Below are 71075 nucleotides of genomic sequence, written 5' to 3'. Positions count from 1 at the left end.
TTGGGAACCATTAATAACAACTCTCTGAGTACGATTATCCAGCCAGTTATGCACCCACCTTATACTCGATTAGTCCAAACAAAGAGGCTGCTGATGAGTCATGGACTCTGTTCAAATCAGGTTTGATAAACCAAAGATGTGGGGGCCCGAAAATGAATGGCCCACAATTGGAGTGTAGGAAATGAAGCCTAATTGGCGATCACAATGATGAGGGGCTGGGCTACCCCATCCCCCTGTTTTGGGGGGTTCTTAACAAAAAAAAGACTTTGGGGGGAAATGAACAACTCCTGGCTGGAAGACAGGTAAAGCAAAGAGAGCAAGCGCCTCCAGCCTGGCTCCCGCCCCCACCATCTCCGGAGAACCCAGGATCCGCCGGAACACAACTGGGCTTCCATCAGCCTGAGAAATGTCCTGAGAAGTCCAGGCCAGAGCAAGGCGACCCCACCAGCTCTGGCTGACTCATGAGCAGCACCTGGGATGTGAGACTTTGTCATACAGCCCCTCTTGTGCATCCTGCCACGGGATAAGAGGGAAGGTGCTCTCATGGACTGGCAACTAGTTAAAAGATAGGAAACAATGGGTAGGTATAAATGGTCAGTTTTCAGAATGGAGAGAGGTAAATAGTAGTGTCCCCCAGGGGTCTGTTCTGGGACCAGTCCTATTCAACATATTCATAAATAATCTGGAAAAAGAGATAAACAGTGAGGTGGCAAAATTTGCAGATGATACAAAATTACTAAAGATAGTTAAGATCCAGGCAGACTGCAAAGAGGTACAAAAGGATCTCTCAAAACTGGGTGACAAAATGGTAGATGAAATTTAATGTTGATAAATGCAAAGTAATGCACATTGGAAAGCATAATCCCAACTATACAGATAAAATGATGGGGTCTAAATTAGCTGTTACCACTCAAGAAAGAGATCTTGGAGTCATTGTGGATAGTTCTCTGAAAACATCCACTCAATGTGCAGCGGCAGTCAGAAAAGCAAACAGAATGCTGGGAATAATTAAAAAAGGGATAGATAATAGGACAGAAAATATCATGCTGCCTCTATATAAATCCATGGTACACCCACATCTTGAATACTGTGTGCAGATGTAGTCATTCCATCTCAAAAAAGATAAATTGGAATTGGAAAAGGTTCAGAAAAGGGCAACAAAAATGATTAGGGGTATGGAATGGCTTCCGTATTAGGAGCGATTAATAAGACTGGGACTTTTCAGCTTGGAAAAGAGACAGCTTAGGGGAGATATGATTGAGATATATAAAATCATGACTGTTGTAGAGAAAGTAGATAAGGAAGTGTTGTTTACTACTTCTCATAACACAAGAACTAGGGATCACCAAATGAAATTACTAGGCAGCAGGTTTAAAACAAATAAAAGGAAGTATTTCTTCACACAATGCAGAGTCAACCTGTGAAACTCCTTGCCAGAGGATGTTGTGAAGGCCAAGACCATAACAGGGTTCAAAAAAGAACTAGATAAATTCATGAAGGATAGGTCCATCAATGGCTATTAGCCAGGATGGGCAGGAATGGTGTCCCTAGCCTCTGTGTGCCGGAAGCTGGGAATGAGCGACGGGATGGATCACTTGATGATTACCTGTTCTGTTCATTCCCTCTGGGGCACCTGGCACTGTGACTGGCCACTGTTGGAAGACAGGATAATGGGCTAGATGGACCTTTGGTCTGACCCAGTAGGGCCATTCTTATGTTCCTTTTCCTTCCCTACCTTCTTACTTCTCCTTCCTATTGCTCTCCTTTCCCCTTCTTTCTACTAAGACCTGGCTGAACTGGCCAAGACTGTGTTTTGCAACACTCCTGGGACCCAGGAGGCAGTTAAAAGCAATGCACTAAACCGCCCAGCCTATTTATTCCATCTAATTTAGCAAACCTGGTACAGGTTTGCCGGGTCTCTCAGGGGCTGCTCGGAGCATGTGCCAGGTCTGTGTCTCTCCAGCAGTGCCGGAGACAGAAGCTGTATTTTCCTTTTTTCTCTCCCCAGTTTGTGTGCGTTTGGCTTGTTTTGTCTGGCAGGAAATGGGATTGGGCTCACAACAGCTCCAACCCATCTCAACTCACTGCTTCTCTTTCCCCAAAAAAGGACACTTACTGCCGCCTATGACACCATCCAATCAACTGTCAGATGGGGAGTTTAACTGAGCCTTGGTTAGCTGTTCAGCATTGGACAGTGATGGGGTCGGGTAACACCTTTAGCTCTCTAGGCCTATTTATTCCATCTGATTTAGCACAATGGCCCCAGTCATGGAGCAGCAGGGCCCATTGTGCTGCACATCTGATCCTTCCTCTTCTCCCTGCTTTGGCGAGGAGAGATGTAGTTAGCAAGGTTGACATGTAAAGTATCCTGGGAGTCAGCACTCATTGAAATGAATGGAACCGTCCCCCCACAGCTATTGTCTCAGGCTCTCTGCAGACTCCGGCACAGCTCACTATATCAGCTTCACTCACTCCAGGCTTTGAAAGGTGGCCTTGAAGCCATAACAGCTAGAAACGCATGGTAAAACCTCCAAAGAAAACTCTGAAACCAGAGAACAATGGAGAAGTCTGTCTGTGCCCTCGTTAGTCTGGGGGTGAGGGTCACACTAGGATACTCAGTGCCTCCCAGCTGCCCAAACCAGTCTTTACATCATTCTCTTTGGCTACCCCCAAACACGCACCTCCCGCTCTCCCATTCACCTCCAGGGCTGTGGGGTTTAAAACTGGATTGCTATTTAGGGAAGCAGCATGACCTAGTGGCTAGAGCGCAGAACTGGGACTCAGAAGAATGGGGAGGGCCTGCTGGGTGACCTTGAGTCACTTTCCCTCTCTGTGCCTCAGTTTCCCTATCTGTGAGATGTGGATAACAATCCTGACCCTCTTTTGTAGAGGGCCTTAAGGTTTGCTGAAGAAAAGTGCTGATTGTCTACTCCAACCTAGGGCCTGACCCAGTTTTTCTACAGGACCCAGCACCATGGTATATTGGCACCTTACACAATGATTACTCTAGCAACATCCCCTACACCCACTCCTGCTTGTCCACTTCTCTCCCGTGGTGCATAGGAGTAGTTTCCTCTCTCCTTGTCCTCTGGTTCTGCTTCACCTGGCCATTCTGCAAGCAGGCAGTGCTGTGAGATTGGACTGGTGCTGCATTAGGCTGTGCCATCAGCCTCTGAGTGTGTGACTTTGGAGCTCATAAATTTGTGATCACCTGTTGGCAGTGGAAAGTTTTCCACTCCGGGTGCCCCCAAAGGAAGCTCTGTCAAGAAGCACTGCTAATATTTATATTGGGATAGTGTCTAACAGCCCCACTCAGATTTGGGGCTCCATTGTTCTAGGCAATGTACAAACACAGAGGAAGATGTGGTCTCCCCTTGGGTGTTCTTAGGACAGTAAACTAATAGATAGATCCCTAATACTCGCAGGCACCCCCTCTGCAAACCTTGATCGGGGAGGCAGCCCCACATGTGCAGACAGGCGCAAGTGGCTGCAACATGCTTTTCAAATGTGGGGGATGGGATGGAGTGTGACAGGCAGGGCCGGCTCCAGGCACCAGCTTGCCAAGCAAGTGCTTGGGGCGGCCACTCCGGAGAGGGGCGGCACGTCCAGCTATTCGGCAGCTATTTGGCGGACGGTCCCTCACGCCTGCTCGGAGCAAAGGACCTCCTGCCGAATTGCCGCCGCAGATCATGATCGCGGCTTTTTTTTTTTTTTTTTTTTGCGCCGCTTGGGGCGGCAAAAACCCTGGAGCCAGCCCTGGTGACAGGGAGTGTGTTGTGTGTATGTGGGGGGAGAGAGAGTGGGTTTTTGGGGTGCTGAGAGTGTGTCAGCATGCTGTTTTATAAGTTCAGACCCCCCCCCACACACACACACACTCACAGCAAGCAACATTCCACACTAATGGTTTGCTTTGTCCCGGAGCAGATAAGCATGGCGGCTGTCAGAAACGGAGCTTTGAAAGGGGATATCCGCATTCCTACAGCCGATTCCAAAACAATGAGAAGAGTGGCCACTTGACTTAAGGGGATTATGGGATGTTTCCGGAGGCCGATCAAACCGCAGTAATGCAACACCTCGTCCACACTGACGCCCCGGTGTTTCAGCCAAGGCGCAACAAGCATTATGCTTCTCGTGGAGCTGGATTACCAGGAGTGCTCCAGCTGCAGAGTCCAGGTGCTCTAAGTGCCTTGCCAGTGTGGATGGGTTGGGAGTTAGGGTGCCTGGGGCTGCTTTAATGCGCTCTAACTTGCAAGTGTAGCCAAGCCCTAAGGGCATGGCTACACTTGCAAATGTAGAGCGTTTTGAGTTAAACCAGCCTTTGTAGAGTGCAGTAGGGAAAGCGCTGTAGTCTGTCCACACTGACAGCTGACAGCACACTGGCATGGTCACATTAGCAGCTCTTGCAAGGGCCACAGAGAGAAATGCATTGTGGTAGCTATCCCAGCATGCAAGTGGCTGCAACGTGCTTTTCAAATGAGGGGGGTGGGGTGGAGTGTGACAGGGAGTGTGTTGTGTGTATGTGGGGGGAGAGAGAGTGGGTTTTGGGGGGGCTGAGAGCATGTCAGCATGTTGTCTTGTAAGTTCAGACAGCAGCAGACCTCCCCCTCCCGCCCCCACAGCATTCTACAGTAATGGTTGCTTTGTCTCAGAGCAGATAAGCAGTCAGCTGTCAAACGGAGCTTTCAAAGGGCATATCCAAAACAATGACAAGACTGGCCTCTTGACTTAAGGGGATTATGGGACGTTTCCAGAGGCTGATGAGAGCGCAGTAATGCAACACCTCGTTCACACTGTCGCTGGGGTGCTCCAGCTGGGGTGCATCAATTGTTATTCTACTCACTGAGGTGGAATACCAGGAGCGCTCTAGCCGTGGAGTCAGAGCACTCTACGTGCCTTGCCAGTGTGGACAGGTAGTGAGCTAGTGCACCCGGGGCTCCTTTAATGCTCTGTAACTCGCAAGTGTAGCCAAGCTTGAGCAATTGTGGGTATGCTGTAGGGTGGGGGGTGGGGGGAGGCAGTAACTGGCAGCCATAACAGTGTGTTATTATACACCCTTCGCTGTTGTCTGTGAGGAACAGTTAGCAAAGCCAGTGAGTTTGCCAACACCTAGCATGCATGAGTTAAACACTTTACCTCATTTAAATGACCTTTGTCTTTGAAATTGCATTTCCATCTGAAAATTCTTGTACCAATGATTGTAACAAGTCCCCCCTAGGATTGCTAGAGCTGAGAGGTAGATAGAGACTTTCCTTTGTGCATTTGAGGGCACTTTGTCAGTTACATTGTGCTGATGATGATGACACAAACCCTGCTCCCCCAACCCACGCAAGTGTGTTAACAGCTAGAGCAGAACCGAAAGCAGCAGACAGAGAGTTGTACAGTGAATGGAGGGAGGGGCACATCTGAGGAGGATGGGTGTGGTTTTACTTCCAGAACTGCCCAAAACAGCTGCAGGGAGCCCAGAGACCCACACACATACTCTTCCAGGAGTGGTCTAGGAGATGCTGAATTGTAAAAAATTAAAAAGTTTAGCAATAAAATAAAATAAAATTCCAGTTGGCAGCATCGCTTTAATAGCACAGCCGACCCTGAGTACTCACAAATCAGAAATCCAGCTGTTCCCAGCCCTGAGACTATCTTAAAAATAATGAGATTTTACAAATCATCAATTCATTGGAGTTCTGTGTATTGCCTTCTGGGTTTTGAACCTTGGCTTACATTTTCCAGCTTTTCTTCACACCCACAAGGGCCAGAAACTTGTGGGATAATTTTAAACGCAAACTGCGATTCTCCCACAATCACCTGACTTCAGCAGCTGGGACTTTCCAAAACACCAAATATCATGAGCCTTGTGATAAAATCACAAGAGTTGGTGACACTGCTTTACATACAGAGATAAGACACGTGGGTTAAAATGCAGTTATCGCTCTCTTCCAGGAGTGCTGAGGCCAGACCAGGCTTCCAGCAGGATCTGCCTGGGGGCACTCCACCCAGTGTCCACACTCCTTTCTAATCAACAGAGCGCCTACCCACTTCCTCTCTGCTCGTGGTTCCAGGCCAGTTCCGTAACTTTGGGCTCGGCTACTTGCAAACTGGAATAAATCCATAGAACTCCACCAGTGTGAATTCACGCTTTTCATTATTTCAGCACCTGTTTATGAGGGGGCAGTCCTCCATATTAAAATGTCCTCTTTCAATATAACGGGAGCCAGTTTTTAATCAGTTTAATGTCAGTAGAAACTGAACCCTCTTAATCCCAAATCAGAGTGCACACACAGACAGGCACGGAGATGACAGCCTGAATTCAAATGGACGGAGTTGGCTGGGTTCTAATTTTCATGGTGACACATAGCACGAAACCCTGGGTGTTCCCATTACGTCTCTTAACATTTTAGAAGAGTTTGAAGTTTTCCTCCACCGACTGAAATTGCTGTCTTTCACACCAATGTTGAGTTAACAGAAATATTTCAGAGCAAAGGAATTAAACAAGGGAGAGGGGAAGGAAATCTCCTCAAACCTATTTTTTCCTTCCACTCCCCCACTCCTGTTTCCCCCCAATCCTTGATGTACATGACTGGTCACCAAGCCTGATCAATTCTGAAGAGAGCATGGTGAGAAGGAAGTAGGGTTACCATATTTGAACATTGAAAAAAGAGGACACTCCATGGGGCCCCGGCCCCGCCCCAACTCCGCCCCTTCCCCTCCCCCGGTCCCACCCCTTTCCCCACCCCCGGCCCCGCCCAACTCCGCCCCTTCCCTGTCCCCATTCCAACCCCTTCCCCAAAGTCTCCGCCCCCTCCCCTGAGCACCCCACATTCCCCCTCCTCCCTCCCAGCCACACGAAACAGCTGCACCAATTCTAAAGTCAGGCACTCCACTAGTATAGACTCCCATGACTTTAATGAAGCTGCTCAGTGGAGGATCTGCCCCGGCCCTCAGTTTTTGGGAGCGGTCAGGACACGCAGCTCACACTGTTCTGTTTCCCAGCTCCCCAGATGCCTTGGAGCACCCAGTTCTCCTCCCTGCCCGGTAAAATCCCGGACATTTTGAGCTATTTAATTCTTTAATTCTAAAATGTAATTCTTTATATGTAGTGAACTTTGTATTTTCGTTTTGGCATTGTGTTTGCTCCTAGGATCAGGGGCAGCCAGGGTCTCCACGTGCTTGGCCCGCCACAAGCCAAGCTCAGAGGCTCCCATTGGCTGGGAAAAGCTCCAATGGGAGCTGTCGGAGCCAGCCCCTGCAAGCCCTGCCCACGCAGCTCTGATTGGGCAGGTATTTCGCAGTGATCCACCACACTGCTGTGTCTCATCACAAATGGGGAGCTGAGTGCCATACAGCACACCCCAGCCCCAGGAGCTCTGATCCACTTGCAGGCAAGGCAGCCCGATGCCCATCGCAGCCAGAGCTCTGATCCCTCTGCACACTCCTGCCTTTCTCACACTGCCCTCCCCTCCTCCCCCACCACAGTCAGTGCTTTTTGGCGACTCCCCGGAGCAGCTCCCCCAGCGCTGCCCCCCACCTGTGCAATCAGCGGCGCATGGTACTCCCAGCTTTGCTGCTCCCTGACTCTTCGGCTCTGTTTAAGAGCCAAGCTGCCCTAGTGCTACCGGCTTCAGGCACTTCTCCTACCTGGGCTCCACCTGAGCTGCTCCTCCCAGCTCAGACTGTAAGAGCCGAGCTGCTGGCTTCTGGCAGCCCTCCCCTACCTCAGGACCCAGAGCTGGCTGGACACGTCCCTTCCCCCGGCTACAACTGAGCTGCTCGGCTCCGCCCCCTCAGACTTACAGAGCAGAGCTGCAGGAGCCAGCGTTACCGGCTTCAGGCAGCACCCCCCCTGCCTCGGGACCTTGCACCGTGGGAGCAGCTCAGCTGGAGCCGGGTAGGAGAAGTGCCTGGCTGGGGGCTCGGGGTCCGGAGGCGGGGGGGGGGGTGCTGCCTGAAGCCAGTAGCGCTTGCTCGGGCAGCTTGGCTCTGTAAATCTGAGAGAGGAGGAGTGGAGCAGAGCCACAGGGGGAGAGGAAGTGCCGGCCATTTTCCCGGACATGTGTGGCTTTTCAGCAATTCCCCCCGGACGGGGGTTTGATTGCTGAAAAGCCGGACATGTCCGGGAAAAAGAGGACGTATGGTAACCCTAGAAGGAAGACATCCCCAGAGCTGGGGATCTGTTTGCAGATGGTTTTCCAAGAGGAAGTGAAGCCTCAAATGTATTGAATATAGGCCTCACAAGGAGTACCGGCTCTCAAAGCCATCAGCTTTTTCCAGTAACGTACCGGACTCTGCCCCCCCTCCAACAACACCAGGTCATTTAACCCTATGGTGCAATCGTAGCAGCCACCGTGACTTCCTGTTAATTAAGAGGATCCGCTGAGTTGCACAGCGGCAGTGACCTGTAATGCTGTTACTCGGGGACAGTGTACGCAGAGCAGCAGGGAGGCCTCAGTGCATGGCACATCCAGCAGATGGAGCTTTTCCTTGCACAGGCTTTGGTAATACAGGACGGTGATTGGGGGCATGACTGGTGCAAGGCACTGGCCCAGCTGGAGGCCATGCTAGCGCTGCTGAAGCATGCTGTTCTCCAGTGGCTGCAGCCCACACAGGATACAGGGAGAGGTTTTCAGAGGCACAAAGTTAAGCTAGGCCTCTAAGTCCCAGAAAGAGCCAATGGGAGTTGGGCACCTACCCAGGCCTTAAGGCATGCATACTCAAAAAGGGTCCCAACCCCAGCAATACAGTGTCCACAGCTGAAGCTTCCAGGGCTCCCCTCCCTGGCAGCAGGCTCATCAGTTAATAAAAGCCCAATACAGCCCCCCCCGTTACCTAGTGGTGACTCCCAGTGCTCTCCCTGGAGATAGGCTCCCTTCCTGCACTCAGGTTCACCTGCTTTCCCCAGCCCTGGGCACCTTCCTCAAGGCCCCCCACTGACACTTCCCGTTTTCCTCCCTACTTCTCTGACTTATGGACCCACACGCCCCCTGTGACCCCTCCTAGGTTGTACTTAGCTAACCACAGGTGCACTGAGCCTGCTCTGCCCCCTGTGAGCAGCAGGAAGCCTCTCCTGGGGAGAGTCTCCCCACCCCAGCTCTTTTTACAGACCTTTTTTAAGCCCTGTTGTTAGGCCCAAAAACCGAAAAACATGTTTATCTCGGCTTCTGCTTGTTATCCCAGTAAAGATGCTTATCTCAGTTCTCACTGTCGTTTCCCATGCATGAAGCTGCACGTATACAGGAAGTATAGAAGGATATATGGAAAAGGGGAGGGGGTTGGACGGACCCTGGGAAAGGAATGTGAAGGACGGGAAGCTAAACAGATGTATCCTGATTACTACTAGAACTGAATTTAAACAATGCATAGGTTAGCAGAATTTAAACACGCTAAGTTGTTTGTCTCTCTGTATAAAAAAGCCCAGTTGTGCTTGTAAGGTGTGTTCCTCCCTCTGGCATGAGTCGAGGGGGACACCCGCTCAGCTGACTGATCAATAAAGAACTTGAAGCCGTCTTCTCGACTCCCGTGCCTCCTTGGGGTAATTGGGCAGCTCCAGGGGGAAACGAGCCCATTTGGCTAACACTGTGCCGACCTCCCATTTGTGCCTTTCACATTTCCCCTGAGCCCTAGTATCATTGCAGCTGCTGGAGATTCTCTTTCCACACCAGTGACCGAGGGCTGTGAAGTCCTGGGCAGCCACGTTCACAGAACATAAGGTCAGAGGCGACCACTAGCCTATCTAGCCCGAGCTGCTGGATAGCACAAGCCAGAGAATGCCACGCAGCTACCCCTGCATTGAGCCCAGTGACTTGTGTTTGGCTAACGCGTCCCTCAGCAAGGCAGCCCGGCTGGATCTGCAGATCCCAATGAACAGAGAATCCAGCACTTCCTGGGAGAGTTTGTGCAGCACTTTTTGTCGAAAGCGTGTCCCTCCCGTATTTCTAATGTGAACGTGTCTGGCTGTGACTCCAGCTAGTGGTTCTGGTTCTGCCTTTCTCGGTGAGTTCAGTACCTGGGATATGCTCCCTGGGGAGATCCTTATGTGCTGTGGTTGAGTCGAGCTCTCAAAGTCACTCTCAGGCACTTTCTCCAGCCTTCAAGTCATTGTCACGGCTCCTTTGGGCACTGTCTGTAATTTTTCAACATCCGTTTTCAAATGAGGCTCCCAGAACTGGGCCCAGTGTCCAGCACCAGTCCAGCCAGGCTGGGGAAGCAGCAAGGACCAGGAGGGCTGGGTGGACCACAGATCCGGTGATTGGATCTGAATGTCTGTGGCTAGGGGCAGGCGGAGGTTTTTCGCCCCCTGCTGTTCGCAGAATGACTTTCAGTGGCCATGTAATGGGGTCTACAGACCCCATACTGAGCTTTGGCAGGAGGGGAAGGGGAGTTTCTCCTGTCTGTGGGCAAGCAGCCCAGCCACACCCATGCACAGCAGCCAGAGCTGCCAGTCATGGAGGTGGGCACCCAGCTGCGCCCATTGAAGGAAACAAAGCCTACTACAAAGTGGAGAGTGCAGAGAGGGGAGGGGAGGCAGAAGGACCTGGGCACGGCCGGCTCCAGGCACCAGCTTACCAAGCAGGTGCTTGGGGCAGCCACTTCGGAGAGGGGCGGCACGTCCAGCTGTTCAGCGGCAATTCGGGGGATGGTCCCTCACTCCTGCTCGGAGCAAAGGACCTCCCGCTGAATTGCCGCTGCAGATCGCAGCCGCAATTGCGGCTTTTTTGTTTGTTTGTTTGTTTTTTGTTTGGCTGCTTGGGGCGGCCAAAACCCTGGAGCCGGCCCTGGACCTGGGACAGCGGAAGGGCAGCACCCCTGCTCCAGGCTGCCTCCCTGAGCACAACTCAGAGACTGAAGCACACTTCTGGACTCAGGAAAGTGCAGAGTCAAACAACTGCCTTGACCAGCGGCGAACTAGGGGGTCCTGGCAAGGGCATCTGCGACTTGGAGTGGGTGAGAGCATGGTACCAGAAGTGGGGTCTGTGTGCAGAGGCCCCTCCCTGCAGAGATGGGAAGCCAAAAACAAAACAGAACCTCCTCTCCTTTTTCCCCACTTCTACCTAGACATGAGAACTATGGAGGTGACTCAGCTCCTGCAATGGCTGGCAGACTCCACAGCCCAACAACAGCTGACGGAACAGATGGCAGCTCACCAGCAACAGCTGTTACAACAGGTGGCCACTAGTACCAGCTGTTACTCCCCAGCATCCCACTTCTGTGGGAAACACATACCTCCTCAATACAGGGGATCACTCTGGCCCCAACACTCCCCACGATGACAGCGGATGATGATCCCAGAGCATTCCTGATAACCTTTGAAAGGGTAGCCATAGCTCCGAACTGGCCCTTGGCTCAGTGGGCAATCCGACTCACCCCACTCCTCATGGGGTAAGCCCAGGCAGCGTATCGAGGTCAGGACGACACGGCAGCCCAAGACTACGAGCAAGTGAAGGCAGCCATATTGGATATGGATATGGCTACTGGCGATGGTTAAAACCAGAATCTCGAATGGGGCCGCAAGTAGCCGACCTCATAGTCCTAGAACAGTTCGTACAGATTCTTCCGCTTGCTGGTCAAGACTGGGTTTGCAAACACCTGCCGCTAACCCTAGCTGAGGCCTCCCCCATCTTGCAAGGATATCTTAGGTTGGATATTAGGAAAAACTTTTTCACTAGGAGGGTGATGAAGCACTGGAATGGGTTACCTAGGGAGGTGGTGGAATCTCCTTCCTTGGAGATTTTTAAGGTCAGGCTTGACAAAGCCCTGGCTGGGGTGATTTAGTTGGGGATTGGTCCTGCTTTGAGTAGGGGGTTGGACTAGATGACCTCCTGAGGTCCCTTCCAACCCTGATATTCTATGATTCTATGGCTCCCAATATACCAGAGAAGGAAATGAGCCAGGGACCCAAAAGTGGTGATCCCTCTTGGGTGAACTCCAGGAAGACGCAGACTGCTATCCAACCGACTGGCAGCTTAAGGGGCAGGAAAATACCTCAAGGTCCATGGGTCAGATTTCCCCACAACAGTAGGCCCATGCCCTTTACTCCCCTACCAACTCCTCATCCCATATCTACACAGGAACAGGGGCTCGCTGCAACTCAGCAAGAAGGTAATGCAGCTGCCAGAAGACAAGGGACAGGCATAATGATCTGTTACTCCTGCAGACAATAGGGGCACAGATTCTGCAACTGTCTCTACATCGAGTATAACTTTGGACTGGTCTGGACCAGAGAGAATAGGGCATGATGAAAAAGCCCGAGGAAATTCACAATCCCAGTTGAAGTGGAGGGTGAAAAGACACTGGCCCTCGTAGACTCGATGTGTGATCAGACATTTATCCGGGAACGAATAGCCAAGGTGGCAGGGAAACTCAAGAAGGGGAAAATCCCAATCAGAGGTATCCATGGAGATATATTACCATACCTCATCACGACAATAAGACTAACCATTGATGGGCACCAAGGGCAGATGAGAGAATGCGTGTCTACAGACCTCTGCTACCCTGAGATATTAGGCTGGGACTGGCTGTAGTTCTCCGAGCTCTTACAGAAGCTTCTCCTAGCACCAGGACCCAAAGAAAACACCCCAGAGGAGGTCCTGGGGGGTCTTGTTCCCTTTTAAGGATCCTGATCTCCTGACCCAAGGAAAGAAAATCTCAGAAATGGATAGTGAGGAGAGAGTGAAGGGAAGTGACAGAGGCAGTCCCTTCCATAGGCGTAATGGAGGCCACAAATGCTGGAACTTGTGCCTGTGAGGCAGATGAGCCTGGAGAAGAAACATCCACGGGCCCTAATACACCACTCCCTCTGCAACTGAACCTGGAGAATCTAACCAGGTTCTCTGATTTCTGCATGCAACAAAGAAATGATGAGACCTTGAGTTGAGCCTTCAAACAAGTAGTCACGATAGATGATGAAGACGTGGATCCCCTGAAGGCCCAGCAGTACCCACATTTTGACCTGAGGGCAGACTGCTTATATCACGTTGACTAAGACAAGCAGATACAAGAGATAAGGACACAACCGCTAGTTTGACACATATACCGCTGTGGGTTAGTGCATTTGGCCCACACAACACCATGTGCGGTACAACTGGGGAAAGACAAGACATAATCGAGAATCCTAGCCCAATACTTTTGGTCAGGAATCTTTAAGGAAGTTAAGGATTTCTGCACCTCATGTCCCAAATGTCAATTGACGGCCCCTAAGGAAAGCCCGCAAGCCCCACTATTGCCTCTCCCCTTGGTGGATGCCCCCATTGAAAGGATAGGGATTGACTTTATAGGCCCCCTAGAGAAGAACACCTCAGGACATCAGCATATACTTGTCATTAAGGATTATGTAACCAGATACACAGAAGCTATACCACTACAGTCTACGAATGCTAAGACGATAGCCAAGGAGCTACTGAAAGTCCTCGCGAGGGTTGGGTTTCCCAAAGAAGTCCTGGTGGTCCAGGGGACAAATTTTACATCCCAGATGATGAGAGAACTATTAGAAATCAAACCCTGACACACATCCGTGTACCACCACCCCGACAGATGGCCTAGGGGAAAGGGTCAATCAGACACTCAAGGGGATGCTCAAGAAGTTCATTGCCCAGGATCCCCGACACTGGGACCAACTACTCTCAGCAGAAAGGTGCCCCATGCTTCAACAGGGTTTTTGCCATTCGTATTGCTATATGGACGACAGCTGAGGGGCATACTCAACCTGGTACAGGGCATCTGGGAAGGCCAAGAACCAAGAGCTGAGAACATAGCACAGTGTGGTTTAAAGTTACTTGAAAGGCTGGAGGCCATGCATGTCTTTCAAACGAGTCCTGTTGCTTCTTCCAAGCTCTGAGGCAAAGTTAATGGCCCTTAGGAGGTATCAAAGAAAGTGGTGACCGTAGACAACGTGATTAGACAGCCAGGGAAGAGAAAGGAACAGCAGGTATACCATGTAAACTTACCGAAACCCTGGAAAGCCCGGGGAAAACCTTTTTATCACACTGTTTCTGGAGAAACTGGAACTAGGACCCCAAGGTCATGACTGCCTAAAGAAAGGCTCCGTACCTTGAGACAGAACTTGAGCCAGCCAGGAGCAAAAGGAGCAGGGGCTCCAACTGGTGGCAACTTTCCCACAGATATTCTCAGATCTACCTGGGAAGATGTTCCTAGCACAACATCACATTAGTACAGAACCTGGTAAAGTAAAATGGGAAGGGCTCCTACCAATCCCCAACAGGTTGAGGGGGGCTGCCAAGAGAGAGATCAGGACCATGTTGATAGAAGAGGCCCAGAGCGACTGGAGGAGCCCCATTGTGCTGGTCCCAAAGCCAGATGGTTCACTACGTTTCTGCATAGACTTCAGGAAAGCAAATGTGATTTCCAGATTCGATGCCTACCCCATGCCATGAGTGGATGAACTCTTAGAGTGACTGGAGAAGCCCAATACATCACCACTTTGGATTTAACAAAGGGTTATTGGCAGATTCCCTTAACACCGGATGCCCAGAGAAGACAGCCCTTTCTACACCGCTCGGCCTACTCCATTTTAGGACCATGCCTTTCGGGTTACACAAGCCAGCAGCTACATTTCAACATTTGATGGACCAAATGCTCCAACAGCACAGTCAATATGCGGTGACATACTTAGACGGCGTAGTGATCTGTAGTAAGGATTGGGACTCCCATCTAGATAAAGTCACCGCTATTCTCCGATCCCTAATAAAAGCCGGGGTAATGTCAAATCCCACTAAACATGCAATAGGAAAGGAAGAGGCCCGTTACCAGGGCCATAGAGTCAGTGGAGGACACGTTTGATCCTTAGTCAACAAGGTTCATGCCTCACAAGCCTACAAGATGCCCTTCACCAGTGGGGGGAGGGATAGCTCAGTGGTTTGAGCATTAGCCTGCTAAACCCAGGGTTGTGAGTTCAATCCTTGAGGGTTCCATTTAAGGAACTGGGGTAAAAATCTGTCTGGGGATTGGTCCTGCTTTGAGCAGGGGGTTGGACTAGATGACCTCCTGAGGTCCCTTCCAACCCTGATATTCTATGAGTGCTGTATAGCCTGGACTTCAAAAAGGAATTCATAGTACAAACAGATGCATCAGAATCAGGGCTGGGGCTGTCATTTCAGATGGAGAGGAACACCTGATAGTCTATATCAGCCAGAAACTCTTCCCTGTGAGAAAGCATACTCAGTGATGAATCAGGAGTGCTTGGCTGCCAAATGGGCAAGAGAGAGCCTGCGATACTATCTCCTAGGAAACAAGCTCACGCTAGTTACCAATCACACCCTTGCCTCTGCGCTGACTAAATGTGATGGACGAGTCAAACCAAGGATCATGAGATGGTACCCGTCGCTACACCCATACGCCTTCCGGATACAACACTGGGCAAGAGGTTTGCATCATAACACAGATTTTCCATCTACAGAAGTAGCCTATGACAGTCAAGGCCGGGTCTTGATCTAGCAGAGGAAGAGATGTAATGGGGTCTACAGACCACATACTGAGCTTGGGCAGGAAGAAGGGGAATCTCTCCTGTCTGCCGGTAAGCAGCCCACCCATACCCAGCTGCCAGAGCAGGCAGGCACCCTGGGTGACCAGGTGTCTGGAACACCCGGTTGAAAAGGGACCCTGGTGACTCTGGTCAGCAGGCCATTAAAAGTCCAGTTGGCATCACTAAGGCAGACTAGTCCCTCCCTGTCCTGGCTGGCACCACACTGCACCCCAGAAGCAGCCAGCAGGTCTGGCTCCTAGGCGGCGGTGGGGCACAGGACTGCACGCGCTGCCCCCACCCTGAGCACTGAGAACGTGCAGGTGAGAGCGGCATGTAGAACCTCCTGGCCCCCTCCCCCCCTAGGATCCAGACCTGCTGGCAACTTCTGGGGCACGCACAGCACAGTGCCAGGACAGGCAGGCAGCCTGCCTTAGCCCACCCCCGCTGCGCTACTGACTGGGAGCCATCCGAGGTAAGCCCAACCCCTAAGCCCAGAGCCCTCCCCCCCCTCCTGCTCGCCAACCCCCTACCTCAACCCACAACCCCCTTCCACATTCCAAATCCCTCAGCCCCACCCCCTAGCCTGGAGCCCCCTCCTGCACCCTGAACCCCTGTGATAAATGAAGGGTGGGGGGTAGCTCCCTTTTATGGACCCAACAGCCAGTTAGCTATAAAATCCCTCTTAGTAGCTATTCTCTACTTGCCTTACCTGTAAAGGGTTAAAAGTCACTGTGATGCATAGGTAAAAGGAAGTGAGTGGGCACCTGGCCAAAAGAGCCAATGGGAAGGCTAGAACTTCTTAAAATTGAAACAAGACTCCCCTTTTGTTGTTCTTTGGAGAGAGGGAACAGAACAGCGATGCTGTAAAAAGCTTTGGGACAGGTATGAAAAATCACCAGATCATACCTAGAAACTACTCATTTAAAACCCCAGATATGTAAGTAGATCAGGGAATGTCTAGGAAGATGCAGTTAGGTTTATCTCTTTTTTATTTCTATATGGCTTGTGGACTCCTCTGTGCTAATCCCAAATGCTTTTGTTTTGCTTGTAACCTTTAAGCTTGACCACAAGAAACTATTGTTGATACTTAATCCTTGTATTTGCTTTTTTTAAATGTAGCAATAGCCTGAGTTTCCAGATGTATTTTCTTTCATTTTGTTTTTAATAAAATTTACCTTTTTAAAGAACAGAATTGGATTTTTGTGTCCTAAGAGGTCTGTGCACATGTTGTTTAATTAGCTGGTGGCAACAGCTGATTTCCTTTGTTTTTCTTTCTCAGCTCTTCCCCGGAGTGGGTGGTGAAAGGGCCTGAGGATACTGCACAGGAAGGAATTTCCAAGTGCACCTTCCTGGGTTCTCAAAGGGGTTTTTGCACTTGGGTGGTGGCAGTATCTACCCATCCAAGGTCAGAGAAAAGCTATAATACAAATTTAATACAAGTTTAAATAAAAGTTTAATACAAGCCTGGAGTGGCCAGTAGTGTTAGAATCCTTGTGGGCCCCCACCTTCTGTACTCAAAGTGCCATAGTGGGGAATCAGCCTTGACAACCCCACATTTCTGGCCCCACCCCGGAGCCCACACCCCAGTTAGAGCCCTCACCCCCTCCTGCACCCCAACCCTCTACCCCAGCCCAGTGAAAGTGAGTGAGGATGGGGGAGAGCGAGCCACTGAGGGAGGGGGAATGTAATGAGTAGGGGTAGGGCCTCAGGGAAAGGGCAGGATAGGGGCAGAGCCTCAGGAATTGGGGGGCCTATGATGTTTGGTTTTGAGCAACTAGAAAGTTGGCAACCCTAGGGCACCCAGCTGTGCCCAGTGAAGGAAACAAGGCCTGCTACAAAGGGGACAGAGCAGCAGAGAGACAGAAAGGCCTGGGACAGTGGAGGGACCGCACCCCTGCTCCAGGCTGCCTCCCTGATCACAGCTCAGAGACTGAGGCATGCTTCTGGACGCAGTCAGAGTCAAAGAACTGCCCTGCTGGGGCAAACTAAGGGGATCCAGCAAGTGCAGCAGCGACCCCCCCAGGACCACACCTTGAGCCGGTGACAACTGGTCACTGGAATTCCTGCCTCTGGGTGGCAGCCCTGGCAGCCGGCTGCTCTGGCCCTGGTGGCCCAAGCAGGGCTTTCTGACACACCCGGCGAGGGGGTCCTGCCTCCCACTGTGCCAGGCCCAGCAGGAGAGCTGGGAGTACCTGCGGCCCATGCCAGGACAGGCTGGTGAGTGTGCAGACAGCCAGGCCTGGCTGGTGTCGGTGGAGCTAGCTCACCCGTGGGGTCTGCCAACTGCCCCACACACAGGCTGTCACCTGTCAGAAAACTCGGTTGCTGATCCTGCCTTCTCTCCCCCACTCTGGAGAAGAGCCAGCTGCCACCCCACTGCCATCCCCAAGTCTTGGCGTGTGCTAGTTACCCCACAAGCCTCTACCACCGCTAGGGCCCACCTGTTGAGCCAGCCCTCCCCAGAGTAACTAGCCCCCCTCGCTGAGCCAAGGGGTCTCCTTGCCACCCACTTGCCCTTCATCCCTCTTCTGTCCTGGGCCTCAGGATTATCCCTCCCCCCTCAAGATTCCCTTCTCCTGCCCCCTCCTCCCAGGCTTCTGCCCTCTCCTACTTCCCGACCTCCCTGTATCTCTTGGACCCTCTCCCAGCGGGCCCCTCCTTCCCCAGGAGCTGCTGGCGCTTGCTCCCGTTCTAAACCTGCCCCCACCCCAGACGAGTGTGTCTGCCCCCACGGTGCTGCTGCCCCCTTGGTGCCCATGACTCAGATCTGCCTCTGCCACAGCTCCCCTCCCCTGCTGCCAAACCCCATTGTTCTTCCCCGTCCCCTTGGGATCAGCTCTCTTCCGCCCTGGGTGCCTCATGCCTCGCCTGAGGGTTGCAGCCTTCTCTTCCTCCCCTCTCCTGTCCAGCCCATTCTGCCCACTGCAGCAAAACTCTCCTCCCTTGGCCCACCATGGGGCTCCTGTCTGCTCCCTGCTCAGATCCACCCACCAGCCTCCGCCCACAGCGAGCCCATGTGCCTCATCCTCTTCCTGAAGGCTCTGCCTGGTGCTGCCTTGGCGTAACCCCCAGCACGCCCATTCCACCAGCTCCATCCACCTCTCCGAGCCCATGTCTGCTCTGGGTCGCGTCACTGAGTCATCTTCCCCAGGGATCATCCTGCAGGACCAGCCTCTCTGACCCAGGACAATGAACCCCATCCATAGCCTCATCCTCACACTGCACTTCTTGCTGCCAGCTGTCCGCTCCTGCTGGCCTCATCCATCCCCTGCTAGCTGCCTCTGAGCAGACACCACCACTCTTGGGATTTGCCTGCAAAACGCTGTGTGCATCGATGCACTGGAGCAATAACACTGTCGGCATTTTAGAGCCGCTACCGTTCTTCCCAAAGGGCCCAACCCTGCAGACCCATACGCACAGGAGCAGCCCTCGCCCTACGCTCCAGTGGGACTGCTCCCCAAATGAGGGTCACGATGCCGGACCGGGCCTGGTAGTGCGTCATGCACAGTGGAAGGAAGGGGAAGGTGTTGGAGGTTCAGGAATTGGACTGTGGAGGTTGAGCATGGAGTGGAAGGCTGGCCCCTACCCTGAGAGCCAGATGACCAGGATTCAGTTCCCAGCTTTGGTTCACTCCCTGTGTGAGCTTTGGTCTGTCACTGTTCCTCTGTTCCCATCTGTAGAACAATAATTATACCTCATAGAGAGCATCAGTGGCTCTCAACACATGGCATAATTGTGCATTTCCCTTGCACCGCCGTGAGGCAGGGCAGGACTAGCATCCCCACTGCACAGAGGCTAAGTGACTTGTCCAGGGTCACACTGGAAGCCTGTGACAGCCCAGGAAGTTCACCATGGGTGAACCTACCCTAGTACAACTCTTATGCATGGGAGGGTGGGGCATGAGGATCAGTCTCTTCTGGATTGGGGGCTCAGATATGCTGGTCATGGGGGCCAGATACCCAAGATAGCAACAGAGCCTTGAAAGGCAGAGGGAAGGCTGCCCTTCTCAAACCAGGCCACTGACACTCCAAAACTCAACCCCCTGGAGACTCACTTAGCTGGTTATGGCAAAGGGGGGCCCAGGTTTGCATGGAATGGGAGCCCTGGCTGCTGAGCTCTTGTAGGCCAAGGATCAGGGCAGATGAGGCAATGACTGGTAGGGTTGTGAAATCTGCCAGGGAGGACGTGGTTTATAGCTGCACTGTGCAGATCCTGGAGTCCAGATTTCCCCACTAGGCAGCAGACACTGACTGCTACCAACCATCTCCCCACTCCCCAGCCCTGCGCGGTGTTTATGGAGAGCTCCCTGTGTGCCCTAGGTGCCTTTCACACTCATGGACCCGCAGTGAGCAAGGGAAGGAAAGATCCTCCAAGTCCCAGACAAATCCTTCTTCTCCACCCTTAGAACTGGGGGCCCGATTTCCCCCTCCCTGTGGTCTCTTGAGCCAGGTCAGTGACTGCTACCTGCTAGTCACACTCCCTGTTCCCCAGGGACATGTCTCTCAGCAGGCCAAGAGGACAGCTAGGGCTGCTCTACCCTTTTCTCTTCGCCCAGGCTGCCTGGCGGTTCAGGGGGGTGAGATCTTACTGCTGCAGCTACACCGAGGGGATAGGATCAAGGTGTCTCATACCGGTATAGCTTATTCCCCTTATCTGTGCTGGGGCAGGGCCCAGGAGCCAACTGTGGCCACGGACAAGCACGTGGTGCTGGCTCGGCCTAGGCCCACCACTGGCACCATCCGGGTGCAATTCCAAAGTCTGCTTGGGTCAGTGGTACATTGCAGGGCTGCTGGCGGCCCCTGCCCAGCTGGGCCATAGCACCCACTTTATTAACCCCACACGGGACATTTGTTCTGGGCTGAAGTATTGCAAATTCCTGAAAATAAGAACAACTGATAATCATTGTAAAGCACCGCAGGACAGCTGCACATCCAGCTGTGCCAAGCACGTTCAGGCTGCAACAGAGACAGTTTGGGCTACAACGAAGATCATTTGGCATTTCAGAGACAGTTAACAGAAGTCCTGGTGCGGTTCACAATGGAAACTGGCTTTAACCTCAGACTCCGGACCATTTCCCGCTCTCATCCTCTGCTGCCACCACGTGGCCATCTCCCCACAATAAAACTACCGTAGTTTCTTTGCAGCCTTTATTCAATGGTGTTGGTTTCCTCCTCCAGCCCCATCCCAGGATCCGGTGCCATGGCCATGAACACAGATCAGCTGCTGAGCTGGCTCCGAAAACCCAGCCACAAGGACAGGCAAACTGCCTGTGATCCGGGCTTGGGTGAGATCCAGGGAATACCTGGGGGTGGGAGAGGCCGGCACTGACTAATGGAGACCTGGAGGTGAATCCTTCTGGGGTTGGGGACCCAGCCACCCTGCCCTCCCCAGGGTGACCAGGCCAACATAAGGCGATATGAGGGCCTCCTCACTTTGGAGCCCAAAGGGCCTGTTCTTCCTGTCCGGGTGCTCCCTGTCCCCCAGACCCCCAACAGGCCTGTGAAGGACCTGGCTGGGAGATGCTGGCGTGGAGACGCCAGGAGCAGGGGAAAGCTGGAAGACAGCAGGGAGAGGGACCACACCAAGGGGCCAAGCTGCTGGGCAGTACGGCCCTTCCTGCTCATGGCAGATTGCCCTGTGTGCCCTGCCCACCAATGCCTCTGAGAACCTGTCCCTTGGGGAGCCAGGCAGAATGCCTGGGCCTGGCAGATGGCTGGGGCAGAGGTGGAGCCAGCAGGTTTTGCTGTGCACAGGCAGTGACCCCTGGCTCAGAGACCTGGAGGCCAGGGATAGGGGGGTGGGTGTGGAGTGGTGGAGATGCCACCTCAGCGCTCTGGGAATAGTCTAGTGATGGAGAAAAGAGGGGAAGTGCTGCAGGAGGAACCAGGGGTCCTAGGAGCCCAGTGCATACTGAGCGCCTACCCCTCCCCTGCCCCACCATAGAGGCAGCTCAGTGGTTTGAGCATTGGCCAGCTAAACCCAGGGTTGTGAGTTCAATCCTTGAGGGGGCCACTTAGGGATCTGGGGCAAAAATCAGTACTTGGTCTTGCTAGTGAAGGCAGTGGGCTGGACTACATTGGGGATTGGTCTTGCTTTGACCAGGGGGTTGGACTAGATGATCTCCTGAGGTCCCTTCCAACCCTGATATTCTATGATTCTATGACTCGATGACCTTTCAAGATCCCTTCCAGCTCTATGAGATAGGTATATCTCCATATATATTCCCTCCACCCAAACTGAGGGATATACCCCAGGAATGAAGAGGAGTGTCCCAACAGAGGAGGGAAGCAGGATGGTGTGGGGAGGCTGAGAAGTGGCAGGTGAGGTAGAAGCGCTGGTTGGAGGCTGTAGTGAGGAATGCTTGTCCAGGTGGGGTGGCCCCTCAGTAGCAGGGGTCTCCATTGGGTCCTAGTCACAGCACCAGGCATCTCGGGAAGCTTTAGGTTCTCTAAAATCTGCTATTTAACAACCCCATTAATGTGCTTTCCCTGCGTTTGGGGGCAGAGGGCTCTGCTTCCCAAGGGTGTCCCTTTCCCGCCATCTTCCACGCACATCGGGAGGGCGGGGCCTGCCCCGGGGGGTGTTCTGATCGGAGCTGGGAATGCTCTGGGCATGGCTGGCATGGCACAGCACCCATCAGTAGGTCTGCGGTGTCAGGATGAAGAGTCGGTCCTCTTCCCTGCGGATCCACTTCATCAGCTTGTTGACAGCGCTGACGGCGGCTGCCTTGGTCCCCAGCGGGCTGTAGCACACGTAGAGCTCGAAGGCACTGGTCACCTGAGGGAGAGATGGGAGCCAATCCCAGTCAGTGCCTGGGCACAGAGCCTGCCTCCAGATGCCAGGAGGAGTCCAGGAGAATGGCCCAGCGATGAGGTCACTAACCTAGGAGATGGGGGTTCAATTCCTTGCCCTGTTACAGATCTTGGCCCAGATCACGTAGTCTCTCTGGCCTCAGTTTCCCCATCTCAACAATGGGGAGGGCAGCACTGCTGCATGGGGGGGTTATGAAGACACGTACATTAGAGACTGCAAGCGGACAGGGTTTTCCACCTCCTAACTGGGGAGCAAAGGTGGTTGGCACATTTCAGTAATTAACATTGTCCATTCTGCTTATGAAAGTTTAAACCCTGTAAGGGCCATCCCTTCCACCCGGAGCTCCCTGGATTTGTACAAAAAAACGATGGATTTAACCTTTCCATCCCAGGGAGATGCCCAAGTTATGCCCACTCAGGCCCTAGACCAGCAGCTACTTTTCCTAGAATGCAGCAACCCTCATCTCTAACATGGAGATGAGGCCTGTGGAAAGGCCTTGCTGCACTGCATACTGGAAACTATCTCAGCTCAACATGGAGCATTGCATGCTGCAATGGGTGCACGCTGCAATGGGTACATGCTGGCACATCAAGGACTCCGACAAGGCTAGGACTCTCCCACAAAAGCCAGAGCAGGGGGCAACCCCCAGCTTGGAGAACAACACTAGAAGTCTTCTGCTGTGTATTCACATTGTATCACCCTGGTGTCCCGCAGCATCACTGTGCTACAACCTAAAGGTCTCACAGCTGTTTGTGTGAGGATGCACACAAGAGATGGGCTCTCAGAGGAGCAGCAAGAGAGTACGGCAGCAAAGAAGGGCGTTGACAAATTGGAGCGGGTTCGGAGAAGAGCCAGGAGGCTGATTAAAGAATTGGAGAACCTGCCTTATGGTGAGACACGAAAGGAGCTCAATCAATTTAGCTTAACAACAAAAAGGTGAAGGGGTGACTAGAATCACAGTCTGTAAGTACCTACAAGGGGAACAGATATTTAACAATGGGCTCTTCAGGCCAGCAAGTCTAACACAGACCAATGGGTGGAAGCTGAAGGTAGGCAAATCTAGACTGGAAATAAGGCGTACATTTTTAACAGTGAGGGGAATTAACCATGGGAACAACTTACCCAGGGTTGTGGTGGGTTCTCCATCACTGACCATTTTTAAATCCAGATGGGATGTTTTTCTATAATATCTGCCCTAGTTCAAACAGCAATAATTGTGGGGCAGTCTCTACAGAGGGGGGCAGATTAGATGGAATCATCTATGAAACCCCTGGTTACCGTGTACATCATGGTTGTCATTGTGCTGCAAAACCATGGCCATTTGGAACTCCGTGATGGGGACAGGGCTGGAACTCAGCTTGGCCTGCCAAAAGCCCAGGACTCTGCCACTTAAACTAAAGGAGATTCCCCTGAGCAGCAAACAGTATAAGGCTTATGACACACACTGAGCAGTTCTTATTTTCTCTCTCTCCCTCATGTATTTCCCAGGCACTTATCCTGACTGTGTGTTGGTATCCAGGTTCCATGCAGAGGAAATTCCATGCAGAGGACAGTGGAACATACACGCTAGCCAGACCACTTCAGTGTACTCTAGCTCTCCTATCTCAGCTTGTTATCCCCATCGTGGCATGTGGGTCTTTGCCCCCTCTAGTGGCTGGTCCTAATAAGAGGAGAAAAGTCTACTACTGTTGCCAGCATTAATCCTGTAGCTCAAATGACAGAGGCTTGGCTGGTTCACACTCTTTAGATGTGGGACAGCTGATGGAAGGATGAGTGGTTCTTACCCAAGCCAGGAGATTTTCGCTGGGTCCTGTGAAGTAGATGTTTTTCAGGGGGCGGGAGGAGTTGTGAGCACGGCTGTGCAGGTACTGGTATAGCTCCAGCAGCCTCTGCTTCTCCTCCTCGCTGACATAGGGAGCCTCAATCTCAGGGCTGGAAAAAACAAATTGCCCTTTGATTAACCTCCCAGAACGTTAACCTGACCAGGGTAAGCTCCACGCAACAGAGCAATGGAACTCCTTGTCCCAGGACAACTGCAATGGGTCACACAAAGCTACTGAACCCAGTGGGCAGCACATGCAACCGACCTGCATACCTTGCAGGGTGATGGAGATCACCGGTAGCCAGCACCCACCCATGTCTGCCAGCTTGTTGCAGGTGATTCTGATGGAAATTGCACACTTGCTGGCACCTGCCTGTCACTGCCAGCTCCTCTCAAGGAAACTCTTGGACCCAATGAAGGACCCAGCATGGGGCGCTGTGAAGAGCAGCTAGCCTGCAAGGTGAGGAGGAGCATGTCCTTCACCACTCCCTGTCTCTGGTGCAAAGAGGTCTGGGTAATATAATATGCAAATGAACACACAGGCCTTGCTAGACCACTGCAGTGGAGACCTTCCCGGTGTTTGGTTTTTTCCAGGATTTGCCATGGAGGCCTCTCTACGCTCCCCAGCCCACACCAGTCTTCAAGCCATGCACAAGGGGATCTTCTGGATGGCATTGCCCTGGAATCCTGGCAGCTGTTCCTAGACCAACCACAGGAGTCCCTGCGGATCAGTGCCACCCCCAGTGGGGGACAGTCCAGGACCCAAGGAGTACGGGTCTGGGAGATGGGTGTAAGCGAGCCCTCCAGAGCAATCCATTAGGAAGCCGGCTGCAGTTGGAGTCACACACTGCAGCCTGGCTGGATGTTCCCCCTCCCATTTTGCCATCAGTGACGCAGCTCCCCGAGCCGGAACAGTGCTGGGAGCACTAGTGCAGACAGGGTCTAGACCCATCTGGCACCAGCTGCCTGGAGCCTGGCCTACCTTGGCCAGCAGCGGGAAGCTGCCCTGTTGGGAGCAGCACTGGGAACATGAGGCATTCAGGCTGGTGTGGCGGTTGTCTTCTCCCAAGCACCAATCACTGTCAGGGTGGGGAAGCTGCTTTGTGAGCTCCCTGACTCTGGCTGCAGGGCACCCCCTTGGAGCTGCCACCCTCGAGCCCTGTGCCAGGCCTGCAAGGATCCCCTCTGCACTGAATGCCCCCCACAGTCCACTGCTCAGGGCACACCTGGGAGAGACCCACCCTGCCCCCCAATGACACACCCCAGGGCTTCGTGTGTACCTGACTTGCACTGTGGTGCATGAGGTGCCATGTGTGGCTCTAATGCAATGCCAGCTGTAAGCACAAGTGGTGGCTCTGGGGCACCGTGAGACTCACAGGCTGACCCTGGCACCATCAGTCCCTGGCACCAGCTTAGTGGCAGTCCAGGATCTGGCAGGCAGGGAAGCAGCCCTGGCTGGCACGGATTGTCATGGCCACAGTTGGGAGCTACCCCTGTGCTCTGATGGCACAGAGCAGCTCCAAGGACTCATCCCAGCCATGCGCGCTCCCCTTGGCTCCGCGTCTGGCGATGGAGACCATGCCCACCTCGACTCTCACCTGGTGAAGAGCCCCGAGCTCTTGGATTTGTAGATGAAGTGTCTTAGGTCCGGGATCCCCACTTGGGAGATGCTGTAGAAGGGGGTACGTAGGGCCTCCTGCAGGGCATGGGACACGCCACGCTTCCGCAGGCGCTCCTGGAAGCGGCGCTTGCAGTCAGAGACAGTGAAGAAGTCCTCACGGTCGGTGGAAACCAGGAGCAGGCACAGGTCCATGTCCTGCTCCAGGTATGAGATGTGGGCATGGAAGAAGCCACTGGAGTTGAACTTGGGCAGGCAGATAGGAGTCCAGGCCTCGCCTTCACGAAAGGAGGAGGAGGAGCTGATGAGGTTGAAGAGTAAATGCAGGTCAATGGGATGCAGGAACTGGTCCTTTCTCCTCACCAGAGACACCAGCTGGTTCCTGGACAGCAGGATGGAGAACACCAGGCTTTTTGCCTTGGCCTGCTGGAGGCAGGTGCTCACGGTGTCCCTGAGCCCCGCTGCCATTGGCAGGCAGCGCGCGGCACCCATCAGGAAGCTGGGGTCCCGAGCCATCAGGTCCAGCAAGTTGTCAGTGATGCGCTCGGAGCCCGCCAGCAGCCTGCGTAGGTCATAGTTCTGCTTCTGCTGGAAGATGTGGTTGAGCTGGGTCCAGGTGAGCAGGCTGAGGATCTGGTAGTAGATGTAGAGGAGCTCATGGGCGATCTCCTGCTCTGACTGCCGCGTCCGGGCCATGGCCACCAGTACCAGGGGGCTCCGGCGCACAAAGACCACCTTGTAGCCATCTGCCCGGCGTGGGAGGAGAGAGAGGGACACGTCAGCCCAGGGCAGCGCACCGCTAGGAAACACCAGGGAGCTCTTGTGGCTCGGGAGGGTCAGCGAATGAGGCCACGTCTACGCTACAGGCACTACTATGCTGGCGCAACTCCGTACCACAGACACAGCCTACACGAACCGATGGGTTTAGGAATACCACCTCCCTGAGTGATGGTGGGTAGGTCTTCTGTTGGCCTAGCTGCATCTACACCAGGGGTTAGGTCGTCATAGTTACGGGAAGCGCCGTAGCTACGATGACCTAACCCCTGTTGTAGATGCACCTAGGCCAATGGAAGACCTAGCTACCATCTCTATGCAGCTAATCAACCTACATTTTCAGTGTCAGTCAGGCCTGAGAAGCAAGGACAGCTGTCCTTGCAGTGAGGTGGACACTGAGGGTAAGCTCCTCCAGCAATCCAGTATTCCTGGACCTAGCCAGGGAAGGGAAACCCAGTGCTTCCCCTGCACTGTGTCAGAGCCACAGGCTTTCGTGTGCCCTTTCCAGGGAGACACCAACACACAGGTCCCTCGTCTCCTCATCTGCCTCCCTCTGTAACCATCTCACAGTGCCCTCAATTTGCCCGCACATTTAAAGCACTCACCAACAGCGGATGCCCGGATTCGCACACACGGCTGTGGTAACTGCACTTGCAAATCAGGCAGCTGTGTTTGCAGCTGGAGGCCGGGCCCAGCACCTGCCCTGCTCCCAGGACAGCAGTGAGCTCCTGTCCAAGCCGGTGCTCCGGCTGCTCTGTGCAGCGGTCGACAGCGGAGCATCACATCTAAGGTACAGCTAATACTCCCCGAGGCAGCATGTGCCATCAAGTGGCCCCTGCCTGCAATGGTACCTGCATGGATAGACCTGATGGCATTCTTCTCTGCCTCCAGGAAGGACACCAGGGCCATCATCACTCCCATGGTGCTGGACAGCGCCTCCTCTGAGCCGTAGCGGGAATACACTGGCTTGCCCGCCTCGCTCAGCACGAACACATGCTTCTGATGCATGCGCCAGGTCTCCATGGTCATGTCCTCATCCTCCTTCTCTGACCGCGCTGAGTCCCTCCGGGCCGTCTGCAGCGAGAGATCCATCTTGTCCTCCTGGCTCGGCCTCATCTCCTCCTCCAGGTCTAATGCCATGCCTGTCAGCTGTGTGCTGAGCTCACTGAAGTCCTTGCTGATCTGTTCTATGCTGGTCTGGTCTGCCTGGTCCCCTCGCCCTTCCTCAGAGCTCCTGGACACAACGTCTCCATCCTCAGGGCTCGTCAGATCCTCGTAGGACCGGGTGTGAACAAACATCGCCCCCTCCTGGCCTGCCCCTGGAAACCAAGACACCGGAGAGCTTTAGCCTCTCCTCTCCAGCGCCAAGATGACTGCTCCAAGACAAGCTAGGACAACTGACTGGATGGTGGGGAGAAATGAGCCAGACCCTGGGAGACACCACAGATGGAGGGGAACCCCACTCGACCCCTGCAGGACCAATAACAAAGTCAGGCCCCATTCCCCCCGCTAGAGAGAGGCCGATACCCCAAGTCTCCAAACCCCACCCTGTGTTAGAGCCCCATCTCTGAAGCAGAGCAGGCCCACTCCTAAACCAGAGCCAGCAACTCTGATGCCTGCACCCAGGGGCCCGGCTGGCTCAGTCTCTCATGGCCGTCGGGCTCTCCAGACACCTGCAAAGAGAAACCAACATGGCTGACCGTAGAGCCTAGCTGTCCTCTGAATAGTGCCACAGAATGGCGCTGCCGGAACTATCTGTGCCCTACTGGGGTTGTACCATGCCAGCTGCACACACAAAACCCCTGCACCCCTGGTGATGCTGGCAGGCCAGATACCAGCTTTTTCCCAAGCTGCAGGCATTAGCTAAGAACTGACAAACTCATAGCTGGAGACCAGATCACTTCACCTGTATGGTAGTTTTCCTCAAAAGAGCTATTACATTCTTATAAGACATTGGTTGTTTAGACCAGGGGTCTCAAACACGTGGCCCGGGGGCTGCATGCGGCCCACAGGGTTGTTTTATGCAGCCCGCGAGCTCCTCGGGGCCCCCCCGCTCACCCCAGGGTTTACCTAGAGCGGCTCCAGCCTGACATGCACCAGGGGAAGGGCAGGCTCCCTGCCTGCCCTGCCCCCTGCTGCTCCGGGAAGCGGCCGGAACATGGGGAAGGGGGGACACAGGGCTCCGTGTGTTGCTCTTGCTTCAGGCAGCGCCCCCAGCAGGTCATATTGGCCGCAGTTCCCCATTCCCAGACAATGGGAGCTGCTGGGGGTAGTGCCTGAAGCAACAGCAACACACAGACCCCTGTGCTCCTTCTCCCCCAGGTTCCGGCCACTTCCCGGAGTGGTGCGGGGACAGGCAGGCAGGCGGCCTGCCCTGCCCCCGGTGCGTGTCAGGCCGGAGCCCGCCCCCCGAGCCCCTCCTGCAGCCCGACCCCCTGCTGTACCCCGCACCCCTCCTGCAGCCCAACCCCCTGCTGTACCCCACACCCCTCCTGCACCCCACACCCCAACTCCCTGCCCTGAGCCCCCATCACACCCCACACCCCTCCTGCCCTCCCTGGGGGCTGGAAGGGGGCAGAGTTGGGGTGGGGATTTCAGGGAAGGGGTTAGAATGGGAGCAGGACCTCATGGAAGGGGTGGAGTCGGGGCGGGGCCAAGGGTGGCAGGGGGAGGTGTCAGTAATGCAGCCCTCGGCCAATGTACTAGTCCTCATGGTCATTTGAGTTTGAGACCCCTGATTTAGACTCTATGAAACGCTTGTAAATTGCAGCCTGCATTAATCTCGCTTGCAATGTCTGTATCCCAGGCTATAAGAAGAGAGGTAAGCTTTGGTTTATAACTTTGAAAATGTCTGCTCTGAATTTGTGAACCCAGGCACAGGAATTGTCCCCCCACTCTTCCAGAAGGACTATAAAAATCAGATGGGCCATCAAGAAACATCGCAATACTACCTGCAAGGAAGCTCGTCCTGCGGACTTGGAAGCTGAATGAAGAAAATAAAACCAAATCACAGGAAAGTTTTCCATCTTTTTGGCTGTTTGAACTCTGAAGGGCCAGAGACTCTAAGGCCATGTCTACGTGACCACTTTTGTCGGTATAATGTCGCTCAGGGGTGTGAACAAAACACACCCTGAATGACATGTTACACTGACAGAAGTGCCATTGTGGACAGCGCTGTGCTAGTGGGAGAGCTTCTCCCGCTGACACAGCTACCACCGCTTGTGGAGGTGGTTTTATTATGTCGACGGGAGAGCTCTCTCCCACTGGCATAAAGTGGCTACACGAGCACTCTTACAGCGGCGCAGCTGCACTGGGACAGCTGTGCCGCTGTAAGCTCGCTAGTGTAGACATGGCCTAACCTGAAGCCAGAGATCCTCAGGGGGTGCCTCCTCAGTCCACCCTGAAAGAGACTTTGAATTGACAGATCACTACAACTCGTTCACTCTTAGGATTAGACGGTAACTCATTGGGGTGGATATGTTCACTTGCTTTAACCTGTAAATCATAGAATCATAGAATCATAGAATATCAGAGTTGGAAGGGACCTCAAGAGGTCATCTAGTCCAACCCCCTGCTCAAAGCAGGACCAATTCCCAGCTAAATCATCCCAGCCAGGGCTTTGTCAAGCCGGGCCTTAAAAACCTCCAAGGAAGGAGACTCCACCACCTCCCTAGGTAACGCATTCCAGTGTTTCACCACCCTCCTAGTGAAATAGTTTTTCCTGATATCCAACCTGGACCTCCCCCACTGCAACTTGAGACCATTGCTCCTTGTTCTGTCATCTGCCACCACTGAGAACAGCCGAGCTCCATCCTCTTTGGAACCCCCCTTCAGGTAGTTGAAGGCTGCTATCAAATCCCCCCTCATTCTTCTCTTCTGGAGACTAAACAATCCCAGTTCTCTCAGCCTCTCCTCATAAGTCATGTGCTCCAGACCCCTAATCATTTTTGTTGCCCTCCGCTGGACTCTTTCCAATTTTTCCACATCCTTCTTGTAGTGTGGGGACCAAAACTGGACACAGTATTCCAGATGAGGCCTCACCAATGTCGAATAAAGGGGAACGATCACGTTCCTCGATCTGCTGGCAATGCCCCTACTTATACAGCCCAAAATGCCGTTAGCCTTCTTGGCAACAAGAGCACACTGTTGACTCATATCCAGCTTCTCGTCCACTGTGACCCCTAGGTCCTTTTCAGCAGAACTGCTACCTAGCCATTCGGTCCCTAGTCTGTAGCAGTGCATGGGATTCTTCCGTCCTAAGTGCAGGACTCTGCACTTGTCCTTGTTGAACCTCATCAGGTTTTTTTCTGCCCAATCCTCTAATTTGTCTAGGTCCCTCTGTATCCGATCCCTACCCTCTAGTGTATCTACCACGCCTCCTAGTTTAGTGTCATCTGCAAACTTGCTGAGAGTGCAGTCCACACCATCCTCCAGATCATTAATAAAGATATTAAACAAAACCGGCCCCAGGACCGACCCTTGGGGCACTCCACTTGAAACCAGCTGCCAACTAGACATGGAGCCATTGATCACTACCCGTTGAGCCCGACGATCTAGCCAGCTTTCTATCCACCTTACAGTCCATTCATCCAGCCCATACTTCTTTAACTTGGTGGCAAGAATACTGTGGGAAACAGTATCAAAAGCTTTGCTAAAGTCAAGAAATAAGACATCCACTGCTTTCCCCTCATCCACAGAGCCAGTTATCTCATCATAGAAGGCAATTAGGTTAGTCAGGCACGACTTCCCCTTCGTGAATCCATGCTGACTGTTCCTGATCACTTTCTTGTCCTCTAAATGTTTCATAATTGATTCCTTGAGGACCTGCTCCATGATTTTTCCAGGGACTGAGGTGAGGCTGACTGGCCTGTAGTTCCCCGGATCCTCCTTCTTCCCTTTTTTAAAGATGGGCACTACATTAGCCTTTTTCCAGTCATCTGGGACCTCCCCCGATCGCCATGAGTTTTCAAAAATAATGGCTAATGGCTCTGCAATCTCACCCGCCAACTCCTTTAGCACCCTCGGATGCAGCGCATCCGGCCCCATGGACTTGTGCACGTCCAGTTTTTCTAAATAGTCCCGAACCACTTCTTTCTCCACAGAGGGTTGGTCACCTTCTCCCCATGCTGTACTGCCCAGTGCAGCAATCTGGGAGCTGACCTTGTGCGTGAAGACAGAGGCAAAAAAATCATTGAGTACATTAGCTTTTTCCACATCCTCGGTCACTAGGTTGCCTCCCTCATTCAGTAAGGGGCCCACACTTTCCTTGATTTTCTTCTTGTTGCTAACATACCTGAAGAAACCCTTCTTGTTACTCTTAACATCTCTTGCTAACTGCAACTTAGCTCCCTTATACCTTTTTCCTAGTTAATAACCCTTTAGATAGCTTATTACAGACTGGCCACAGGTGTGGTCTTTGGAGTAAGATCTAGGGAACCAACTGATCTGGGGTAAGTGACTGGTCTCTTGGGACTGGGAGCAACCTGAATATGTGGTGTGATTTTTGATGTAAGTGACCATTTATCACTAAATCCAATTTGTCTGGGTGGCACGATAATTTGGGGACTGTCTGTGACTCCATGGTGAGACTGTGACAGTGATCCAGGAGTTCACATTTGTTACTGGCATGGTAAAATCTGATTATAGACCACCAGCTTGGGGTGTCTGCCCTGTTTGTGACTGTCTGTCCTGAGGTTGCCACTCAGGGTCCTGAGCCTCTCCAGACAGCGTGACCACCACCTCCTCCCCCTCCCATCCCAGCACAAGGCTGGGGCAGGCGCTTTGTTTTATGGCCTCTCTTATCTCTGCTCCGGAGCTGTGGGGGGACTTTAGTCTGGGCTGGGGAGGCAGGCACCCTGCCACAGCCATGCAGACCTGTGGTTTAGAGATGCTGCCCAAAGCATAACACAGGGGACTGGGCACAGGGCAAGGGAATCCCCGGGCTCTGTGCCTACAGCCTTTGCCCACTGAGCCAGCCCCAGTGCTGGGGGTTGGTGGAGGGAGCCTTGTCCAGCCCCTGCAGGGAACGAGGGGCAGGGGGTGATTGAGCAGAGTAAACCAGCCACCAAGGGCCCAGACGGCATGCTCCTAGTGGGGTCCCCTCCCAGTGGACATGACCCTGATGGGGGGAGCACATTTTTTTTTTTTTTTTATAATGGAGATATCCTATCTCCTAGAACTGGAAGGGACCTTGAAAGGTCATCAAGTCCAGCCCCCTGCCTTCATTAGCAGGACCAGGTACTGATTTTGCCCCAGATCCCTAAGTGGCCCCCTCAAGGACTGAGCTCACAACCCTGGGTTTAGCAGGCCAATGCTCAAACCACTGAGCTATCCTCCCACCCCGACATGACAGCTCTTGTGTCGCTGTGACTCACACATTTAAAGGGCCAGCACTGCACCAGGGCAGTAACTTGGTTTTTCCCGTAGATCACGTCCAGACTCCATGGCACCATCCCTCACCAGGGAGTGCCCTCTGCAAACCCTGCTATCTAAATCCCCAGGTGGGCGGGGGGGCACAGATTGTTCCTCACCCCCCACTTGGCAACCAGTCCAGCAAACTCCCTGCAGCCCGAGCCTGCGTTACCCTTTGTCCGAGGCCCCTCTGTCAGGAGCTTTCCTGGGGGCAGCAGTGGGGTGGGTGCATTAGAAGGACTGGCGATGCGTTGCCACTGAAGCTGCACTGCCAAGATCCCAGAGGAAGGGTCGGGCATCCCCAGCTGGTGTGGAGTCCCTGAAGCTGGGCCTCCCCTCCGGGGGCCTGCTCCCTCCAATGGAACCTCAGGGTATCAGGAACAGTCAACATGGATTCACCAAGGGCAAGTTATGACTGACCAACCTGATTGTCTTCTATGATGAGATAATTGGCTCTGTGGATATGGGGAAAGCTTGACTTTAGCAAAGCTTTTGATAAGGTCTCCCACAGTATTCTTGCCAGCAAGTTAAAGAAGTATCGATTGGATGAATGGACTATAAGGTGGACAAAAAGCTGGCTAGATCATCAGGCTCAATGGGTAGTGATCAACGGCTTGATGTCTAGTTGGCAGCCAGTATCAAGCGGAGTGCCCCAATGGTCGGTCTTGGGGCCAGTTTTGTTCAACATCTTCATTAATGATCTGGATGATGGGATCAACTGCACCCTCAGCAAGTTTGCGGATAACTCTAAGATGTTAGGGGGGGAGAGGTAGATAAGCTGGAAGGTAGGGATAGGGTCCAGACAGACCTAGACAAATTGGAGGATTGGGCCAAAAGAAATCTAATGAGGTTCAACAAGGCAAGTGCAGAGTCCTGCACTTAGGACGGTAGAATCCCATGCATTGCTAGAGGCTGGGGACCAACTGGCTAAGCGGCAGTTCTGCAGAAAAGGACCTGGGGACTACAGTGGACGAGAAGCTGGATATGAGTCAACAGTGTGCCCTTGTTGCCAAAAAAGGCTAACGGCATATTGGGCTGCATTGGTAGAAGCATTGTCAGCAGATCAAGGGAAGTGATTATTCCCCTCTATTTGGCACTGGTGAGGGCACATCTGGAGTATTGCATCCAGTTTTGGGCCCCCCACTTCAGAAAGGATGTGGACAAATTGGAGGGAGACTAGCGGAGGGCAACGAAAATGATGAGGGGGCTGGGGCACATGACTTACGAGGAGAGGCTGAGGGAACTGGGCTGGTTTAGTCTGCAGAAGAGAAGAGTGAGGGGGGATTTGATAGTGGCCTTCAACTACCTGAAGGGGGGTTACAAAGAGGATGGAGCTCGGCTGTTCTCAGTGGTGGCAGATGACAGAACAAGGAGCAATGGTCTCAAGTTGTAGTGGGGGAAGTCTAGGTTGGATACTAGGAAACACTATTTCACTGGGAGGGTGGTGAAGCACTGGAATGGGTTACTAAGGGAGGTGATGGAATCTACATCCTTAGAGGTTTTTAAGGCCTGGATTGACAAAGCCCTGGCTGGGATGATTTAGTTGGGGTTGGTCCTGCTTTGAGCAGGGGGTTAGACTAGATGATCTCCTGAGGTCTCTTCCAACCCTAATCTTCTATGATTCTATAATTGTTCCAGCCTCACCTCCTCCAGAAGGTCACTGCGTGGGGAAAGATGCCCTCTCTGGCTCCATCCCACTGTGCCCAGGGTGGTGAGACACCAACCCAGAATCCTGGCCACTTGGGTCACTGCAGGTCCCATGCCCTTCACAGCCCTATTAGCGTCATGGTCCTGGCCACATTCCCATCACCCTACGCTCATTGTCCTCTTCCACAATTCCCTGCTTGCTGATTGGCTGGGGCATCTGAGCCGCATAACAACTGCACAGTTGTTTCTCATTAACTATGGAGAGCTTGTGGGATGCTGTCTCACCTATAAATCCCTGGGGTGGATGGCTTCCCCACCAACCATCCCACAGCAAACATGGCAGCCTTGACTTGTGACATGTGTTCCCATTCCATCACCCAGCTGTGACGTTATTGACTTAAACTGTAACCATATAGAGCATTGTTGCAACCACTGTTATATATTTGCAGCAAATATTGTACAAAGGTTGTCAAGTGAGGTGTCTATGGAAAGGTTGTAGTTTGCTGGTTATGATTATGCTGTCTGTATGTGTGTATCAGTTTTGTATTTGAAGTTATGAATATTGGATATGTACTTGTATCTCAATTCTAAGTAGCCTCAGTGAAGCATTTGGTCAGCTTCTTGCGAAAGGACTATTCTCAGTAACTGCCCAATCAAGAAAACACTTAACTGACAATGGACTTTGGGAGATGCCAATCCATATCTGAGCTTTCCTAAGAATGTTCAAACTAACATGTAAACAATGGCATCGGCCTGCAAAAAGCTGAATCATTCATAGACATGTGACATGCCCAAGTGGCTACAAACTCCATCTTGTTGCTGTGATTTTGCACAGGAGAACAAAGGGGTTTCCGCCCACAAGAGAAAGAATATAAAAGGCCTGGAAACCTCTCCATTTTGTCTTCAATCCTGCTTCTTACCTCTGGAAGAACTTTGCTACAAACTGAAGCTCTGAACAAAGGACTGAATGACCCATCCAAACTGTGGATGTACTCCAGAGACTTGAGTTGAACCTGAAGTTTGTTCCATCACTGCTACAAGCCTGAACCAAGAACTTTGCCATTACTGTATGTAATTGATTCCATTTAACAAATTTTAGGTCTCATCTATATTTCTTTCTTTTTATGAATAAACCTTTAGATTCTAAAGGATTGGCAACAGCGTGATTTGTGGGTAAGATCTAACTTGTATATTGACCTGGATCTGGGGCTTGGTCCTTTGGGATTGTGAGAACCTTTTTTCTTTTATTGGGGTATTGGTTTTCATAACCATTCATCCCCAAAACAAGTGGTGCTGGTGGTGATACAAGAGAACTGGAGTATCTAAGGGAATTGCTTGTATGACTTATGATTAGCCAATGGGGTAAAACCAAAGTCCCCTCTGTTTGACTGGTTTGGCGTGCCTTAATAGTAAAGGAATTCCAGCTTTGGGTTGTAACTGCCTGGCTCTAAGCAATTTGTCCTGAATTGATACTCTCAGTTGTGTCCCGCCAAAGGCTGCATTGTTACACCAGCCAAACCCCGTTATTCCAACCCATTTATCTCATGAAGGAATTCACTACGTGGGACTGGGCAGAGACAGGGTCAGAAGGTCAGGCGAACATTTTTGTTGTGGGCATGACCTTGGGGCGCCAGTCAAAGTGAGAGATCTTCCCAGTTATGGAGTCGGGCCCCTTCTCCTGATCTGCTCCCGGGTGGAGAAAGCGGCTCAGTTACGACATCTGTACTAATCCCATAGCAGCTTCAGAGCAAGGATGGAAACTCTTCCCCATGCTGGCTCCAGGGTCATCCCAGCACTAGCACTGCCACCAGTGTCCCCCTGCCACAGCTGGGGCCGGAAGCAGGGAGCCGTGTCTCCGGGGGGGGGGGATGACACCCGGAAAGGGGAAAGTGGCCAAGGCTGGTGCCACAGCTAGTGGCAGGGGTGGGGCTGGCAGTGGAGCCCCGGGTGCAGGGCTGGGAGCCCACTTGCAGGGCCAGAGGGAGCAGAGCCCCGGGAGCAGGGCTGGCAGCTGGGAGCCCACATGCAGGGCTGGCAGCTGGAGCCCTGGGCACAGGGCACCAGGCACCCCCCACAACCCTAGTTTCCACACCTATGCATGGGACAGCTTAATCCATGGGGATAACATGACGTGATCAGCCCAGAGATGGACCCTCACTCACATCATTCCTGCTGGTTGGCCTATGCACCAGTCACGGTACCTCAGCTAGGGTGGCCTGCTCCTCCCAGTATCCTTCCCAAGCTAGCCCGGGAAATGAAAGATGAAGTTGTTTTCGGCCTCCCCCCCTGGGGCCAGCAGAACAATCGCACAGCTGGAGTGAGCATGGCCCCTCCTACGAATGCAATAATCCCCTGCCCCTACCTGGTTCCATGCCCTGAGCCAGCCCTGGGGTGGGGCTCTCCGACCTCTCTGTGGGTTGCCCATCTGCTGGCACCAAGGACCCGTTGGGGACTTCCCAGCCTTTCTTCTTGTGAATGTCAGCAGCCATTCCTCAGAGGCTGGCAGGGACCTGCACACAAAGGAAACTGTCAGCCCTCCATGTCCCGCTGCTCTCTTGCCTGGTCTTGCTGCTCCCCAGCGTGGGCAGACAGAAGCACCACGACACAGTGGGCATCGCATCAGAGCGGTGATGAGGGGGGAAACCTATCCAGGAATGTCTGGGTGGGGTGGCAGCAGCAATGGGGAATGGGCCAGAGGGTAAGTAGTTCAGTTCTCTTTGATCATGGTCTGGAGCTCACAGCTGGGAGGAGGAAACAGCTGGGCATGTCTCTGGTAGCACATGGAGCAGGCGTGTAAAAGCCATCTCTGCGCCACCTATCCATAGCAGGTGGGACACATCTACAGGAGGTACCTCTTCTACATCCAGGCTGAGATCACATCCACGTTACTCAGCCACGGGAAGGGCCTGGAGTTCTCTCTTCCATTGTGGGAGTCATGCCACAAAAGGGACAGTGGTAAAAAGGACAGGGGGCGGGTCCTGGGGAGGGTGACAAGGGAAAGGGCACGTCCCCTGAGCAGCCCTGACAACCTTTCAATGGGGGTAAGAGGAGCAGAAGCATCGGGACGATCCTTGGAGCGCCACTGGCTGCTTTGGGTCAAGAGGACCGGTTGGAGGAGCCGAGTGGGGAAGAGTGGTCAGAGGGAACAAGACCCACCCCTCATCAATGGGGCCGGTTGGTCTGAATGAGGGAAAGCAATGGCTCTAGAGATCCCCAGAGCAGTAACATAATGAAAGGGGGTGGGAGCTGGGTGGGAAGGGTGAGAAGCTGGCATGGGGAGTTAGTCAAGCATGGCTCATTCAGTCACTTCCCCATGGCTGGCCCCAATCCCGATCAGACTCCTGAGCCAGTTGGATGCCAGCGCCTCACCAGGCCAGTGGGAGCATGTGGGCAGGAGGAATCAGAGTGGAGCCTGGATCCTTCCAGTGCAAGAATCCCCCCTTCCTCACCCACATTCCCCAGGGCTTGGCTCTCACCAGGAAGAGCTTCTCACCCCGCTAGTTTAAGCAGCTCCATCCCAGCCACTCACTGGCTGGGGAGTGATGGGGGAGCACAGAGGAGGCCAAAGAGATGGGTGTCCTGTCCGTGCTCACCCCTGCCTCCCTTGTTCTTAGGCCTGTCACTAACACCATCCCACCACTGCTACTGATTGTTTTCTTGGTGTCAAGCAAAGATGTTCTGAAATGGCTAGAGATGAGGCTCAAGCTCTGCTAGGAGCAGGGTGGCCTAGTGGATTGAGCGCTGTAGGGGGGCTCAGAAGAGGCAGGCTCTATTCCTGGTTCTGCTGCTGGGTGACCTCCCTGCCTCAGTTTCCCCATCTGTGAAAGGGGATAATGCTGACCTTCTTTGTAACATGCTTTGAGAACTAAAGACAAAAAAGCACATCCTCCTTGCCTAGACCTTGAGCAGAGCTGAGACTTTGGTCACATTAGCATTCGCCACCTAATTCTCCTGGCTCGGTTGGGATGCACAAACTCCTGGAAAGGCGTCATGAAAGCTGCTCTAATTCCATCAGGGTTTCCTCTCTTCCACAGTCCTGTATAATGGATCCCATTGGTTTTCTCTTTCTGGGGCCTGAGGCCAACTCATTGGTCCCCTTGTTATTTGTTGTCCTGGGTTTGGGTTGAATTCACCTCTGTGCCACATGAGTGCCTAGCCACCACTCAAACCACATTGGAGTCCTGTGACACTAGCCCGTGCGCTGGCTCCTCTGCCCAGCCTGCCCTTTACACTGGCACTGCTTCACCTCTCCCTGCATTCGGCATATGTATTTGAAATGGACAGAGCACAGAAAAGAGAAGGAGTGGCTTAGCCAACCAAACAATATCGATTCTTCGCTCTTACCCAGTGCTTTTCATTGATAGATCTCAAAGTGCTTTACGGAGGAGGTCAGTACCATTATCCCCATTTTATTAATGGGGGAACTGAGGCACAGGGAGGGACATGATAGGCCCAAGATCAACCAGCAAAGCAGTGGCAGAGCCAAACATTGGTCCCAGGCCTCCAGGGTCCCAGTTCACTGAATCACCCTGCAGTAGCCTGTAAAGTTGATAGCTGTGATAATCTATCTCATTGGATAGGGGTTTTTTCCCCCAGAAAACCTGACAAGCCATTTTCACATAAAAAGTTGGATAAAACACCAAGTGCGGCCTACAAAAGCAATGCCACGTGTGAGCCTCGAGTTTGTTTTCCTTCATGGTGCAATAAGTTGTTTTTTAGATTAAATATGCTCATGTTTGGCCATCATTTTTCGTAACTGATGGTTCATCTGTCAGCAGAACCCGGCACATAAAATCTTCAGAGAACGCCATGGAGAATTGGCCACTCTCTCCTAGGGCTTCAAAGAGGACTGAGGCCACAAGGTTCCCTCAGCTTAGCTGCCTTTATTCAAAACAGCCACCATCTCCTATTCCTCTTACCATGAGGGAAACCAAGCTACCTTCAGGGGATGGGTGGACCTACCACGCTGAGGAAGAGAGAAGTACTGTGAGGACTAGGTGAATGGAGACATGGGCAGCCTGTGTCCCCCGGAGAACAGTGGGAGACCTCAGCTGTTTTGAAAGTGGGCAGATTTTTGTGGAATTCTCTGAACATTATTATTCATCCTGCCTCCTTATTCAGTATGGCCAACCTCAGGAGAGCCAGACTCATGAGTTGGACCCCCACATACTATGCGGTTGGCCCCCCAAGTCATGAGACTTCAAAAACATCCTCAGGCCATGGTTCCTGGCCTGTCTTTTGCCCTTCTAATTCCCCTCTACTCCTATGGCTCTGCATGTGTGATCCTTTCAGGTTGACAAGGCAACCTCCAGCACACACTAAAATACACCCCTCCCCTGGCTGCTCAGAGGGAGCCCCCACTTACCCTCTCCGCACCGCTGAGATGGGGAGCTGCCATCCCCTGCCTATTATTGCCTTGACTCCCCCTCCCAGGCCTTGCTGCCCCCCGAGGCTTCTCTCCTACCTGGATCCCGAGGCGAAGAGAGGTGATGAGGCAGTGGGAGGCGTTGCTGGTGGGTCCAGAAGACCCTCCCCCAGCCTCACTGGAGGGTGGTGACCCATCAGGAACTGCCATGCTGCAAAACAGCCTGATTTGTGTTGGGCCACAGCTGGCATGACGTTGGGACATGACTTGGCCAGCCCAGGCCTGTCACATAGCTCTGAAATGTTTCTACTTAGGCTGGCACCATGTCGTTGGGCAACCAGATTCCAGCTGCAAGTGAGGTGAAGAGGGCCAATGTTCAGATGCAGCACTTAAGTGAGGTTAACGCCAGGTGTGCCCATGGATCCCACGCGTGGCTACAGAGATCAGGTAACAGCATGAGCCAAAGGGCCACTCGGCGCAGTGGCATGGTTTATGTTTGCACACGCAGGATTCGCAGCACAGCAGTGGCACATGAACACATCGGGGTGGGTGGGTCTGAGCGCACTGAAGTTACGGGGGCGGGCTCAAGACTTGTGGGGAGAATTGAGCTGCCACCTTTAACACTTTAAAGGATTGGGGCCTGTTTTATAGCGCCCCTTTCTGGCTGCGACCTAGGCTTGCACTTGCTGGGCCAGCGCCTTCCCTGGGGGAATTCTGCCTTAAACCTTCACACCAAGCCCAGGGAAGGTGGTTTTTATTTGTTTTATTGCAAGTCTCCTCAACAAACAAGATCATCTTCCCCACCTCTGTCCCTCACATCTGTCAGTTCATCACCCCAAAAGCTCCTGGCTCTTACCTCAGAGCCTTGTGGTAACAGGACTTCCCACAGTCTGGCGCTGTCCATTTGTCTCTTAGAGCAGTTCCGCCCAGCAGCGGCCGCAGCCTCTGGCAGGTATTGCAGCCCCCCTTCCATTTCCTGCTCCTCCTTCTATGAGGATCAGCCAGTTAAGGTGCAGCTCTTTCCCAGGTGCAGCAGCAGGGCTAGTCAGCCAACTGCTGGTCTCTGATCTCAGTGGGATGATAGGTATCCCCTTATAACTTTACAGGGCCCAAAAGTTCTGAATGGCAGAATATAAAGCCCTGGAGGCTGGGTATCAGACTCGTTCATTTTCTGCTCGTGGGCAGAGCAGAGGCTGAAATAGAATCTGGATCAATGAAGGTCTATCACCGCAGTGCACAAAGTGGCAGGCCTGCTTTGGCTGGAATTACACTAAGGACAGACATAAGTAGTTAACACATACTGCAAGGGACCATTAACTACTCGTGCTAAACAACCTGCTCCACTTCGTATTTAGCTGTGACACTGAGTACCTTTTCCAGACTTGCAGAAGAGCTCTGTATAGCTAGAAAGTTTGTCTCTCTCCCCAATAGAAGTTGGTCCAATACAAGATATTACCTTGCACACCTTGGATCTCTAATATCCTGGGACTGACACGGCTACAACAACACTGCATACTCAGGCCAGACAAACAGATTCCTTTCTTCTCTTCGAACAGGCACGTGTCAGGAACTAGCAAAGGGAACTGAAAGCAAAAGCGGGACCTGAAAGCAGTGCATGAACCTGATCTGGGCCTAGCCCTGGTGCTTTAGCTTTACTGTCTTTATCTGAGACGTATGTAAGGCCAGTTGCCACAGTGCAGACTCTGAGCTATGTAGTTTGCCTCAACAGTTTGCGTCATCTCCTGTTCTTAAACACAGTCTGAAAAAAACAGCATTCAGGGCTCTGTGCTGCTTCTGCAACAGTGGCTTGCACAATGCTTAGCACAACTCAAGGAACTACATGCGTCTTGCTGTGTTAAGGATGGCGAAGCATCAGCTATCACAGGGGAAGCTCTGACCTCAGATCCTGGCTGGGGCCCCAAAGGATTAACTGATTTTCCACAATTCTGAAATGCAGCCATTTGTACAAGACACATTCACATCTCCCCCCTTTCAGACCACGTTCCCGTTGACTATTTGAAGGCATCTTACAGCTGTCATTCTGTTTAATGAGTTACAGCTCTAATGAGGGTGGCATTGGCTCTGGGCCCAGGGCAATAAACAGCTAAATAAACAAACTTTTGCCCTCTTCAATTCCTGTGCTGAAATACTCCCTCCCTCCTTCACCCACAGTTCTCTGCAGCAAAACCAAATGCAAGAAGTGAAAGGCAGCACTTGCGGGACAAGTGTGTATCTGCTACTACCAGTATCAGATGGGCCCTATCAATCAACTCCCATTTGGAAGAGCTTTCGATTCTGAGATGCCAAGGCCAAAAGGGAACCTTGTGATCATCTGGTCTGACTTCCCACATAGTACAGGCCAGAGAACTGCCCCATGATAATTCCTAGAGCAGATCTTTTAGAAAAGTATCCAATCTTGATTTAAAAATGGTCAGTGATGGAGAATCCACCATGACCCAGGGTAAATGGTTCCAATGGTTAATTGCGCTCCCTGTTAAAAATGTACACCTTATTACCAGTCTGAATTTGTCGAGCTGTATAGTGCAGTCTGCTAGATTGAAGAGCCCATTGTTTAATATTTGTTCGCCATGTACTTATAGATAGTAATCATGTCACCTTAAACCTTCTCTTTGTTAAGCTAAATGGACAGAGTCTATCACTATAAGGCATAGCTTTTACTCCTTTAATCATTCTCAGGGCTCTTTTCTGAAACCTCTCCAATTTACCAACATCCTGCTTGAGTTGTGGGCACCAGAACTGGACACAAGATTCCAGCAGCGGTCGTACCAATGCCAAGTAGAGAGATAAAATAACCTCGACGCCTACTCAAGATTCCTCTGTTTATGCATTCCAGGCTCACATTCGCTTGTTACACTGGGAGCTCATGTTCAGCTGATTATCCACCACACTCCTCACAGGTATGTCTACACTACCCGCCGGATCGGCGGCTAGCAATCGATCCAGCGGGGATCAATTTATCGCGTCTAGTCTAGACACAATAAATCGACCCACGAGCCCTCTTCCGTCGACTCCTGTACTCCAGCGCACAGGCAGAGTCGACGGGGGAGCGGCAGCAGTCAACTCACCGTGGTGAAGACACCACGGTAAATCGATATAAGTACGTCGACTTCAGCTACGTTATTCATGTAGCTGAAGTTGCTTAACTTAGATTGATTCACACCCCCCTCCCCCAGTGTAGACCAGGGCCACATCTTTTTCAGAGTCACTGCTTCCCAGGATAGAGTCCCCCATTCTGTAAGTAGGACCTGCATTCTTTGTTCCTAGATGTGTACCATTACGTTTAGCTGTATTAAAACACATATTGTTTGCTTGCAGACAGTTTACCAAGTAAGCTAAATCACACTGAATCAGTGACCTGTCCTCTTCATTATTTAAAACTCCTGCAATTTTTGGGTCATCTGCAAACTTTATCCCTGATTTTGTTTTCTTCCAGATCATTGATAAAAATGTTAAATAGTGTAGGGCTAAGAACTGATCCCCAATGGAAACACACCCGCTCGATGACGATTCCCAGTTTACAGTTACATTGAGACCTATCAGTTAGCCAGTTTTTAATCCATTAAATGTAAACCATGTACATCTTATATCATTTTATTTTTTTTAAATCATAGAATCAGAGAAGATTAGGGTTGGAAGAGACCTCAGGAGGTCATCTAGTCCAACCCGCTGCTCAAAACAGGACCAACCCCAACTAAATCATCCCAGCCAGGACTTTGTCAAGCTAGGCCTTAAAAACCTCTAAGCATGGAGATGCCACCACCTCCCTAGGTAACCCAAGGTAATCAAAATGTCACGTGGTGCCAAGTCAAACACCTTAGAAAAGTCTAACATATTACATCAACCTTTATTAACCAAACTTGAAAAGATATCAAGGTAGTGTGATGGGATCTATTTTTCATAAACCCATTGATTTGCATTAATTAACCTCCTTTAATTCCTTATTAATCAAGTCTCATATCATTCTCTTGCTCCATTCTCTTGCCCAGGATCCATGTCAGGCTGACCAGCCTATAATTACCTGAGTCAATTTTAAAAATTGGCACAACATTAATGTTCTTCCACTCCTCTGGAATTTCCCTAGTGCTCCAAGACTTATTTAAAAAAATCAATATTAATAGTCCAGCATGCTCTTCAGCCAGCCCTTTTGAAACTCTTGGATGCAAGTTTGACCTGCTGATTTAAAAATTAGTTAGTAGCTACTGTTCAACATCCACCAGAGATACTAGTGAAACGGGGAGAGTGTAATTACTATGTGATGAGACTATATCATCTGATCCCACCCAAATACAGAACAGCAATATTTATTTAGCACTTCTGCCGTTATTACTGATGATTCCACCGTGTCCATTAAGTAATGGACCAAGGCCATTGCCAGGATGCTTTTTATGCCCAATATATTTTAAAAACGCATTGTCCTTAACTCTGCCGGCCATAGATTTCTCATATCCCTTGGCTTCCCTGTCAGTTTTCTACAATTCTTAACTTCTGATTTATATTCATTACTATCAACTTCCCTTTTCCTCCATTTGTTGTATTTTTTTTATAGCTGCCCTCACTTCCTCTCTAAACCAGGTCAGCTTTTTTTAACCAGTACAGCCTTCCCTCCTTGATTTTGGCTTTTTGGGCATCTGCTAACAATGTTCTGAAATGATTCACTGTTATCATTCCCATTTTTCTGATTAAATTCATCCTCTCGGCTGATTTGGCTCATAATTGTTTTCAGCTTTGTGAATACAGCACTATTAAAGCACCAAGGGTACATATCACTGGTCTGATCATTACTCTGCATGCACGTTATAAATGCAGTTAAGTCATGGTCACGTATACCTAAGTTACAGTGAATTTTTAGTTCTCTTTAAAAAGTGCAGCGCTGCTGGAAGCTTCTCCCACAGCCCTGCTCTAGCACACCAGGTACTGTCCAGCACAGCTGCTGCTTCCAGCCATGGCAGATCTAACCCTAAGTCCTGCCGCTTCCCCTTCCAGTCGCTGCAAAGCTCTGTCGGTAGCCACTTATGGATTCTCTGGGCGCTGGCAGCAGGGGTTCCCCAGCTGCGGAGTTGGCGAGCAGAGGCATCACTTGGCACTGCAAGGGCTGGGGCTGCAGTGGTTTCTCTGACTGGCCCAGCTGGAAAGCAGCTGACGAGGTCTGTGCTGCACTCAGCTTGAGGGGTCTCACTGGTCACTTCCCAGCAGTGAGATTTCACCAGTGATAGACACAGGGAATGGGATGCGGAGCCTTTGGGCTGATGGTTTGACTTTGGCCCAAGATGGTTGTGATCGCAGTTCCCATCTAGTTAGGTGGGCTGTGGGAAATGGGCTTTGTGGGCAGGTGTTAACATCAAGACCACCGCCACTGGAAACCCACCGCTGTCACTGGCATGGCCCAGCACCTGGGCATGAGGGCTCTTGGATGGCAGGGGAGGAGTATGCCCTGGTGCTCCTGGGGGCTGTGCTTGTTCTCTATGCTTCAGGACGCCCAGCCTGGCACTTTTCACCAGCACTTATCTGGGCTTGTGTTGTCTGCCCCCATCCTCCCCACCCCCGCTCCCAAACTGAGATGGGGTAAGACCAGATGGAAGCACAGCCGGGGGTGCAGGGATGCCCCTGTTTTCCTCTCACTGTCCTTGCCCCACCCTGACCCTGCCTTCACCCACAACGCAGGAGGAGCCCCTCCCCGCACAGGAACACTGGCAGCTCGCTGCCAGAGGGAGACCAGGCACATCTCTTGCTTGGGCACCCTTCCTTGCAGACCCCACTCGCTATGCCTAGGAGATGTCTTGGAGGTGGCCAAGAAGCGCCACAGCCAGAGGGGACAGGCTCCCCAGGGAGGCTGGATCTTGGAGAGCAGCGTCGGGGACACGCAAGGACAGAGAGAGACTCAAAGGGACCAACCTGTGCGGTTCAACCAGCTGCGCTCGGGAGGCCCTGCTTCGCAGCTCTGGCAGGAACCCAGCCTCAGTGGCTGCTTTGCGAAGCTTAGACAAAGGGGGAGGGAGGGATGCCCCGGGGGGCCCTCGGCCTGCCTGCTGCTGCCTCCTCTGGACACGCTGTCATTGTAATCGCAGACACACTGTACGGGGCGTCCAGCCAAGCTTGCTCCTGCTGAGTCCAGCCAGGAAAGCACTGCACAACTGCTTCTCCTCTAGCTCCGTTTCCAGTGTCACATACCCCAGTGCAGCTTGGGGATTGTAGTCCACAAGGATTCAGTGCAGTCTGCATGGGTCACTTGGGCCGCCCATTCTCCCCCACTCTGGGGATTAGTGCAGCGCTGGTCCCCGCAGTGGTCACCAGTGCTTTGTCCAGCAGTTTGACGCAAGCTACTGCTGCGAAACCCTTAGCACAGAGCAGCCTGCGTGAATATTCTCCTCTATTTCCATTGTACTGTGCTCAGCTGTGGTTCTGGCTGCAGTGCAATCAGACCCAGAGGCGGGCCAAAGCCCAGGGGCTATGCCTGTCTAATAACATGCCTCTGCTTCCAGGATAGGGTGACCAGATAGCAAGTGTGGAAAATTCAGGATGCTATTTTTCCAGGGGGGAGGGGTATAGTTGCGTATATAAGCCAAAGTCCCTAATATCGGGACGGTCCCGCTAACACTGGGAGTCTGGTCACCCTGTTCCAGGGAGAGGAACAAGTTCAGTACAAGGGGCTTTCTGATGATAGAGTGCAGCAGCCTAAACTCTGATGAGAGCAGAGAGAAGCCTGCACCAGTGATCCACAGCCAATGTGCTGCACCAGGGTCTGATACACCTGAGCTCTGGCATCACTGAGGTGTTTTACCAATGTTTGTTTTCTGTAAATATGCTCCTTAATTCTTATGGTTCTAGTGAGATGGTTGGAGAGGCAGGTGAGCAGTAAGGTAGCAAAGTTCGCTGAGGACACAAAGCTATTTAGGTTAGGACCAGAGGGGACTGCGCAGAACTTCAGGGAAACCTAACCAAGCTAAGGGAATAGAGAATATGACAGCAAATGCAATTCACTGTTGGCAAGTGCAAAGTTATGCACTTTGGAACAAGTTAAGCTACTTGACGTCTTTCAGGGGTCCAATTTAACTGCATCAACACGAGAAAGAGATCTGAGGCCTGGTCTACACTACGGGTTTAGGTCGACTTTAGCAGCGTTAAATCGAATTAAGCCTGGACACGTTCACACGACAAAGCCCTTTCTTTCGACTAAAAGGGCCCTTTAAACTGGTTTCTTTACACCACCTTCGACGAGGGGATTAGCGATAAAATCGGCCTTTGCGGGTCGGAATTGGGATAGTGTGGATGGAATTCGACGTTATTTGGCCTCCGGGAGCTATCCCACAGTGCTTCATTGTGACCGCTCTGGACAGCACTCTTAACTCAGATGCACTGACCAGGTAGACAGGAAAAGACCTGCGAACGTTTGAATTTCATTTCCTGTTTGCTCAGCGTGGAGAGCATAGGTGACCACGCAGAGCTCATCAGCACAGGTAACCGTGATGGAGTCCCAGGATCGCAAAAGAGCTCCAGCATGGTCCGAACGGGAGGTACGGGATCTGCTCGCCATATGGGGAGATGAATCAGTGCTAGCCGAACTCCGTAGCAGTAAAAGAAATGGCAAAGTATTAGAAAAGGTCTCCAAGGCCATGAAGGACCGAGGCCATAACAGGGACACACAGCAGTGCCGCGTGAAAATTAAGGAGCTATGGCAAGCCTACCACAAAGCCAGAGAAGCAAACGGAAGGTCCGGGGCAGAGCCGCAAACTTGCCGCTTCTACGCGGAGCTGCATGCCATTCTAGGGGGTGCAGCCACCACTACCCCAACCGTGTGCTATGACTCCATCAATGGAGAAACACACAGGGAAGAGGGTTCGCGGAACGAGGAAGATGAGGATGGAGGTAATGTAGGTAGCTCACAGCAGCAAGGAAGTGGAGAAACCGGTTTCCCCAACAGCCAGGATATGTTTGTCACCCTGGACCTGGAACCAGTAACCCCGGAACTCACCCAAGACCCTGAGGGCACACAGGAGACCTCTGGTGAGTGTACCTTTGTAAATATTACACATGGTTTAAAAGCAAGCGTGTTTAATGATTAATTTGCCCTGGCAATCGCGGCCAGTACATCTACTGGAAAAGTCTGTTAACGTGTATGGGGATGGAGCGGAAATCCTCCAGGGACATCTCCAGAAAGCTCTCCTTCATGTACTCCCAAAGCCTTTGCAAAAGGTTTCTGGGGAGGGCTGCCTTATCCCGTCCGCCATGGTAGGACACTTTACCACGCCCGGCCAGTAGCACGTAGTCTGGAATCATTGCATAACAAAGCATGGCAGCGTATGGTCCCGGTGTTTGCTGGCATGCAGACAACATCCATTCCTTATCTCTCTTTGTTATCCTCGGGAGAGTGATATCATTCACGGTCACCTGGTTGAAATGGGGTGATTTTATTAAGGGGACATTCAGAGGTGCCCGTTCCTGCTCTTCTGAACAGAAATGTTCCCCGCTGTTAACCACGCGGTGGGGGGAGGGGTGAAGTGATCATCCCAGAGAATCAGGCGTGTGTGTGTGGGGGGTGGTTTACTTGGGTTTGTGCTGCATGTTAACCCGGAAACCGCAGCCCCTCCTTTTACATTGAAAACCCATTTTAAATGGCCAACCCAATTCATCCTTGATATAGGAAATGCGCTGTTGTTTGAAACCATTCCCACATGTTAAGAAGGTTAAAAAAGCCAAAAGACTGTGGCTTACCATGGCTGCCTGCAAGCCGAAATCTGTTGCCTGGCACTGCGTGAGTGATCTCTCATACCAAACCGGCAGGCAGAGGAAAAATGCGACCTTGTAACGAAAGAGTGTACCCATTGTTCTCTAAAATGTGTCTTTTTTAACCACCTCTCCCTTCTCCTCCACCAGCTGCAAATGTTTCTCCTTCGCAGAGGCTAGTGAACATTAGAAAGAGAAAACGGAGGACGCCGGACGAGATATGTTCACGGAGCTCCAGATGTCCTCCCACGCTGATAGAGCACAGCAGAATGCGTGGTGGCAGTCAATGTCAGACATGAGAAAAACACAATATGAACGAGAGGAGAGGTGGCGGGCTGAATGGCGGGATGAAAAGAGCAAGTGGCGGGCTGAAGATGATAGGTGGCGTCAGCTTGCAGACAGAAGGCAAGAGTCAATGCTCCGTCTGCTGGAGCATCAAACTGATTTGCTCCAGCGTATGGTTGAGCTGCAGGAAAGGCAGCAGGAGCAGAGACCGCCGCTACAGCCCCTGTGTAACCAACAGCCCTCCTCCCCAAGTTCCATAGTCTCCTCACCCAGACGCCCAAGAACACGGTGGGGGGGCCTCTGGCCACCCAGTCACTCCACCCCAGAGGATTGCCCAAGCATCAGAAGGCTGGCCTTCAATAAGACTTAAAATTTTAAAATGCAGTGTGTCCTTTTCCATCCCTCCTTCCCCACCCATCCCAGGCTACCTTGGCAATTATCCCCCTACTTGTGTGAGGAATTAATAAAGAATGCATGAATGTGAAATAACAATGACTTTATTGACTCTGCAAGCGGTGCTCGAAGGGGGGAGGGGAGGGTGGGGTGGTTGGTTTACAGGGAAGTAGAGTGAACCGGGTGGGGGGAGGGGGTTGGAGGGTTCATCAAGGAGAAACAAACAGAAGTTTCACACCGTAGCCTGGCCAGTCACAAAACTCGTTTTCAAAGCTTCTCTGATGCGCACCGCACCCTGCTGTGCTCCTCTAACCGCCCTGGTGTCTGGCTGCGCGTAATCAGCGGCCAGGCGAGTTGCCTCAACCTCCCACCCCGCCATAAATGTCTCCCCCTTACTCTCACAGATATTGTGGAGCGCACAGCAAGCAGCAATAACAATGGGGATATTCTTTTCGCTGAGGTCTGAGCGAGTCAGTAAGCTGCGCCAGCGCGCTTTTAAACGTCCAAATGCACATTCCACCACCATTCGGCACTTGCTCAGCCTATAGTTGAACAGGTCCTGACTCCTGTCCAGGCTGCCTGTGTACGGCTTCATGAACCATGGCATTAAGGGGTAGGCTGGGTCCCCAAGGATCACGATAGGCATTTCAACATCCCCAACGGTTACTTTCTGGTCCGGGAAGAAAGTCCCTTCCTCCAGCTTTTGAAACAGACCAGAGTGCCTGAAGACGCGAGCATCATGTACCTTTCCTGGCCATCCCACGTTGATGTTGGTGAAACGTCCCTTGTGATCCACCAGGGCTTGCAGCAGCATTGAAAAGTACCCCTTGCAGTTTATGTACTCGGTGGCTTGGTGCTCCGGTGCCAAGATAGGGATATGGGTTCCGTCTATGGCCCCACCACAGTTTGGGAATCCCATTTCAGCAAAACCATCCACTATTGCCTGCACGTTGCCCAGAGTCACTACCCTTGATATCACCAGGTCTTTCATTGCCATGGCAACTTGGATCACAGCAGCCCCCACAGTAGATTTGCCCACTCCAAATTGACTCCCGACTGACTGGTAGCTGTCTGGCGTTGCAAGCTTCCACAGGGCTATCGCCACTTGCTTCTCAACTGTGAGGGCTGTTCTCATCCTGGTATTCTGGCGCTTCAGGGCAGGGGAAAGCAAGTCACAAAGTTCCATGAAAGTGCCCTTACGCATGCGAAAGTTTCGCAGCCACCGGGAATCGTCCCACACCTGCAGCACGATGCGGTCCCACCAGTCTGTGCTTGTTTCCCGGGCCCAGAATCAGCGTTCCACGCCATGAACCTGCCCCAGTAACACCATGATTTCCACATTGCTGGGGCCTGTGCCTTGTGAGAGGTCTATGTCCATGTCAATTTCCTCATCACTCTCTTCGCCGCGCTGCAATCGCCTCCTCGGCTGGTCCGGGTTTCGCCTTGGCATGTCCTGGCTCTGCATATACTCCAGGACAATGCGCGTGGTGTTCATAGTGCTCATAATTGCCACGGTGATCTGAGCGGGCTCCATGATCCCAGTGCTAGCTATGGCACCTGGTCTGAAAAAAGGCGCGAAAGTAGTATCTGACGGACCAGGAGAAGGAGGGAGGGAGGGAGGGAGGGCCGAGTGACGACATGGCGTACAGGTACAGGGAATTAAAATCAAGAAAGGTGGCTGTGCATCAGGGAGAAACACAAACAACTGTCACACAGAATGGTCCCCCCAAAGATTAAACTGAAAACCCTGGGTTTAGCAGGCCGTTGATTTCACGGAGGGAGGGGAAGCAAATGAATACAGAACAAATCTATTTTTTACATCTTAAGACGACAGTGCAGCATGACTGATAGCCCTCGGCATCTTCTGGGTGCTTGGCAGCAAATACTGGGCGCTTGGCAGTTAGTGTACTACGATGGCCTTCAGGCCTATTGCACGATCTGCTGCTCAGGGAAGATTCTGCTAATGTGCGATGATCCAACTTGTAATAGGACGGTTACCAGTCGTAATACACCATCTACTGCCAAAAGGCAAAAGGCAAGGGGCTGGTGCAATGCAGCCCTATGGCTGCCAGCCCTACAGCTGCCAGCACCTAGATCGCCGATGAAGGCTACCAGTCATGCTGTACCGTCTACCACCAAAAGGCAGTTAGCTGCTGCTGCTGTGTAGCAATGCAGTCCCACGTCTGCCGGCACCCAGATGACATATGGTGACGGTGAGCTGAGCGGGCTCCATGCTTGCCGTGGTATGTTGTCTGCACAGGTAACCCAGGTAAAAAGGCGCGAATCTATTGTCTGCCGTTGCTCTGACGGAGGGGGAGGGGCCTGACGACATGTACCCAGAACCTCCCGCGACACTGTTTTGCATCATCCGGGCATTGGGATCTCAACCCAGAATTCCAATGGGCGGCGGAGACTGCGGGAACTGTGGGATAGCTGTGGGATAGCTACCCATAGTGCAATGCTCCGGAAGTCGACGCTAGCCTCGGTACTGTGGACGCGGTCCGCCGACTAGAGCACTTAGAGCATTTTATGTGGGGACTCACAAAATCGGCTGTATACAACCGATTTCTATAAAACCGGCTTCTATTAATTCGATCTAATTTCGTAGTGTAGACATACCCTCAGTGTCACTGTAGGACAGCTCAGTGGAGAGTGCTGCTCCATGGGCAGGTGCAGTCAAACAAGCTAATGAGATGTTCGGGTTAACGCTGTGGAAATAACCGATTCTTCAGTTTGGTGGCTGAACTGAAAAAGAAGAAATTTGTCTCAGGTAGAATTAAATGTTTTGTTCTACCTAAAACTAAAATTGTTTCTTTTTCGGTTTGCCTCCACTTTAAAATAAAACAAATAAATTTCAAAACAAAAAGTCATTTTGAATAAAAAAAAATCAAAACATTGTTTTGAAAATGTCCTAATTAAAAAAAAAAAAGTTTTACACATTTTATCCCCCACCCACCGCCAAAACAATTCAGTAGCTTTGACATTAATTTGAAAAATGTTTCAGCTGACCCAAACCCACATTCAGGAGCGCCGCCAGCTTTTCTGCCACCTTAGGAGGCAGAAGGTCCCACCTCAAAATGCCACTCCCCACAGAGGCGGCGGAAGGTCCCGCCGCCAAAATACCGCCGCAGTCGCTGCCCCCCAAATTGTAGCACCCTAGGTGACTGCCTAGGTCGCCTAATGGGTTGCGCCGGCCCTGCCCACATTTTTTGGTGGAAAAAAAGTTTTCTGTTGAAAAATTTCACCCAGCTGTAGTTTGGCTGCATAGGAAATGGGATGGAGAAAAATATGGAGAATATTCTACTACTTTTATATAAAACAATGATGTGGCCCCCATCTACGTGTCGTACTAGATACTCCATCTCAGATGGGATATTGCAAAACTGCTGTTCAGAGAATGGTGACGGGAATGACCCAGGGTCTGGAGAAATTCCCAGGAAGAGAGATTGGAAAGACTGGGATTGTCACTTTAGAAAGGAGATGAATAAGAGGGGAGATGATAAATGCATATAAAATAATGACTGATCTATTCTAGAGAATTGTATGCAGTGTAGTTGTAGCCAGGTCGGGCCCAGGATATGAGAGAGACAAGGTGGGTGAGGTAATAGCTTTTATTGGACCAGCTTCTGTTGATGAGAGAGACAAGCTTTCAAGATACAGAGCTTCCTCAGGTTACTCAAAACTTGTCTCTCACCAACAGAAGTTGGGCCAATAAAAGCTATTCCGTCACCCATCTGATCTCAAGAAGTCAGATAAGGAGTAGGTGTTCTCCCTGTCTCATAATACAAGGACAAGGGACACAAAGTTAAAAGATAGGAAATCCAAAACCGATAAAAGGAATTTTCCCCCTCACAGGCTGTAATTAGACTGCAGAACTCACCACCACAGGATGTCATTGAGGCAAAGAATTAAGATTTAAAAATGGATTGGTTATTTGTATGATATCAAGACTATCCATTGCTGTCATAATTAGTGACAACACAAATTTTGAACGGGGTAATTAAACCTCATGCTTTAGGACTTAACCCCATCTCTATTAGAGGCCAGGATGAGACCTAATGAGGGGAGCGGGTTATCCCACATCTGCTACTGCCCAGGATTCTTACTTTCCTCTGCAGCATCTGGTGACAGCCCCAGGATACCCGACTTGGCAGACCTTGGCTTAGACATAGTCTAGGAATTCTTTTGTTTGCCAAAATAATGGAATATCTAAAAGTCTGCAGACAGTAATTGCCAGGATCACTCTCCTGTCCTTTTTTGGAACTCAGTACTGCATTCATGTTTCTCTTCCTATCATAGACTTCTCAAAAACATCTTTCACTGTTTCTTCATGCTCTAGAGGCCAAGCTCATGCCCAGAGTAACCTTACCAAAGTCAGGGATGTTACAGCAGAGATGAGTTTGGCATCAGGCATTGTGAAGGGGTTCCACTCACTGCAAGTGCACTTCCTTGGGCTAGGTGTGGGAATTAGCTCTTACCTCCATCTGGCACCCTCTTCCATCAGTTATTCATGCTACAGCCCCCCTCTCTCTCTTTTCCCATGACTCAAGGTGCTCCCTTTTTATGATTCAGCCCCCTGGCCAGGTCACCACGTGATTCCCCCCCCACCTGCCTATACACTTCGAGGGTAACAGTCCCTCTTGCCTTCTCAGTCTTCTGTCCCAACTCCAGGCCCTATGGCAGCAGCTAGTAGGGAAACCCAGGCCCACCAGGTTCCAGCCCAGGTGGCCTAAGACTAGCCACATAGGTCTGCTCAGTCTCAGGCCATGTTGTTGTTTCCCTGGGTTCCTCCCCACTTCCCCTCTAGCTCCTGATTTACCACTACAGCTTCATCCTCTCCCATGGCTACTTCATCTCTTTGGGCCTCTTGTACAACTCCCTAGTCCAGGCAGGGCCCCGGGGCCTATTCTCCCTCTATAGCACAGCACCTCCTTGCCCCAAGCCAACTCCCCTTCCCTAGGTGTAACTCACACCCCTTCTGGGTGTGATGTTCTGTCCCATCCAGTGGCCCCGAGACTACTTAGAGAGAGATTAATGAGTCTGCTCTACAGCCTTAACTAAGAGCCATATGGCTTTTAGCTCATACAGTACAGGCTCATGTACTAAGCTGTAGACATCCCAGGTTCAAGTCCACCTGCCAGAACAACAAAGGAAATAACTGCAAACCTCAACCTACTGCTCCCTTCCTGGCTTTAAAACCCTATCCCAGCTGCACTTTATCTGCCATTAGGTGCTATCAATCCCTGATTCCCCTCCCAGTGCTCCTGTTCCTCCTTCTCCATTTCTAGGCTATTGATAACTGTGTCTTCCTTACTTTCTGCTAGAGAGTGATGCACTTAATTGCTCATCCTGTAGGTTGAGCTCCCTGTATTATCCAACTTTTTAAGTGCAAATGGAGATCTGGTTGGAAGGGCTGGCCAGAGTGGGAGGGGGTGTGAAGGAGCTGTGGGGGTCTGGCTGGAGTAGGGGTGGCAAGGGGCCTGGCTCTGGGGGCCTAGCCAGAGTGGCAGGGAGTGAGGGGCCTGAGTGTGGGGATCTAGCTAGAGTATGGGGGGGGCTGGCCTGAGTGGGGGGAAAGGGGAGGGTTACCACCTTTGAAATGCAAAAAAATCAGCACCCTTCCCACAAGGCAAGCCTGCCACATCCCCAACCACAAAGCAACTCCACCCCCACCCCCCAACAGCCACTTATAGTATCTAGAGAGTTCACACATAGAGATAAGATTGATAATATCCTACATGTGTGACTCAAACCCTCTCTCACACCTGCACCGTGCACTTGCGTGTTGGTGGGCAGGCAGCTGTTGTATTTTCAAGAGTTTTGATCTGTTATTGCTTACATTTAGGAAGTGGGAAAACTGCAGCATCTTTAGCTGGACACAGAAACTTTTAACATTAGCTACCCCAGTGTATTGTGATAATAATGCAAACATTTAGACCATGTAAAAAATCCCAGCAGATTAAATTATTTTTCTGTCAACTGGCAAATCCACAAAAAAACAGGCCAGTCAAATACCAGCCAGGTGGTAACTTTAGTGAGGGATCTTGCTTGACTTGGTCAATTATCCCAGCCTTTATTTTCTTGTTAGGATTACAACCATTTTTGAACCCTCATTAATTTCACACACCCTCATTTATTAAATAGATCAACTTTCTGATTAACATAAGAACGAGCATACTGTGTCAGACCAAAGGTCCATCTAGCCCAGTATCCTGTCATCCGACAGTGGCCAATCCCAGGTGCCCCAGAGCGAATGAACAGAACAAATAATCATCAAGTGATCCATCCCCTGTCATCCTTCCCAGATTCTGACAAAAAGGGACTAGGGACACCATCCCTGCCCATCCTGGCTAATAGCCATTGATGGACCTATCCTCAATGAACTTATCTATCCTCCATGAATTTATCTTAATATTAATTAATTTTTATTTCCCCTCCTAATACACTGGACAAAATCTTACTCATTTCCCTTAATTTCTTTGACAGCATTAACTGAACTGAAGGGCAGAAGAAAATATTGTGCTGTTTGCTAGACAGCAGTAGAATGCTCTGCAATACACTGTATGTGCAATAATTGAGGCAGGATCCCTGATCTCTGTCCACACATGCCTTTGCATATCATATGGCTGCTCTTTTGTAACTAGAATTTCAGTTTCCTTTTAATAAATCTAGGAAGTTCCATACAGAAAATGAGATTAAAATAACATTAAGGCTGAACAGTGAAGCACTCAAGAGCCAGGAAATGATTAATTTAACGTGCTTTACACAATCTTAATTCTGCCTCCTTGTGTATCTGCATAACTGCATGATCACAATGTTTAAATGCATTGTCACAAGCTATTTTTTCCACTGGATATTTGCCTCATTCAATATGCAGGATGGACAATGCTCAGTGAAGGATGCAACAGTTCAATATTTATTGTTATCCATCCTAATTTTTATATGTGGCCCTGCGCTTCATTCACTGCACACCATCCGAACCCAGTGCTGAACAAGGAAAGTATTTGGGGGACACCTGCCTATACACTTTCCAACTTCTATAGTGGCAGCAGGGAGGCAATCTGACCTAATCAATAAATCCCTGGATGGGACCTCAGGAGACCTGACCTGCTTGTGATTGTGGAGAGGTCATTTTGCTTCTCCGTGCCTCAGTTTCCCCTTCTATAAAATGGGGATAATACCTGTTTTTTAAAGCATTTTGGGATCTACTGATGAAAAACAATACATAAGAGCTAGATATTATTATTACAATAACTGAGGCATGGGTCCTCCTGATTGTACCTCCATTCACTATACAAAGGGGTTTCATTTGCCAGCCAAACATGGGGCTGTTTTTAAGATTAGCAAATCCTGAAGCAAGAGCTGAGCTGAGATGAAATGGGCAAGGCCACTAGCTGAAACCTTTTATATCCTCCAAAGGGTCAAAACATAGGGGTGATGTTAGTGGAAGGTAATGACAGCATCATGCCAGTGGAACTATTGCGTATCAGTAGAGAGCAGAGGCCTTTGCTTGCTGCCATCAGAATCACTCTGTCTTGGTGCTCTAGACAGATCACTCTTCTGGCTGAGTTACCAGTGATTACCGCCAGATTTAGACAGCGACTTACGCTATGGATGTATAATGCAAGTGCCTACTCACTGCAAACGAGTCTAGTGCAGCACCCAGACATTGCTTTAGCTCCACCAAAGCTCAAATCTGCAGCTCCACTGAAATCAGCACCTATGGCTGGAGTGGGGGGTTAGGAGTTCTGGGGGGGGAGTTGTCAGGGGGCAGGAGTGGGGAGAGGGATCGGAGCAGTCAGGGGACAGGGAGCAGAGGGGTTTAGATGGGTCGGGAGTTCTGGGGGGGGGCTGTCAGGGGGTGGGGAGTGGTTGGATGGGGCGTGGGAGTCCCAGGGGTCTGTCTGGGGGTGGGGGTGTGGATAAGGGTTGGGGCAGTCAGGGGACAAGAGGCAGGGAGGCTTAGATAGGGGGTGGAGTCCTGGGGGGCAGTTGGGGGCAGGGGTCCCAGGAGGGGGCAGTCAGGGGACAAGGAACGGGGGGAGGGTCGGGGGTTCGGGGGGGGGGTGGGAAGTGGGAGGGGCAGGGGCGGGGCTAGGGCGGGGCTCCTCCTGTCCTCTTTTTTGCTTGCTGAAATATGGTAACCCTACCCATGGTTCTGCGCTGAGTAGCAGTGTGACTACGGGCTACGGCCCTGCTGAGCGTCCTGACCCCAGGGCCTACGCCGTAGAACTACAACCCCCAGCATACCCCCGACTCCCCAGCGGAGAAGCGGGAGTCCGTGCGTGTCCTGCCAAGCACTCTGGGAACTGTACTCCGCCCATCCGCCCGTGCATAGCGGCCAGGCTGGCGGCTGTGCAGTGCATGCCGGGAGTGGTAGTGCGGAGGCGCACCCGGACTCTGTGTCCCATGGTGCAGCTAGACGGCACCGCCCCGGAAGTTCCGGTTTCGTCTCGGCGGTGCAGCGGGCCCGGGCGGCGGTTCCGTTGGTGTTTGAGGTAAGGGGGCTCCCGGTTTGCTGTGGGTGTTGGCGAGGGCGGGAGCCGCGAGACCCTCCAACCGCGCCCCCAGGGCAGGCGGGGCGAGCGGCACCGATCCGCTCCGGCTCCCCGCGCAGGCCAAGCCGCGCTCGCCTGGCGGCGGGGCACGCGGAGCGCGGACGGGGCGGGGTGCTGGGGCACTTGCGGGGCGGGCTGGGTTCACGGCGGATGGGCGCCGGGGCGGGGGTGAGTCGAATATGCGTGTGGGGGCGCTGGAGGTGTGAGTGGGGGGGTCGGACATGCGTGGGGGGGCGCTGGAGGTGTGAGTGGGGGGGTCGGACATGCGTGGGGGGGCGCTGGAGGTGTGGGCGTGGGGGGTCGGACATGCGTGGGGGGGCGCTGGAGGTGTGGGTGGGGGGGGTCGGACATGCGTGGGGGGGCGCTGGAGGTGTGGGCGTGGGGGGTCGGACATGCGTGGGGGGGCGCTGGAGGTGTGGGGGATAGAACACTTGGACTCCTGGCAGGGGGTGCTAGGAGTGGGGGGTTTCAGGCATTTGGGCTCGTGGTGGGGTGGGTGGGCATGTGGGCTTCTGCTTGGGGGGCGTCACTAAGAGTGGGGGCGTCGGGTACAAGGGCTCCTGTCGGGGAGCGGGGACACTAGAAGGCGTTGATTATGTAGGTTCTCACCTGGGGATATGTGTGGTTGGTTATGCAAGTTCTCAGGGGGTCTCTATGCGTATGGTGGGGTTGCCCTTCAAGTCTCATTGGAGGAGGGGGTCATAGTGGGGGGACGGGAGGTTAATCATCATGGGCCTTGATGAGGGCTTATGTGTGGGGGGCTTTACTGGGGATTGGCCATGGAGAGGCACTCTTGTTTGAGGCATGGTGGTGGTGTGTGTGGAAGTATGGCTGGGGGGGGGGGGGGGGTGTCAGTTTGTTCACAGGATTTTCCTGCCTGTGACATTTTGCTGGGGAGACATCAGTCTTTGGGTTGGGATGGGCATTCAGGTCATGGGGGTAGTGCAGGATCCTGGTTTGGTGGACAGGGTGGAAATTGAGGGGTCAAGAGGGTGCTCAGCTTCAGGGACTTTGGTAATGCAGGGTCCTGGATAGGAACATGCCATTTTTGGGCAGGCAACTGGCAATGGGGGATTCCAGCTGCTTTTGGTGGAGGTGAGATGATTACAGGGTTTGCAGTGGGCTGAAAGGTGTTCCCCCTGTGTGGGGTTCCTACTCAGGGTGCTGTATGGTAAATTGCTGTGGAGCTGGAATGTTTCAGTTCATAGCTGTGGAGGTGTTGGACCTGGGGACAGCATAGGTAATTTTTAAGGTTCCTTATGTGACTGTCAGGGTTGAGTGAAGAAAACATTAGGGTGTATTAGTGGGGATGAGGGCTTGCAGTGAGGCTGGATTGTAACCCTGGTGGCTCACAGTGTCGGTTGCCAGGCCAATTGGAATGTGTATGGATAAGATTTAATGCCTATTGTATGATACCATATTATGGATGTTTCTGCAGTCTAACATTCATATTTATAATTGCTAATACAGGTGTAAAGCTTGTGTATTGTTTTTGGAATGGTATGCAACCATAATCCTGGCGTATCAGACTTTGTCTGCTTGATAAGCTTCTGTAATAGATTAACACCTCAGAAACTAAGTTTCATTCTGGTTTTTATGGGTATGAAAATAGACTTTTGAATGTAACCTGACTTTCAGTTTAACACAGCATTACAATGGTCTGTAGATGCACTGAGCTGCCTCGTCTACTGTTAGTATCCATGAATTCACATAATTTAGATGTGCAATTGCTTTAATAACTTGGACACATGGTGCAATTGTGTACATATCAGGTAATTGAACTCTCAGATGGCCAAATGATGGGTGGAAAGGACTGGGACTGAAAGAGTCAGTATTTTCTCTCCTGAACAATGCTGAATACAGCAGTAATTTTATAAATAGTTTAATGCATAATTTGACACTGGATCTTTGTACAAACTTATTGTCAATAGTGACATATCCTCTATGAATATGGGGAAGAATTTGAGTCTAACTCAGGAATAAATTGTAACACATGATGCATATGTACTAGGGGGGAGAGTTAAACTTGTGTTCACAAAAAATTCTACTTTTTGGATTCTTGAGTAACTAACTGCAACTGTTACTTTCTTTTAATGTAGTTATATTTTTGCATATAATATATATTTAGAACCTTATTGGAATGTGGTGGTATAACAGACATTTGAAATTGAGGAAACTAGGTTGTAGTTTGAAAAACCTCGTTCTGAAACTTCTCTCAGAATTTCAAATCAATCTTTATACTGACAGGTTTCAGAGTAGCAGCCGTGTTAGTCTGTATCCGCAAAAAGAACAGGAGTACTTGTGGCACCTTAGAGACTAACAAATTTATTAGAGCATTGCTCTAATATGCTCTAATAAATTTGTTAATCTTTATACTGCCTCCCTTACTATTGGGAGGACATTGCTAATTGTTTCATGAAACAAATATGCATCTTGTTTGTATGTGGAATTAAGTCTGTTCTGTACAGCCGTGTAACCTGCAGTTACACTTTTATTCTGTCAACAGTACAAGGGGATCTCTGTCTAGTCTTGTGAGTTTGTACTGGGATCTGTGGCCTGTATAGTCAAGTCAACTATTACTTTTTTTGGTGGAGCAGAAGTGATGTCTGTAGTTAAGGTTTTTATCATTTGTTATGGTAGTACCCCAAGGCCCTGATCAAGATCAGGGCTCTGTTTTGCCAGGTACTGTACAGATGTATATGAAGAGACAGTCTCTACCCCAGAAAGCTTGCCATCTTTAAAAGAAAAATTGGACGAAGGGTCTGTGTGAACATAATCTGGGCTGTGGAAAAAGATGATCTGGTCTCTTATTAGGAGAGCATCATCTCTGAGCACTATTGGGACAGTGAATGGGATCGAGTGGGGTATTCAGCCCAAAATAATTTTCTAAATGGGGGACCAAAAAACGGAGGATAATATATGGATGGTATGGTTTCTGCCCCATACTGGAGGATGCTGAAGGCTGTTTTCTAGCTTTTCGTCAGTGGATCGTGTCAACAGTGTTGGGAACCCTAGCTTAGATGGCTCTTTTTATCCCTCCAGAGCAGAGGTTACAATACTGATAGCATGGCAGTGGGAGAGCTCTAAAAATTCCCTAGTTGTAGCCGTGGGCATAAAGTCTATCACAAGATCTGAAAAGCAAGTGGGAAATCATTGGTTCACTGTCAGACTGGGAGGATGTATCTAGTGGGGTCCTGCAGGGGTCTGTCCTGGATTCAATACTACTCAATATTTTCATGAAGGAGTCAGATAATGGAGTGGAGAGTATGTTTATAAAATTTGCAGATGATACCAACCTGGTAGGGGTTGCAAGTATTTTACCCTGACAAATTGGAGAATTGGTCTGAAATCAACAAGATGAAATTCAGTAAAGACAAGTACAAAGTACACTTGGGCTATGACTACACTACAGACCTTACAGCTGCACCACTGTGTAGCTGCTCTATACCAGCAGAAGAGATCTCTCCTGCTGGCATAATTACACCACCCCTAATGAGTGGCAGCTGTGTCGGCGGAAGAGTGTCTCCTGCTAACATAGCACTGTCCACACAAACGCTTCTGTCGGTGAAACTTTTGTCAGTCAGGGGTGTGTTTTTTCACACCCTTGACTGACAAAAGTTTTGCTGTAGAAGTGCTAGTGTAGACAAAGCGTTAGGAAGAAAATATCAAATGCACAACTACAAAATGGGTAGTAACTGGGTAGGCAGTACTATTGCAGAAAAGAATCGGGGTAGTTAATCACAAAGTGAACATGTGCCAGCCAAGTGATGTAATTACAAAAAAGGCTAATGTCATTCTGGGGAGTTGTGACCCTTCCCGGGAGTACCCATAGTTGTGAGGCACCTTACTACCACCTACACTTAGTATGAGGAAGCTTTGTCTTAGCCTGCTGGGGATCAGCTCCCCAACTCCACCAGCAATGGGTGCATCTCCCTGCAGTATTTACTGATTCACTGCTTCCAAAGAAGCAGTACTCCCTAGCTTGCCAGTCTTACCTTAGATCACTGCTCCACTTAACTCACAGCACTTAGATCTATTTATAGTGAAATCAAGGGTATGTGTATTTAATGAAGCATAGAGATTCAAGTAATAGTGAATAGAAGTATTCAAAAGGTTATGTGTAAAATAGGGCTGTGAAGTGATTAAAAAACCGTGCAATTAAAAGGCTTAACCGTGCGATTAAACAATAATACAATACTATTTATATAAATATATTTGGATGTTTTCCACATTTTCAAATATATTGATTTCAAATACAACAGTAAATACAAAGTGTACAGTGCTCACTTTATATTTATTTTTAATTATAAATATTTGCACTGTAAAAATAGAGATAGTATTTTTCAATTCACTTAATACAAGTACTGTAGTGCAGTCTCTTTATCATGAAAGTTGCACTTACAAATGTAGAATTATGTACAAAAAATAACTGCATTCAAAAATAAAACAATGTAAAATTTTAGCGCCTACAAGTCCACTCAGACCTACTTCTTGTTCAGCCAATCAAGTTTGTTTACAGTTGCAGGAGATAATGCTGCCTGCTTCTTGTTTACGTCACCTGAAAGTGAGAACAGGCATTCTCATGGCACTGTTGTAGCCGACTTTGCAAGATATTTATGTGCCAGATGCGCTAAAGATTCATATGTCCCTTCAGAGGACTTGTGTCCATGCTGATAATGGGTTCTGCTCAATAAAGATCCAAAGCAGTGCAGATCAACGCATGTTCATTTTCATCATCTGAGTCAGATGCCACTAGCGGAAGGTTGATTTTCTTTTTTGGTGGTTCTGGTTCTGTAGTTTCCGCATTGGAGTGTTGCTCTTTTATGACTTCTGAAAGCATGCTCCACATACTGTCCCCATCAGATTTTGGAAGGCACTTCAGATTCTTAAATCTTGGGTTGAGTACTGTAGCTATCTTTAGAAATCTCACATTGGTATCTTCTTTGCGTTTTGTCAAATCTGCAGTGAAAGTGTTCTTAAAACAAACAAAATGCTGGGTCATCATCCTAGACTGCTATTACCATACAGGGCAGAATGCGGGGGTAAAACACTGAGCAGGAGATATACAGTTCTCCCACAGGGAGTTCAGTCACAATTTAATTAAGGCATTATTTTTTTAACGAGCGTCATCAGCATGGAAGCATCTCCTCTGGAATGGTGGCCAAAGCATGAAGGGGCATACAAATGTTTAGCATATCTGACACGTAAATAAATACCTTGCAATGCCAGCTACAAAAGTGCTATGCAAATGCCTGTTCTCACTTTTTGGTGACATTGTGAAAAAGAAGTGGGCAGCATTATCTCCCGTAAATGTAAACAAACTTGTTTCTCAGTGATTGGCTGAACAAGAAGTAGGACTGAGTGGATTTGTAAGGATAGGTTCCTGGGTTAGTGTTTTTGTTGTATGGTGTGCGGTTGCTGGTGAGTATTTTCTTAAGGTTGGGGGGTTGTCTGTAAGCGAGGACTGGCCTGCCTCCCAAGGTCTGAGAGTGAGGGATCATTTTCCAGGATAGGTTGTAGATCGTGGATAATGCGCTGGAGAGGTTTTAGCTGGGGGCTGTATGTGATGGCCAGTGGTGTTCTGTTATTGTCCTTGTTGGGCCTGTCCTGTAGTAGGTGGCTTCTGGGTACTCTTCTGGCTCTGTCAATCTGTTTTTTCACTTCAGCAGGTGGATATTGTAGTTTTAAGAATGCTTGATAGAGATCTTGTAGGTGTTTATCTCTGTCTGAGGGATTGGAGCAAATGTGGTTGCATTTTAGAGCTTGGCTGTAGACAATGGATCGTGTGGTGTGTCCTGGATGGAAGCTGGAGGCATGTAGGTAAGTATAGTGGTCAGTGGGTTTCCGGAATAGGGTGGTGTTTATGTGACCATCACTTATTAGCACAGTAGTGTCTAGGAAAGGGACCTAACCACGTCAGCCACACCATCAGGGGCTCCTTCTTCACCTGCACATCTACCAATGTGATATATGCCATCATGTGGCAGCAATGCCCCTCTGCCATGTGCGTTGGCCAAACTGGACAGTCTCTACGCAAAAGAATAAATGGACACAAATCTGACGTCAGGAATCATAACATTCAAAAACCAGTGGGAGAACACTTCAACCTCTCTAATCACTCAGTGACAGACTTGAAGGTGTCAGTTTTGCAACAAAAAAAACTTCAAAAACAGACTCCAAAGAGAGACTGCTGAACTCGAATTAATATGCAAATTAGACACAGTTAACTTAGCCCTAAACAGAGACTGGGAATGGTTGGGTCATTACACTAATTGAATTTTTTTCCCCCCATGTTAAGTTCTCCTCAAACCTTCTATGGGTCATCTCGATTATCACTTCAAAGTTTTTTCTTCTGCTGCTACTGATAGCTCATCTCAATTGATTGGCCTCTTACAATTGGTATGCATACTTCCACCTTTTCATGTTCTCTGTATGTATAAATATCTTCTGTGTGTTCCGCTCTATGCATCTGAAGAAGTGGGCTGTAGCCCACGAAAGCTTATGCTGAAATAAATTTATTAGTTTCTAAGGTGCCACAAGTACTCCTGTTCTTTTTGCGGATACAGACTAACATGGCTGCTACTTTGTAACTAGTTTAAACCTGCATGTGACCGGTGCTCCACGCTGCAGAGGAAGGCAAAACCCCCAAGGGTCGCTGCCAATCTGAGAAACCACCTAGGTGAAGGTTTCAGTATGTCTCTCTGCACTCCAAGGCTTTGTTTTTATTCAGAAACAGTACATCTGCTGCTGTTTGTTTCTTCTTGTAAATTTCCTCTTAGATTTCGCTGTCTGTCTGCCCCAGCTCAGTATGCACATAGCCATACAATAAACAAATAGCGGTACCTGGAGATGTCAGTTACCTCTGCCTGAAAGGAACATTTTTGCGGTATGTCTCCTCCTGGTGACCTGCTTTAACTCCAGGACCTTAAGAACATATTTTTCAGTATAAATACACTGATATAACACTGTCCTCGGGAGCCAAAAAATCTTACCGGGTTATAGATGAAACCGCATTATATCGAATTTGCTTTGATCTGCCGGAGCGTGCAGCGCCCCCCCCAACCCCCCGGAGCGCTGCTTTACAGCGTTATATCTGAATTCGTGTTATATCGGGTTGCGCTATATCGGGGTAGACGTGTACGCCTTAAATATTATCCGTATGTACATTTCACAATGATTAAGATGCCCAGCAGGCAGCGGTATCTTGGTGGAGACCTCACATGCAGCTTTGGTAAACTATTATGCAGATATCCAACCCAGGAGATCTCTGTAAAACCCTAGGTCACAGGTATGTTAAAAGGCGTGTCATATGTAGGACATGGAAGGTAATTTTTCCACTCTCTTCAGTCCTGATGAGGCTTCAGCTGAAGTACTATATCATAGAATCATAGAATATCAGGGTTGGAAGGGACCTCAAGAAGGCATCTAGTCCAACCCCCTGCTCAAAGCAGGACCAATTTCCAACTAAATCATCCCAGCCAGGGCTTTGTCATGCCGGGCCTTAAAAACCTCGAAGGAAGGAGACTCCACCACCTCCCTAGGTAAAGCATTCCAGTGCTTCACCACCTCCTAGTGAAATAGTGTTTCCTAATATCCAACCTGAACCTCCCCCACTGCAACTTGAGACCATTGCTCCTTGTTCTGTCATCTGCCACCACTGAGAACAGCTGAGCTCCATCCTCTTTGGAACCCCCCTTTAGTCTTGAGAAAACAGGCTAAATGGGTGGGACCTGAAAACAGGTTTCAAATATATGGGAGATACTATGAAAAAAAGTAGACTCTTCTGAAAGAGAAATACTGTATCTTTGACGTTTCATATCTCAGTTTGTCTGATCCATTGCAAATTTTGTACCCCCTCTGCCTATTACTCCCTCCCCCCCTCCAAAAAAAAAATTCTGACAAGAGACTGCATGCAAAATGTCAGATGAAATGAATCTTTTTATGTGGAAACTGATAGGTGGACAGTTAACAGCTACTTTTTAGAATTTCTTCACTCCACATCTTGTTACTCTTCTCATACTTGCCTTGAAGAAAGAAGACTTCTATTCTTGGATAATATAACTATGCTTTAAATTGTCTACAGTACGTTATAAGGTAATAACGCATGTCTCTGGAGTAAACTGGCAGGGGTAGGCATAGGAAGCGGGAGCTTGAGATCTCAGTGGCTAGAGGAAAAAGAAGGAAACTGATGATGATCTCTGATCTCCTTCTGTGAGGTATTGCGGGGGAAGTGTTTTCTAAACTAGACATGTGATTGTAAGGGGGCTGATATGAGGAAATTCTGGAGAGATAAGGTGGGTGAGGTAATATTTGTCATTGGACTAGTTTCTGTAGGTGAGACAAGCTTTCGAGCTATGAAGAGCTCTTTGTCAGGTGCTGAGAATTAAGTGGAGCAGTGATCTAAGGGGTTAAACTGGTAAGCTGGGGAGTATTGCTTCTTTGGAAGCAATGAATCAGTAAATATTGCAGGTGCCCTGCAGACCAGGGATTGGACACTCCAGGGAGATGCATGGAGGGCTGAAGGGATGGGGTGTGTCTGTTGCTAACCTGTAGAATGACAGCCGGGCCTGTGAGAGCTAAAGGGCAGGGCTGGTTGCCATGGCTGCTGGAGTTGGGGAGCTGACCCCTATCAGGCAGAAACAAGGCTTCCTCACACCAAAGATAACTGGTAGTGGGTACACAACCCTGGGTACCCCCTGGAAGCATCACAACACCTCAGAATATTAGCTTTTTTTGTAATTGCATCACATGGTTCATGTTCACATGAGGAAATTTTTACAGTAATGGCAAGGGAAGGAGGGTGAGCATGAAGAGCAGTGCCTCAGACAGGTTGCTATCAGTCCTGCCCTTTCCCTTTTTCCTCCCATCCACCGGGAGAGTCAGGGGTTATTGGTCCATTCACTGACTCCCTCTTTTCCACTGTCCTATTTGCCATTTCCTCCTGGGGCCTCAAAAGGGTCATCTGTCCTCCCACCTTCACTTGAGAGGTCCCTTTTCTATGTCTCCACTAGGAAGTTTGGGGTGGGGTGGGGGCGGGAAGAGAATAAAGGTAACATAGTGTTTATAATTTTTATATTAGAGTCCCATATTGTTGTGTTCAGCTGGAACCTCCTGAATGTTCATGTAGTTGGAGTGATCGCTGCTCTTTTTAAAAGAGTTATAAACCAAGACTCTGTGGAATAATTGGACTAAATTCTAATGCAACAACCCTAAATTCCTCAATATTAATATTTTTTATTACTGTGTAATATCCTGCATTCCTATCCCCTTCACATGCACTATGGCTCACAGTTGACAATACTAATTGGTGTAAAGTTCATTGATATTTTTAAGGATAGGTTTTTTGTTGTGCTCTCCAGGTGGCCTGGCTCCACTCCACAAGCCTTGGCTCCTATGATTTTCTGCTGTCTTCCTGGATCAGAACCATCTCTCCCCTTTGTCCCGTGTATGTCAAGGATGGAGGGACCTGGCTTCAGAAGCTTATCTTTCCAGGCAGCCCAGCTTCTGGTTGTCCTACTGGACTTCAGCTCTGGCTCTCCAACCTGCCTGTTGCCATGGACGCTGTCCTCACTGTAATCCACTTAACTTCCCCTGCAGGGAACACTAGAGACCCAAAGTCTACTGCAGTCAGGGAGACAGAAAATACATTGATGAGCACCTGGCTACAGCAGAATGGGAAATTGTGAAGCAAAAATGCAGAAATTTGTGACATCCCCCCCCCCCCCCCCCCCCAATGCCCATGGCCAAAGAGTCAGAGTCTACAGGGCTCTGATTAAGATGAATGGGAATGTTCTCATCTCTTAAAGCTGTTTGATGCTCTGTACGTTCTCAAGAGGGTATCAGTACTTTGGTTGGCCAAGCAAAGTGAGGTCTAACAATCAATTTGATGGCATTTTTCTGTTTGATAAATTTTGAAGGCTGTATCAGTTCAATTCCAAAGTTTCAGGAATTGTTTATGGTTTATTACAACAACATGTAACCCACTAACCCCCATTTTTGCCCTATGACTATATGGTTGTTAACGGGCCTCTTTGCCTTGTAAGGAATCTTAGAATATGTGCCAACTACTTATGCTAAGCTATCTGTTCTACCTTGTGTTAGCTGTGACACTCAGAGTATTTTTCCCAGACCTGAAGAAGATCTCTGTAGCTTGAAAGCTTGTCTCTCTCCTCAACAGAAGTTGGTCCAAGATATTACCTCACCCACTTTCTTTCTAACATTCTGGGACCAACACAGGTACACCCCCACTGCATAGGGACTGTGCATCAGTAGGCAGAACTCTGTTGATTTTGGTAAAAACTTTGAACGCGGAAAATCGGGGACACATGAAACCTCTGGCTTCTGATTAGCAGATTCAGCTGCTTCAATCACCTCTGTAATTGTAGAACCAGTTGCTGGCTGTCATCAACACATTTCAACATAACAGTATACTCATCCATCTCAGCTGTGCTGATTCTCCCAATATAGTTTGAAAAAATGAGGACATCCTAAAAGATGCCATGGTGGAGGAGGAGGAATGAGGAGTACACAACTCCTGAGGGGGAGGAGCAGGGGCAATAGGGGAACCTGGTATGTGCAATGTGCTCAATCTACAGAAGCAACAAAGTGTATAATCCTCTAGTTACCCTTGAATCATATTTTCAAATTATCTTCACAACGGTAAGGACTAGAAATGCTTTTTTAAAATGAAAAATGAGATTCTGGTGCTTAGTTCTGTGGCAGCAGGTGAATTCAGTTCTTGTGGAATTGTGGAATACATGGGATTCTGTTTATAAAGGCTCTCAAAAAGAATGGATTGGTGGTGCTTGGTTCTACCTCTGATATTTTAGTGAAACTTGTACAAATGGAGACTTGAGTACAAGTGCCTGTTCATCAATTTCATGTCAACTGGACTCTACCAAAGCTGACAGAGCTGACAGAGCTGTGCAACATCCACTGCTATGTGCGGAGCAATTTAGTAATTTCTTTCGTTTCTGTTTGTGAGGGAAGTCTTTTAGGATGTCCTCATTTTTGATTAATAATCAAGTATTGGGCTTTTGAGGGGGCGGGGGAGGCGTGAGTATTGGGAAGTAATTTCACCATCTCCTGCTGTTTCCAGAGTGGCGCTATTAAATAGTGTTTGCAAACAAGAAACTGGATTTTGATTTAACATGTTCACACCACTCTTCTTGTGAACGTAAGATAGTTATCAGTGAAAGTAGGGTAGCCACTGTTCTAGAATTTCATTTGGAAATTATGGAGGAGAGTGAAGAGGGAGGAGGGGGGAAAAAAGAACAAAGGGGAGGTTTATATGACATCAGGAGTTATAGGAGGGGATAGACTGGTGTAGGGCAAGAAGACTTGTGAACCCTTAGTGTAGACTCCCTTCTTTAAAAGTTACTGGTAATGAGACATTTGGTATCAGCACTCTTTTAGTGTGAGGAAGTTGAGCCAAGGCACTTGGGAGAATGATGGTACCCTTCAGCATTGTGTATAATGCAAGGCAAGAAGGAGAGCAGTCAGCAAGGCCGTAATTTCAAGATCCCTTTAATACTGGAAGGGACCAGCTGCTGTCCACAATAAATAAACCCTTATGGCTGCTCTCTGCCTACAGTCCTGCTGTGGAAGATGTATCCTTTTGCAGAGCTTGTGTGCAAAAAATAAAGATTAATCTTTGCATTTGTAATCCAGTGCAACCAAAATTACAAATACAAGAACAAAAGAGCTCACTCAGCAATATCCTGTGTCACTTCAGGGGAGAATCATCTTTTCCTCTCCTTGGCTGTAAGTCCAGCTCCACTCTTGCTGTCCTTTTCTTCTTTTCGGCTTGGAGCGCTCCTTAGATTGTGTTCCTGTGGTTGTACCTCTTTGCACCAAGGCCAGGAGCAGAGCCCTGGGCTGGCTGCCAGTACCCCAGGCCGGCAGAAGGGCTGAGCAGGGTCGGAACCCCAAACCAGTAGCGAGGTGAGCGGGGTCGGCAGTTGGTATCCCAGGCAGCCCCACTCAGCCACTGCCGGCCAGAGGTTCCGTTCACTCAGGCAGGCAGCAGGCTGAGCAGGACCAGTGGCCGAGATCCCGGCTGGCAAGGGGACAGCGGCTGGAACCTCAGACTGGCAGCCGGCTAAGCGGCTCAGCCCGCTGCCAGTCTGAGGTTCCGTTCGCCGGCTCCTGCCAGCCGGGGTCTTGGCCGCCGGCCCCACTCAGCCTGCTGCCAACCGGGGGTTTCGCTCACACAGGCTGGCAGCGGGCTGAATGGGGCCGGCGGCCAGGACCCTGGCTGGCAGCAGCGTGCCAGTAAAAATCGGCTCGTGTGCCGCCTTTGGCACGCGTGCTGCTGGTTACCGACCCCTGTGCTAGTGCAAGGGTCAAGATTATATACCGGCGGCCACTTCCTCAAGCATTGAGGGTAGTAATATAGTGTTTTCCCCAAGAATTAAAATAAGTGGGGATGCTTGAATTTACAGGAAGAATTGGAAAACTACTAAATTGGCAACACTGCACTAGTTGACGACTGGGGAGGATGTAGGGAATGCTCGTGCTATCTAGCATCTCCCATCCGTTTAACTGATTGGCAGTAGTCCCCAGGTAGAAAGTGTGCTTTCTTCATAAGGCAGTTGGCAGGTTTTAGTTTCTTGCATGGGGCATGCCTTTTCACCCTGTGTTATCCTCATCTGAGGCTATTCTTCCCACCTGCTTCTAGTAGTTATCGGTCAGTCTTTTGATAATTAGACAGAAGCAGGGATTTAATAATTTTGATGAAAGCCTCAACATAGCCTTTGTAGAGGGAGGTCTGATGGCCAGTATCCATAGCTCCTGCTGTATCTTAAAGCTGTTTGGAATAATCACTGGAATGTGTTCAGCCTAGGGGATGGGACAGCTACATGGAAGACTTCCTGCCCTGCATCTCTCTTGAGGGATCTTGAGAGACCACTTAAGGGGTCTTTGGTAGCAGCCACTAGAACTGTATCCTGTAGCCACCCATCTGCTGTTTGTGAAGTGGTGGCTTCATTTGAATCCTGCAGGGGAAACGTTAATGAACTCTAAATCCTTCAGGCTAGTCCACATTACTTGGTCTTCCCATCTGAGCAGCTGCTACTGCCCTTTTGTCTGACTGGGATGCTGCTGCAAGAGTTTAGGATAGGGCCCCCTTGCATATACTTGGTCCGTATTTTAATTTTTGCTTTTGGTAGGGTGCCTGT

The 71075-nt window shown here is 50.6% G+C and overlaps 2 protein-coding genes across 3 annotated transcripts in view; one reads left to right on the top strand and one right to left on the bottom strand.

Annotated features, from left to right (window-relative positions):
* Positions 1–20602: 20602 nt before the first annotated feature.
* MON1A (MON1 homolog A, secretory trafficking associated) lies at positions 20603–46076 on the bottom strand. Of its 2 annotated transcripts, XM_054035849.1 has the most exons (6): positions 45833–46076; positions 36917–37064; positions 27348–27815; positions 25703–26468; positions 24067–24214; positions 20603–22246 (listed from the first exon to the last, which is right to left on the bottom strand). In XM_054035849.1, exons 2-6 carry the CDS (start codon positions 37041–37043, stop codon positions 22106–22108), a joined length of 1650 nt encoding a protein of 549 aa, XP_053891824.1. In that variant the 5' UTR covers positions 37044–37064; positions 45833–46076; the 3' UTR covers positions 20603–22105. The 2 variants fall into 2 exon arrangements, with proteins under 2 accessions (XP_053891824.1, XP_053891825.1); XM_054035850.1 differs by lacking the exon at positions 36917–37064.
* Positions 46077–57749: 11673 nt separating this feature from the next.
* The window catches only part of RBM6 (RNA binding motif protein 6), a 131777-nt gene continuing 118451 nt past the window's right edge, over positions 57750–71075 (top strand). Inside the window, exon 1 of the mRNA XM_054033806.1 lies at positions 57750–57837. The gene's annotated coding sequence lies outside the window, so the exon portion shown is untranslated. The remainder of the gene's footprint in view (positions 57838–71075) is intronic.

Source organism: Malaclemys terrapin, chromosome 7 (genome assembly GCF_027887155.1).
Source record: "Malaclemys terrapin pileata isolate rMalTer1 chromosome 7, rMalTer1.hap1, whole genome shotgun sequence".
NCBI lineage: Eukaryota > Metazoa > Chordata > Testudines > Emydidae > Malaclemys > Malaclemys terrapin.
This window is presented reverse-complemented; position numbering and strand designations above follow the sequence as displayed.

Excerpts from the sequence above, each read along its gene's own strand:
- MON1A (XM_054035849.1), bottom strand. The coding sequence starts at position 37,043 with ATGGCTGCTGACATTCACAAGAAGAAAGGCTGGGAAGTCCCCAACGGG. Across the intron at positions 27,816-36,916 it reads GGCTCAGGGCATGGAACCAG|GGGCAGGCCAGGAGGGGGCG; the intron begins GTAGGGGCAGGG and ends CTTGGTTTCCAG. Across the intron at positions 24,215-25,702 it reads AGCTCGGGGCTCTTCACCAG|CCCTGAGATTGAGGCTCCCT; the intron begins GTGAGAGTCGAG and ends TGTTTTTTCCAG.